At 38.0% G+C, this 72,089-nt stretch overlaps 3 protein-coding genes and 1 pseudogene across 3 annotated transcripts; 2 read left to right on the top strand and 2 right to left on the bottom strand.

The window, feature by feature from the left end:
• The first annotated feature begins 26,625 nt into the window (after positions 1–26,625).
• On the top strand, positions 26,626–28,429 carry LOC104237937 (uncharacterized). The gene is made up of 2 exons (XM_009792171.2): positions 26,626–26,969; positions 27,738–28,429. The coding sequence occupies exon 2, from the start codon at positions 27,743–27,745 to the stop codon at positions 28,292–28,294; it is 552 nt and encodes a 183-aa protein (XP_009790473.1). The 5' UTR covers positions 26,626–26,969; positions 27,738–27,742; the 3' UTR covers positions 28,295–28,429.
• A 14,165-nt stretch (positions 28,430–42,594) lies between these two features.
• LOC138885952 (uncharacterized) lies at positions 42,595–43,668 on the top strand. Its single transcript, XM_070166962.1, has one exon. The coding sequence runs from the start codon at positions 42,595–42,597 to the stop codon at positions 43,666–43,668; it is 1,074 nt and encodes a 357-aa protein (XP_070023063.1).
• A 6,125-nt stretch (positions 43,669–49,793) lies between these two features.
• LOC104237936 (apyrase-like) lies at positions 49,794–57,175 on the bottom strand (annotated as a pseudogene).
• An 8,546-nt stretch (positions 57,176–65,721) lies between these two features.
• Positions 65,722–66,591, bottom strand: LOC138885951 (uncharacterized). The gene has a single exon (XM_070166961.1). It carries the CDS (start codon positions 66,589–66,591, stop codon positions 65,722–65,724), a length of 870 nt encoding a protein of 289 aa, XP_070023062.1.
• Between the last annotated feature and the right edge of the window lie 5,498 nt (positions 66,592–72,089).

Genomic DNA, 72,089 nt, shown 5'->3' with positions numbered 1-72,089 from the left:
GCTGCCGAGCACAAATCTCCCTCTATTGAGAGTGAATAATATGGAGGAAACCTTAAATTCCAAAGCTAAAGAGGCTGCTACTGTCGAAGAAAAGCGTACCCAAATGGAGGATAGATATAAGAGGATCATGGAACATAATAAGGTTCATATAACCACCATCTGTGATCTTGATCTTAGCCTTAGTGCCACGAGATCCGAGAGGGATGGTCTTTTGACCGAGGTTGATTGGCTTAAATCAGAACTCCAGTGCCGAGCGGATTCCCTCATTATTGAAAAAACATATTCTATGTATATAGTGAGGAGAAAAACCTTGGAAGAGGACAATGCGAGGGTCATTAATATTGACGATGAATTCACCAAGGCCCGAGAGCTGGAGTCAAAGACGCCTCCTGGCTCAGCCTGATGCAACTGACTCTTTTTGGCTCCGGTTCCGAGTTCTCAGGAATCAAGGAGGAACTTTAAGAGAATAATGATGAAGGCCAAGATCCCGAGTAGACGGCAGATCTGCCTACTTCTCCCGGGGGTGCTCATGCTTCTCTTCCCCCGAGTTTTGGGGGCGATGTAGTTTAGCTCTTTGTTTTCTCTTCCTTTGTTGTTTTCTTTTTGTATTTTTGTAGTTGTGATGCTTGGCACGTTTGATAAATAAAAGTGCTTTTTGTTTAAGCATTGCACAAAGTTTACTTTTTTTTGCGTCAAATTATGCAAGGCTTCGGGTGCATTTTTCCCCAATAGCATTTAGGTTCCGGACATAAACTCTTCCGGAACCAACCCTTTACTATTAGGTTTTTATAAGAGAAGGCCCTCTTATGTTTACGGTACTCTTAAAGAGGACGTCTCCTGTTCATTCCAACACTAGCATTTGAAGTACTTGATTAACTTTCAAATGATAAAACCAATTCATCATTTGGACAAGAAACAAGATAAAAAATAAAAGGACTTTATATTATTCCTTCTATATTCAAACGTACATAAGCATTCGTTTTACTAAAAGAAAAGAAATTGCTATTACATGTGGCTAATTTGTACAACTTATTTCTATGGGGTTGGTTGTGTAGTCCACGGTCCCGATGAGATATTTTTGTTCTCGGATTTCATAGTCCCAATTTTTGTAGCAAATAGGTTTCTGTATTCTCATATCACTCTCCCCAGTGTTCGAATGCGAAGAATGCGAATTGGAACACTGGAAGTCTTTTTCCTTTGATGATTCCATTAGTGAATATTTGGATAATCTTTGGTTCGGTATCAAGCTTCATTTGCTATTAGGAACTTTGCTATCAAGCCAAAGATTATCTCACGAATGCCCAGTGGCTTGTAGGGAAAACACTTGTAAATGGTCCGGTGGCAAGTTTTGCTTCCCATTAGGAATTTCTCACCGAGCTAAAGACTATTTAACCATCTCGTAGTGGTTTGTCATTTCGATGCCTTGTCATGCGTCAAGTCCCTGCATCCTTATGTGGGCCACCATCCTTATGTGCATCAAGTCCCTGTATTCGTCAAGCAACTCCAATTTGACTAGTAGTTCTTCATTGTTTGTTTCTTTGTCCATCCGGAAGTGCCTCAAAGTTGGTTCTCCTACTTCCATCGGGATCAGAGCTTATGTTCTGTATACGAGAGAAAAAGGTATCTCTCCCGTGCTTGACTTAGTTGTCGTCCGATATGCCCATAGCACTCCCAGTAACTCTTGGGGCCACTTGTCTTTGGCTGCTTCCAACCTCTTTTTGAGGTTTTGAATAATCACCTTATTGGTTGATTCCACCTCCCTATTTGCGCTCGGGTGATATGGCGAATATGTAATTCTTTTAATTTTCAAGCCTTCAAGGAATTTTGTGACCTTTGAGCATATGAAATGTGGGCCATTGTCGCAAGCAATCTCTTTTAGTATTTTGAACCAGCAGATTATGTTCTCCCATAGGAAATCAACCACTTTGCGCTCGCCAATTTTCTAGTAAGGACCTGCTTCAACCCACTTAGTAAAGTAATCAGTTAAAATCAAAGAAACCTTACCTTACCGGGAGTCGGTGGCAGCGAACCGACTATTCCATCCCCCATTTTATGAATGGCCATAGGGATAATACCGAGTATAGTAGCTCTACCGATTGGTGCACTAACAACGCATGGCGTTGACACTTGTCACATTTTTGAATGAATGCCTTAGCGTCTTGTTCCATTCGGGGCCAGTAGTATCCTACCCTAACTAATTTTAACACCAACCAGTCTTCACATAAATGATTTCCACAAATTCCTTCGTGAACCTCTCTCATGACGTAATTAGATTCAGAGGCACCTAAGCATCGGGCCACATGCCTTGGAACGGCCCTATGTATAACTGTCCTCCCCAAAAACTATAACGAGCTACTTTGGTGCGGAGTGCCCCGGATGCCTTCGGGTCTTCGGACAACTTGTCATGCTCAAGGTAGTCAGTGATTTCATTTCTCCAGTCCTAGACCAAGTTGGTTGTATTTACTTCATAATAACCATCCACATCCAGTATCGAGTGCATAAGTTGTACGACTGTACCAGAATCTAATCCTGTCATTTCAGTGGACGAGCCCAGATTGTCCAATGCATTTGCTTCTGCGTTTTCTTGTCTTGGGATGTGAGTAATTGACCATTCCCTGGACCGTACGAGTAGAGTTTGAACTTTCACCACATATTGATGCATGGATTCCTCCTTGGTGTCGAAGATTCCATAAACTTAATTTACTACCAGTTGGGAATCACATTTGATTTTAGTGACCTCAGTGTCTAGTCCCTGGGACAGTTCAATTCCTGCAATCAAAGCCTCATACTTGGCTTCATTGTTAGTCAAAGGAACAATTTTTATGGCCTGCGTCAGAACTTCTCCTGGGGATGTTACTAAGATTACCCTGAGAACAGACCTTTACACGGTTGAAGCTCTGTCCGTGAACAAGATCCAAAATCTTGATGTCATTTCTTACACCATCACCACTTCTTTTGTGGCCAAAGGATGTAGCCCAGGACTAAAATTGGCCGCAAAGTCGGCCAAAACTTGTGATTTGATCATAGTCTTGGGTTTATATTCAATATTAAATTCACTAATTTCAACTACCCATTTGTCCAGTTAACCTGACAATTTAGGTTTGTGAAAGACATTCCGCGGAGGAAAGGTTGTCACCATGGCTATCGGGTGGCACTGAAAATAAAGCCTAAGCTTTCGAGCAGCGACTACGAGAGCTAAGACCAGTTTTTTGAGGTACGGATTGTCACACCTCCTTTTTACCTACACTCCCGAGAGGGTGTATATAAGGAGTTTTTTCAATTAAAGGACAATCAAAACGGGATTTATTTATTTATTAAATTTAGAGTCGCCACTTGGGATAGTTTATGGTGTCCCAAGTCACCGGTTGAATCCCGAATTGAGGAAAAAGCTTGACTCTGTTTAACAGTCCGCGAACACAGAAATCCGAGTAAGGAATTCTGTTAACCCGGGAGAAGGTGTTAGGCATTCTCGAGTTTCGTGGTTCTAGCACGGTCGCTCAACTGTTATATTTGGCTTAACTATCTAATTTTAGAAACACGTTTTAACCTATGATACCATTTTAAACTTTTGACCGCTTTTAATTAATTTTTTGAAGAAGATTGAGCGTCATTTAAAACGTGCCTTTGGATCTCACCACATGAAATGTACCCGCAATCCTAAACACATTTTAGTCAACATTTTAAGATTTTGATTTGGGTCACATGAAATGCACACCCGAGTTTAGGAAGGTAATATTATTAAGTTACGCGCCTAAAGCAACCATGCGTATTCACGAACTATTTAATCTCTTGCAAATCCGATTTATCAAATACCAAAACCATTATTAGGAGGACAATTACCGAAATGGACGGCTGAACAAATTCCTATCAATACTTCAGTAATTAAAACCAAAAATAACGTGCCAATGTAAGAACCCATATTCAATTTGGATTTTGAGGAAATTTACGAAGCCTGCAATGGGAATACTAGGCAGCGTTACATTTTTTAACTGAACTCTATTAAGCAAAGACATTTTGTTTAAAATATAAACCAATCCTCAAAACCCTTTTCCTTTTCTCATTCAATTTAATTTCTAACGGGAAAAATACAGCTAATATAGGCACATAACATGTCTGAAACTAAAATTTTCAATTAAAAAAAATGCCAAGAATTTTGCAATCAAGAACAGACAACCAATAAGAAATTACGCTTTGAAAATTTGCTAACTAACTAATATCAACTAAAAACGCAAAACAAACCATATGACAAAATGCCTCCCTCATACATATTTCACAAAAAAAAACAAAAACATGTGTTTAATAACATAGTAACAGAATAAAATACAATGAACGCAACAAATCGGAAACTAAACCTTCATAGAAAACGGAACGAGCTACTGGTAACCTTTATGCTAACGATTCGACATCGAACAATGCTAAACTTCCGATGAAACACAACGTCATTCACAACATTGTTTCGACGCTCAACTAATAGACACGAACTCGAACGGAGAACGTAGCAGCGCCAGAACCTCGAACAACCATTCAGATCGCACCCATATCAGTTTCTGCTCAAAGTTTCTGCCGAGTTTGATGTGTAGAAGAAGGTGAAAATGGCTGTGTGTATCTAAGTTCAAAAAGAAGGAAAGGCTGAAAGGTCGTTGGTCAATGAGGTGGATAAGCAGCCGCAGGTGGTCCTTTTCAGCTCGTTTTCCGGCGAGTTCGCTAATGAGGGAGCGGTTGGCGTCGGGGTTTGTGCTCGTTGGGTCGCTGGTTTGATGAGAGGAGTAGTCGAAGGGTGGTCTGGTTCATCGGTTGTTGAAGAGAGCAGGAATCGATGGAGGTTTCGAAGTTGAAGGAGAAGGGTAGGGGGCTAGGCGCTGCTACATGAAGAAGACGACTGGGGGAATTTCAGATCTTGTCTCTCATCTTCAGTCCAAACGGCGCTCTTCAGTGTACCCCCCCCCCCCTTCAGATTTTTTTAGGCCTTGCCTATATGTAGAGTCTAGGTTTAGGTGTATTTTTTTTTGTATTTTGCCAATTAGTCCCTAGGTCGTTTTGTGTTAAGTCCTTAGGGTCTTCTTTATTTGTTTTTGTTCCAAAGAAGAGTCTAGAAGGGTCCCTAGGCTTAATGGACTAATCCAAATTGGGCTCTAAAACTCTTAAAATTATGACCCAACACCTTAATTGGCTCCTTTTAAAATAGCATAAAAATAGTACACAATCCAAAGCTAATCCTAATTAATTAAACTAAACATGAAACTATTTTTGTGTTTTATAAAGTTAAAAATACGGTACCATTTTTATATATTTTTTTAAAAAATTATGCAAAATACATAAACTAAAATATTTTTTTTTTGATTTTCATTTTTCTTGTAATAAAATAAAGTAAAGAGTCAAAATGAGTTGAAATAGCTACATTAGGCCTAAACTAAATATTTACATACTAAAATATAAAAAATCTTGGGGAGGGTCGAAAATCACATGTCTACAGCTGCCCCTCTTTGACTGGAAACGCAAAGCGTTTTCGGACAAAGAACGACTAGACAGGTATTTTGACCCGACCCTTATTTAAAGAGACCAAAACTAAGAGAAAAAAAGGAAATGTGACCGAGCCCTGGTATCTGAGCTGCCTACATATCCTTGGCTATAAAGGAATCAGACCACGTGTAGTTCAGAGGTTAGTGAGATAATGGAGTATACCGAGGTGGATAGCCGGTCGAGGTGCCGTTCCACCGAAGTTCCGGTCCGTAGTCCTGTTATTACATCAAAAATCAAAACATGAAAAAGACTAGCTAATCCTGTCAACTACGAGTTACAAGATTCCTATCTATAAGTCTTTTGAAGCTTGATCTTGAGTCTTGAATGGTTCTTCATGCGGACCTTAGATTTGAACCTTGACGCTTGCTAGTTGCAGGTGCTAGCTCGTTCTTCTACATCTTTTTGGATCAAGACCGGACATGTAGTGCTTGTGACTTCCACCATGTCTTAAGCAGTTCACATCTTCCATCAACTTCTGCATTTGGATTCACTTCTTGCCTTTCTCTCTTTTTTTATTTTTTGTGACTAACTTTTGTTGATCACCTCGGATTGTTGACTCGCATTCTTGCCGTGAGATTCTTTGGTTGCTGACTTGAATTGCAATCTGAGATACTTTTCCTTTTCTTCAGGTGGACGCCGAATTGTTGAACTCAAACTGTATTCCCTTGCTCTCCAAGTGGGCGCCTGACTGCTGAACTTGAATTATATTCCCATGCTTTTCAAGCGGGCTCCTGATTGCTAAACTTGAATGTATTCCCTGCTCTTCAGGCGGGCTCCTGACTGCTGAACTTGAAATGTATTCCCATGCTCTCTAGGCGGGCTCCTGACTGCTGACTTGAATGTATTCCCTGCTCTCCCGACGGGCTCCTAACTGCTGAACTGAAATGTATTCCCTGCTCTCCAGGCGGGCTCCTGACTGCTAATTTGAATGTATTCCTTGCTCTCCAGACGGGCTCCTGACTGCTGAACTTGAAATGTATTCCCATGTTCTCCAGGCAGGCTCCTGACTGCTGACTTAAAATGTATTCCCTGCTCTCCAGGAGGGCTCCTGACTGCTGACTTGAAATGTATTCCCTGCTCTCCAAGCGGGCTCCTGACTGCTGATTTGAAATGTATTCCCTGCTCTCCAGGCGGGCTCCTAACTGCTGATTTGAAATGTATTCCCTACTCTCCAGGCGGGCTCCTGACTGCTGATTTGAAATTTATTCCCTGCTCTCCAGGCGGGCTCCTGACTGCTGACTTGAATGTATTCCCTGCTCTCCAGGCAAGCTCCTGACTGCTAAATTGAAATTAATTCCCTGCTCTCCAGGCGGGTACCTTATTTCAACAAAATAGACAAAATAAAGAAAATTTTCTGTCCCAGTTTGGTAGCTGGGCACATATGTGAGTGTTAAACTGAATCATATTACTAAGAATTTGAAAGCTAGGTCCCATTATCCAGGGGGTCCTGACAACTCTTAACTAAACGACAATTTTAAATCTAAGCTATATCTTTTAAAGGCATGACTTCCGCTAAATCTTGTTATCTAAGAAGGTCTTAAACTACTCCCCATTATCTAGGAGGGTCCTGACAACTCTTAACTAAACGACAATTTTAAATCTAAGTTATATCTTCTAAAGGTGTTACTTCTGTTAAATCTTGTTATCTAAGAGGGTCTTAAATCTACATCCCATTATCCATGAGGGTCCTGAAAGCTCATAATTACATCCTATTTTAAACATGTAAACTTTGAAACCAACTTATATTCCTTGGGGTACATTTATGCTACTTATGATTGTTTCGATTTTTAAACTAGGTCCCATTTTACATGAGGGTCCTGAAAATCAAAAGTCAAGTTTTATCTTAAGAGTGATAATTTCACGGCTAAATTATATTACCCTACAATAGAACTTACTCTAAACCTTGTTATCCAATGGAAATCCTAAAGCTAGGTCCCGTTATTCAGGAGGGTCCTGAAAACTCCTAACTGAATCCTATCTCAAGCATGCAAACTGTGAAGCCAACTTACCTTCCTCTATTTTATTCATGATTATTTTGAATTTTAACTAAGCCACATTTCCCAGGAAGGTCCTGAGAGTTTACGGTCAAACCTGTCAGGTGCTTGCTTTTCTTGCGGAGGGTTTCTCCGAAACAAACAAAATTTTCTGCCCCTGTTTCAATCAAAGAAAAATCTTGTCAGTTTAAAATATGGTGGTTGGTTTGTGGCCTTGACTTTGAGGGCGGTTGCTCTTTCACTTCTCATGATAACCGATTTCCACTCGAAGACCTTGCTTGTTCCTTGACTAATCACTTTCTCTGTCATCTTTATCACAGAAAATACTTATTCTCCGTTCAGACCCAATTCCCTTTATCTATTGTATTGCTCATGAACTGACATTTACCAACCTTTGTGTTTCACCAAAAATACCTTTGATCCGTCTACCTAACACCCTCCATTTGTTGCATCGTGCTCTTGTGCTGACATGAATTCCAAAGCACGTTAATTGCCATCCACTTAGTGCGCATGTTGTTCCTTCCTGACTTAAATCACTGGCCTTGGCCTTGAAGTCTATTGTTCCCTCACGATAACTTTGATTTCTGCTTGGCATACCTTGCTTGTCACTGATTAAACACTTTCTTTGTTGATCTCATCACAGAAAATACCTTTGACCCGTTCACCCAACATCCTCTATCTGTTGTACTATTCACGAATTGAAATATACCAAACCTTTGTATTTCTCATGGACTCCAAATCATGTTGATTGCTACCAACTCAGTGCGCTTGTTGTTCTTTCCTAACTTATGCCACTTTGATGTGCTGGCCAGATCCCGTTTTGTGCAATTGGAAAGCTGGTGGAAAATTTTGAAGTCATTTCTCACTTATTCTGACCAAACGGACTCAAGAAGAAGAAGTAAACAAGACAAAAGGAACAGAGTAAAGAAAAAAGGAAAGAGACGATTCCTAACAAGAAAACTACAAAGTAGAAACCTATCAGGTGTGGATACCAACTCTAATGACCATGACATACACATGTTGATTAAGTGGCCTAATCTGTCAAACAAGTCTGATGTTCAACTCTTCTTATACCCCTGAACCGTGAAACTGGACTTCAATGCTCCGATTATCCAATCTGATTCATAATCCTTATTTGACTTGTAGTGCCCGAAGGGTTTTCACCATCAAGCCTCTCTCATTCTGTTCTTTCTCTTAACTTATTGTCGCCCTACGGTGACCGCGAGGGTTTTCACCAATAAGACTCTCTCATTTTTGGATTTCTCTCAGCTCCTGTCGCCCTACGGTGCCCGTGAGGGTTTTCACCAATAAGATTCTCTCATTTTCATTATTTTTGTTCTTGGACCAGAGTGTTGCCCCTGATATGAATTACCTCTCCTTGTTTGACTTGGAATATCTCGAAGACTGATCGGAAGATCTTCCTTTGGACCGTAATGTGGGCTTTTGGATAGGGTTAGAAAGAAAGGGCATCAAAGGCTCGGAACAATTCAAATGGGTTCAAAATTACAACTTTCGGAATCAGATTTCCTACAACAACCACAACTTCTGCCCCCGTTTCTTTGCTTGAGGACTTTTGGATTTTATTTTGATGGGATCGAACCGTGAGGCTGCCTACGTATCCTTAAAAGGAATCAGGTCGAACGTAGTTCATGACATAGGAATTACTTTGTTGTTGTGACTTTCTCTTTTCTCTTTCTTTTCTTTCTCTTTTTTGCTTTCTTTTTATCTTTTTGTTGTTTTTCTTCTTCTTTTTTCTTTTCATTCTTTTCTTTCTCTTTTTTTTCCTTTTTTTTTGATTTTCATTTTTCTTCTCTCCCTTTTCGTTCTTTTCTTTTCTCCTTTTCCTTTACTTATCTTTCACGCTTGTGTTTTTTATCTTTGCTACTGATTCCGAAAGAGGGGTATGAAAGAAAATAAATAAGGCTCAAAGGGGTGACGAAGGATAAGGTGTTTAGATAGCAGAACAAAATGCCTTCGTCATTCCAATCTTCAAAACATGCCAAGTACAAACAACACAATTAAACAAACTAAGGAAAACATTCGTAACATCTTTTGATTGCGCCAGACTTGATGACCATATCCACACATTCGCCTTCTACATCTGTTACATACAAAGCACAATTAGACAACACTCTCACTCTCACTACCACGAACGGCCCCCTACAAATTTGGGGCAAACTTGCCGTTATCTTCACCCGATGCAGCATTATGCATTTCAATAGTGTATTTTTATGTTCTATCTGCCCCAGTTTCACACAATTCGGGCTTGAAGTGATCTCAAAATGCCTTCACTTATTTCCCTCAAATGTCCCTACATCTTCAACATTGTTTCGCTGCTTCGTGACTAAACTGACTTTTTAAAACCAGGCTGAGAATTACGTGTGCATGTCATGTCACTAGAGTTAACAGAAAAAGAACTATGAAAAGAAAAGAGAACTAAACGAAAATGACTAGAAATTATAGAAAACAGAAAATTGCATTAGACAGATGGTGAAAGAGTTTGGACAACAAAACAGACAAACTAAACTGGGGTTACAAACCTAGAACAAACCTAGAAAACACTAAGTGAGATAATACGACTAAAGGAACTAGACAAAATAAAGGATAGAAGGATTTCAGTCACAAGACGATGTTCGGATTACAACCCTGCAATAACCCGGACAACAGAAATGACAACAAACTAAACCACCAAAAGCTCCTCTCCGGCTGACCAAGAAATGGAGCGTCTTTCCAATTACCAAGGATGTTATCTTAGCCACTGAATTCTGCATCAGCAATACTAGGACCTCCACAAGTCTTCATCACATTGTTCTTAACAAATTGCTTTTCGGTTCCTTTTACCGGCTTGTTCTTAAGATCAACCCCTGATAGCGCTGAAAGATTAGTAGCACATGGACCTCCGAGGCATCCAGAAGAATTCTCACATTCCTTTTCAGAATAAACATACCCACCATATGCGTCTCATTATGCACAGGCGATGGACTTTGGCTAGTGTCTGCTGCATTCGGATTTTGCAGGACAATGTCACCTGCATCAATAAGCTTTTGAATCACATTCTTCAGATTCCAATATTTCTCTATGTCATGCCCCGGGGCATCTGAGCAATAGGCGCACCTTTGAGAAAATTCTAACTTCTTTGGAAGAGGGTTTGACATTTTTATGTGGGTCGGCTTCAACATGTCCAATTTCCTTAGCCTCTGGAACAGACTGGCATATGACACTCCCAGTGGAGTGAATGTTTTCTTATTCCGTAACCTCTCGTTCTTAAAGGCTTGACTGGGCCGGAAACCTGATTCAGGGGGTTTTCGATAGGCTCGTGGGTGGTAGATAGGCATTTTGTGGAGCTGGGTACTAGGACAGTAATGTGCGACTTTGGGAGTTCTGTGGAGAGAAGGGGCATTGGAGAGGATCATCTGGTGCATAAGGATATCCACGGGGACGATGTCGAGGCTGGAAGTGTTGATCGGGAAAGCCCATTGGATCATCTTTTTGTTTCTCTTTCTTCCACCCAAGCTTACTGGGATGTTCTGAATGTTTTTCGAACAACTCATGATTTTGCCTGACTTGATTCCCTCTTCTACTAGCTCCCCAATTTTTAACACATCATTGAAAGGCTTCCCCAGGGCCAGGATCAAATGACTGAAGTAGGTGGGCCCCTGGGCTTGTAGGAATGCACAACCATTTCTTCTTCACCAATCGGGGTATTGACTCGAGCAGCTTGCTCCCTCCATCTGAGCCCAAACTTCCTAAAGCTTTCCTCCGGCTTCTTTTCCATTTTAGATAGGGAGGAGCGGTCTGGGGTAACACCTGATCTGTATTGAAAGTATCGAACAAAATTTGAGCCATGTCACCCAATGTAGGCCGCTTACCAACATCTTGACGATTATGCCATTCCAAAATTGCCCCGGTCAGGCTCTCACTGAAGTACGCCATCAACAAATCATCTTTCTCGCCAACACTTCTCATTTCACTGCAATAATCCCTCCAATGGGCTACCGGATCTCCACACCCATCATACAAGTTAAATCTTGGCACTTTGAATCCCGCGGGTAGGCGAACGTCAGGGGACACAGACAATTCTTTGTAAGCCATGCTACCCTAGTCTCCCCTTCTTTGTTTGTTCTTTAAGGATTGTTCTACGCCTTTTAGCCTTCTGGGTATCCCATCTTTCCTTTTTCTTCCGGTGAACTCTTCATTTACAACATGAGGCCCATCCCGCGGACCCTGCTTGTATGAGTTGGGAACCTTGTGGGCAACCTCTGAGGGATAATATTGGGCATCATGAGCTTTGAGTGGGTGTTCATTGTTGGGGATGGTGGATAAGACTGGAGGGCAATTTTTGGGAAAAGTAATTGGAAGATGAGTGATGAAGATACTAGGGTGGTTGGGAAAGCCATGATAAGCGGGTGGATCTGGATAGTATGGGGGATCATCTGGCACTGTGACCGGTGTTTGGGTAAGGGTAGCATTTAGGAATCTAGGTGGTGGTGGGGGTGGTGCCTTCCCAGTCATCCAGGCCTGATACATGTCCGCCATGTGTTGTCTTAATATCCTCACCTCTTCAACTAACCCATTGTCCTGTTCAACCAATTGCTTTTGGGCACTTGTATCAACCAACTCAGTTTTGTTATTGTCTGCCATTGCCTTTTGACTTTATGTTGTGGAGATGATTTACTACTTCGAGGACCACAAACCAACCACCTTTTTTACAATGAAGATATCAAAAGGAACAAAATGGGGTCATCCCGTTAGCGTTAAGGCATTTAACACCAGAAATATCACATTGCGTGCAATGCACCTAGCAACAATTAATGGTTCTAGAATGACTTCGAGGGTCATAAGGTCACTTGGTATCATCCCAATTTGTCCATTTGAATCTTCTCTTTTCTTTTCTTTCCTCGCACTTCTTAGCTCGCTCATTTTCTTTTCCCTTTTCTTTCTGATTGTCGCTCTTTTCTTCCTTCTCAATTCTCACCTCCCATAATTTCACCATATTTTTCTCTCTTTTTTTTCTTTTCTTTTAAAAAGAATGATTCGATCGAACCCTATGTAGGTTGCCTACGTATCATGACGCCGCATGAATTAGATCTTTGCGTAGTTTTGGGAAGATCGAGAGTAAAGCACATAAACTAGCGTTTTCTTTTTCATTTTCTTTTTTTTAAACAAATACTATATTAAGGAAAATCTTAGAAGAGAAAAACCCCTTTTTTATTCATTTTTTATGAAGAAAATCTAAAGAACAAACCACCGAAAAGTATTTGAATTTTCATTTGATATCCTGACGCAAGATTTCGAAACAAGCAATAAACAAAATAAAATAAAATATTTTTGGATTTCAATTTTAATTGCCTAAAGGAAAAATTCTAATGATAGACAAAAGACAAAGTATGTTTTTTTTATGTATAATATCCTAAAGTTCTAATGAAAATAAAAAGAATTTTTTTTCCATTTTTCACTAATTTCCCAAAGAAACGCCTCAAAGAAAATCTTTTTGGATTTTAGAATTAATACCTTAAAAAAAACTTTTAAAGAGGTACTAAAAGAAAATTCTCTTTTTCTTTTTTGAATTTTGGACCCAATATAGTAAAGGAAATATAAAAATAATTTTTATTTTGATATTAATTGCCTAAAGGAAAAACAATCTCAAAGGAATTTGTTTTATTTCTAGAATTAGTATTCTAAAGAAAACTTATAACGAAAATATAAAAACGCAGAATTCCCTTTTTGTTTTTGGATTTTTGACTTGTAACACATTTCCAAATGCAAAATAAGAAATGCAATAACAAAAGACTATGCAAACTTAACTAGACAATACAAACTCTAACATCACCTAAAAGACTAAATACTACTATACAAGACTAGAAAATAAAACAAAAACAATTGACTCAAAAACATAAAATGGCTCCTCGAGCAGCTCCTGAATGCAGTGATCCTGACTGAATGGTCCCGGGGTATATGTCATGCTCAGACTCCAGTAAGTAGACTCACACCTGTATGAGAAAACTTTAACCAACACTATGTGATATAATAACACTCCCTATTAGGCACATGCAAGACATAATTGAGGCTATTTTTGCAAAATGACTTATTTGGCCAAAAAGTGGCTAGAAGTGCAAAATTTGGCTAAGACCCCGCAAAGCCAAGAACTTAAGATTTACTAGGAAGACCGGACCCTATGTGGGTTGCCTACGTATCCCGTCCCGAGAGACGAGAATCAGGTTCGCGTAGTTCAGGCAAATTGTATACGGGCGAGAACTAAAAATAACAACTAATTTAGAGAAAATATTTTTTTTCTTTCTCTTTTTTTTTTGAAAAATGATGAAACATGTAAACTCTTTTTTTATTTTCTTTTTCCCCTTTTTTGATTTTTCATTTTTGAAAAATGATGAAAAAGTACAAAAATCTTTTGAATTTTCCAAGCTCTTTTTTTTTCTCTTAACAAAATGTAACAGAAAATATAATTAGGCCCCACTCGCTTTATCTTCACACTTCTCCCTCTCTTTTTCTTTTTTTTCTTTCTTCTTTCTTTTTTCATTGTTTTTTTTTCATTTCTTCATTTACCCTCAGCTATCATTGGTCCGCCAAATGACCCTTTTACCCTTGAATAAATGCAACATGTAGCACATAAGATGCATCAGGATGGTCTTTTATTTTTTGGGGTATACCTGTCCTAGACGGACCCAACCACTGTGTTGAGTCCCCTAAGTCAAGTGCACATGATGCAAACACGCGTTCCTACTAGGGATGATCCGGCATGAAGCTGAGTTATTCTAGGTTCAAAACCTGGGTATTTTTCTAGACCTGGCTTACCCGAGCGGACAACTCGAGCCGGGGGCAGCATACCGGGAATACAGAAGTTTCACCGGCTTTGCAACTTGTCCGAACCTCGTTCTAAAATTTGGGATATGACTCTAACAGAAGAGAAGTCACACGAAGTGCACACTCCTCCATGATTTAGAAGACTCAGAGAGAATAAGGGTTTCAGAGCAGTTTATATACAGTTCACGGAATATCAAAGCGGTAAAAGCAATCAATTAGCACATTAGGCCCAAATCATGTAACAAAATCAGATAATGGATAAAGCCAACTATAACAATTATTCTAAGCTCGAATTCTTGAACCCTGAACCAGAGATTCTGGGTTCGATCCCCAGCAGAGTCGCCAGAGCTGTCACACCTCCTTTTTACCTACACCCCCGAGAGGGTGTATATAAGGAGTTTTTCCAATTAAAGGACAATCGAAACGGGATTTATTTATTTATTAAATTCAGAGTTACCACTTGGGATAGTTTATGGTGTCCCAAGTCACCGGTTGAATCCCGAATCGAGGAAAAAACTTGACTCTGTTTAACAGTCCGCGAACACAGAAATACGAGTAAGGAATTCTGTTAACCCGGGAGAATGTGTTAGGCATTCCTGAGTTCCGTGGTTCTAGCACAGTCTCTCAACTGTTATATTTGGCTTAACTATCTGATTTTAGAAACACATTTTAACCTACGATACCATTTTAAACTTTTGACCGCTTTTAATTAATTTTTTGAAGAAGATTGGGTGTCATTTAAAACGTGCCTTTGGATCGCGCCACATGAAATGCACCCGCAATCCTAAACACATTTTAGTCAACGTTTTAAGATTTTGATTTGGGTCACATGAAATGCACACCCGAGTTTAGGAAGGTAATATTATGAAGTTACGCGCCTAAAGCAACCACGCGTATTCGCGAACTATTTAATCTCTTGCAAATCCGATTTATCAAATACCAAAACCATTATTAGGAGGCCAATTACTGAAACGGACGGCTGAACAAATTTCTATCAATACTTCAGTAATTAGAACCAAAAATAACGTGCCAATGTAAGAACCCATATTCAATATGGATTTTGAGGAAATTTACGAAGCCTGCAATGGGAATACTAGGCAGTGTTACATTTTTTAACTGAACTCTATTAAGCAAAGACATTTTGTCTAAAATATAAACCAATCCTCAAAACCCTTTTCCTTTTCTCATTCAATTTAATTTCTAATGGGAAAAATACAACTAATATAGGCACATAACATGTCTGAAACTAAAAAAATTCAATTAAAAAAAATGCCAAGAATTTTGCAATCAAGAACAGACAACCCATAAGAAATTACGCTTTGAAAATTTGCTAACTAACTAATATCAACTAAAAATGCAAAACAAACCATATGACAAAACGCCTCCCTCATACATATTTCACAAAAAAACAGAAACATGTGTTTAATAACATAGTAACAGAATAAAATACAATGAACGGAACAAATCGGAAACTAAACCTTCATAGAAAACGGAATGAGCTACTGGTGACCTTTATGCTAACGATTCGACGTCGAACAATGCTGAACTTCCGATAAAACACAGCTTCATTCACAACACTATTTTGATGCTCGACTAATAGACACGGACTCGAACGGAGAACGTAGCAGCACCAGAACCTCGAACAACCATTCAGATCGCACCCATATTAGTTTCTGCCGAGTTTGATGTGTAGAAGAAGGTGAAAATGGCTATGTGTATCTAAGTTCAAAAAGAAGGAAAGGCTGAAAGGTCGTTGGCCAACAAGGTGGATAAGCAGCCGCTGGTGGTCCTTTTCAGCTCGTTTTCCGGCGAGTTCGCTGATGAGGGAGCGGCTGGCATCGGGGTTTGTGCTCGTTGGGTCGCTGGTTTGATGAGAGGAGGAGTCGAAGGGTGGTCTGGTTCGTCGTTTGTTGAAGAGAGCAGGCGTCGATGGAGGTTTCGAAGCTGAAGGAGAAGGGTAAGGGGCTAGGCACTGCTACATGAAGAAGATGACCTGGGGGAATTTCAGATCTTGTCTCTCATCTTCAGTCCAAACGGCGCTCTTCAGTGTACCCCCCCCCCCTTCAGATTTTTTTTAGGCCTTACCTATATGTAGAGTCTAGGTTTAGGTGTATTTTTTGTGTATTTTGCCAATTAGTCCCTAGGTATTTTTGTGTTAAGTCCTTAGGGTCTTCTTTATTTGTTTTTGTTCCAAAGAAGAGTTTAGAAGGGTCCCTAGACTTAATGGACTAATCCAAATTGGGCTCTAAAACTCTTAAAATTGTGATCCAACACCTTAATTGACTCCTTTTAAAATAAGATAAAAATACTAAACAATCCAAAGCTAATCCTAATTAATTAAACTAAACATGAAATTATTTTTGTGTTTTATAAAGATAAAAATAAGGTACCATTTTTATATATTTTTTAAAAAAATTATGCAAAATACATAAACTAAAATATAGTTTTTTGATTTTCATTTTTCTTGTAATAAAATAAAGTAAAGAGTCAAAATGAGATGAAATAGCTATATTAGGCCTAAACTAAATATTTACATGCTAAAATATAAAAAATCTTGGGGAGGGTCGAAAATCACATGTCTACACGGATAATGAGTTTCCGCTCCCAATAAAATGTTGCTAAAGTAATAGATAGGAGATTGCGTACCTTCGTCTTCCCGGACTAGAATTGCACTTACCGTTACCTCCAAGACCACTTATATATTAGCAATTGTTCACCTTCCTCCGGTTTTGATAGTAACAGAGGGCTTGATAATACCTTTTCAAATCTTTTAGAGCATGTTGGCATTCTGGAGTTTACTTGAAGTTGTTCTTCTTCTTCTTCAGAAGTGAGAAGAAGTGATGGCATTTTTTCGAAGACCGAGAAATGAACCTGCTTAGAGCCGACAGTCTTTCTGTTTGTTAGCTAGTCTGGAATGTCCTCGATGGCTTTAATCTTGTCAGGATTGTCTTTGATACCCCTTTGTGACACTAGGAAACCCAAAACTTTACCAGAACTGACTTCGAACGCACACTTTTCGGGGTTAAGCTTCATGTTATACTTCCGTAGGATGTCAAAGGTTTCCTGGAGATGTTTCAAATGGTCACATGCGTTCAAAGACTTAACCAACATATCATCTATGTAAACTTCCATTGTTTTACCTATTTGCTTTTCGAATATTTTTTTCACAAGCCTCTGATAAGTGGCTCCGACATTCTTAAGCCCGAAAGGCCTCACATTGTAGTAATATGTGCCAAAGTTCATTATGAACGAAGTTTTTTCCTGATCCTCCGGGTTCATATTGTTGTACCCAGAATAGGCATAGAGGAAACTCATCAACTCGTGTCCGTCCGTTGCATCAGTTGGGAATGAGTCTTTTGGGGACACCTTATTCAGATCCTTATAATCTACGTACACACAGAATTTATTATTCTTTTTTAGTACTACTACTACTACTACTACGTTAGCTAGCCAGTCGGGATGCTTTACCTCCCGAATTGAACCGATATTGAGCAATCAACTTACCTCTTCTTTGACTAACCTATTTATGACCTCGGCAATTGGGAGCTTTTTTTGCCTTACCCACAGGATGCAGGGGTCCAGGCTTAGCTTGTGCACGACCACCTCTAGCGGGATATCTTTCATATCCGCGTGCAACCATGCAAAATAATCAACGTTAGTCTTAAGAAATTCTATAAATCCTGACCGGAGCTCAGGGTTTAGTCCTGTCCCCAAGTGGAACTTCCTCTCTAGAAACTTTTCGAACAATAGCACTTGTTCGAGTTCTTCCTCCATGGATTTGGTCTCGTCCATTTATTCAGGTATCTAATACCTTGGTACCTGGTAGGATTCCGATGACTCATCCCCTTTGTTGTCTTTATTTGGTTCGGGAGCAGGCGCCGATTCCTGTAATTGCTATGCCACGTGTTACTTCCTTTTATTGCTGGAATCTGACACCGCATTCATTTCCCTTGATGCCGGTTGATCTCCTCTTATTTGTTTGATTCCCTCTGGAGTTGGGAATTTCAGAAGCTAATGATATGTTGATGGTACAACCTTCATCTTGTGTAACCATGGTCTACCAAGAATTATGTTGTAGCCCGTGTCGCCATCTACTACTTCAAATAAGGTAGTCTTCATGACCCTTTGGGCGTTCGTCGGCAGCAAGATCTCCCTCCAGTTGTCACACTTACTTAGTTGAACTCGGTGAGGAGCTTGGTTGCCGGAATGATGCTTCCGGTTAGCTTGGCTTGCTCCAGCACTCTCCATTGAATGATATTGGCTGAACTTTCTAGGTCCACCAAAACACATATAATTTTAAGGAAATAAGAAATAAAAAAGTTCAATAAGGAATCAGCTATCAAGAAAATATGCAATAAAAACAGGGAAAAAAGAACTTACCTGAAGAGAAATTGCAGAGACACCATTAGGAAGAAGTGAAGCACAAATGCTCTACTTTTTCTATCTTTTTTGTTTCCCAGATGAATAATATAATATTGAAAGAAAAAAAGAAATTGGAAAGATTGCCTTATAATTACGTCAAGTAATACATCCAATTCTTTACCCTTCCCCCTGAGAATTGGAGAGTGTAATTACTCTCTCCCAATTACACCTAATTCCTCACTAATTACTTGATCGAACAAATATGCCAAAATGTGTAATTACACACAATTACACCCAATTCCAATTCTCATGTGGCTTTTCAAATATGCTCTTAAACATGTCATTCATTATGTATCTATAAAAATATCTGAGGCCAAATACATACACAACCCCTTTAAATTGGCACCAAAATCCATTTAAACACCTCAATTAACTCTTGTACTTAGTAGACACTCTAACAGCCATTGTAGTGTACCTATGGAACACCTGAGTCTCATTTCTCTTAAAAACGCTAATAACATATAACGACATACATCTTATTTCGATGGTAGTTACATGTCGTTTCATAATATATCATATTGTACTATATTATTTCAACGAATACAATATTTGGATAAATTATATCATTTACCACCGTTTCATAATATCATGTACTAATAATATGAAGAATAAATTATTTTTAGGCGGAAATGGAATCTATCATGAAGAATCTGGGATGATAAATTTGTAATGTTATAAAAAAATCGGTAGAAGTTAGAATTATTATTGTATACGGTAGAAATCGGGGCTACCCGATTTTATAGGCTCAAAGGTCACTTCAAGAGCGAGATCGAAATAGACCAGGGGCAGGCCCGATGGGAGGCTTCGAAGATCAAAGTGTCCGATGAATATCGAGGCCACGTGACCGGACTCGAGATAATGCCGTTGTGGGTTTTTAACAGAAAGAGCAAGATTCACGCCACGTTCCTAAAATCATGGCGTAAATCTCGGGATAGATTTGTACGAATTAGTACTAATTCGTACTAGGCGGTTAAGCAACTGTCCCAATAAAGTTCTTTATCGTAAATAGAAATGTACCTTATTTAGGGTTTCCCCTATTATATAAAAGGGACCCCAATCATTTGTAAACATCATCAAATCATGGCAAAGAATATACTCTTTCCTACTTTCTCGCTAATTATTCATCAGAATTGTCCTTTAGCTTTATCATTCTTGCTTTATTGTTCTTGATCCATATCGAGGTCACTTTGGCTCGAGGTCGATACTGCCTAGCAACATTGGTTTGATTTACTCATTTCTTTCATTTATACGTTATACTTCTTGATTATTAATTAGTATTGAACTAAATCACATATCTTTAAAACCACAAATCAAATTTAATTGTTACTCGTATTTTCGAGGTAAACAGTTTGGCGCCCACTGTGGGGCTAAAGATAATAGTGATTATTTCAGTACTGATTCTGATAACACACATTGTTTTCACACTTGTTCTTGTGAAGAATTTTTATTCTCAGGTTAAAACATGTCAAACTCGTAAAACGCACCTGTACACGATAACGACGGTCTTAGATTTCATAGGGAAAACAACAATGTAGGGTCAGTGTACCACCGATAAACCCTGGGGAAGTGCCAAATGTGGAACTAGTTGATGTTAGTTCACATATTGCTTTGAATACGGATCTAGGCACAGACCCCGGAGTAAGTGTACGCAGGGAAGCCCGATCTGTGAGCTAATGAATACAGGGTATTGGAGATGGGGGAGTCAGCCTCCAAGTAATATTTGAGATGTTACAAGCTCAACAGATTGCCATCACTTAACTTCAAAGTCAGAATAGAACTCCAAGTATAGTCGAACCAGAAAACACTCGACGTACTAAGCCGGTGCCAGAGAAATCAAACGGTAATAGCTCGGGGACTGACCCCACAATTATGAGGATGCTCGAGGAACTCACCAAGATGATCGAGTTTAGGGAGAAAAAGATTGAGGATAACGACAAAAAAATGAAAACATACAACTCTCGGGTTGACCAAATACCAGAGGTACCGCCGATATTTGAAGGACTAGATTCTAAAAGGTTTGTGCAAATACCCTTCCCCCTAGTGCGACTCTGAATCCAATCCCCAAGAAGTTCCGTATGCCCGAGATTCCCAAGTATAACGGGCTGACCGATTCTAATGAACACATCACCTCGTATACGTGGGTCATCAAAGAAAATGACTTGGAAGATGACGAAATTGAATCTATACTGCTGAAGAAGTTCAGGGAAACTCTATCCAAAGGTACCTTAATATGGTATCATAACTTACCCCCTAATTCTATTGATTCGTTTGCTATGCTTGCAGATTCTTTTGCAAAAGCACATGCTGGAGCCATTAAAATTGCAATGAGAAAGTCGGACCTTTTTTAAAGGTAAGGCAAAAAGATAACGACGTGGTCAGGGAATTCGTATCTCGGTTCAAATAGGAGAGAATGGATTTGCCTCCGGTCACCGATGACTAAGTTGTTCAAGCTTTCACTCAAGGTCTCAATACTCGGAGTTCCATAGCTTTACAACAGTTGAAGCAAAGTTTAATCGAGCACCCGGCTGTCACTTGGGCCGACGTACACAACCATTATCAATCAAAAATTAGGGTCGAGGATGATCAACCGGGGACTCCTTTGGTGTCCGTTTATCCTAGCAGGCCTATGGATAGGATCAAAAAGGACATCGATTGAGAGTCGATGTCGAATAGAGATTGATATCAAATATATAATAAAGATCGCAGAGGTAGCGGATCTGGGCAAAGCTTCACACGAAATAAGAAGAGAAATGACAGAGGTCAAAATTCACGGGGACTCGATACCAAGAAAGATCACGTTAAATATCAAACATTCGAATAAAGGTACGACCCCAGTCCAATTCTTTCTATTTTTTTTCAACTAACACTTGCATATTTCCGACAAAGATCGGCACGAAGCTTTCGACCTTAAAACACGCGTTGCACTCTTTTTTCCCTTAGATCGGTTTTTGTGCCAAATGGGTTTTTCCGGCGAGGTTTTTAACGAGGCAACCATTATTCGTGTTAAATTAGAGCTATTCAATAGTATACAAGGTTCCCCACAATAAGCCTCGATACTGGAGGGCATTGCCCTCAAATAACTATTTTGTTGCAAGGAAATACTTCGAGACATCGAGTCTCGATAGGAAAACTTTGTAATGGGCCAAACAGTCAGATGAATTGTGTCCGTATAGAATAGTCGAGCCCCGATGGCAAAACATGTACGCATGTATCAATTATCCAAAGAAGCATTCTTTCTATATCAAAACACTTTGTGTCTCAAAGAAACTTGCTACTATACGAACATCTTACTTGTGATTCCACGGGAAACAACTCAAGGTTCAGAACGCAAATACACTTCGAATACACAAGGACTGTCGTCAACAGTTAACACATTCAAGTATCTAAACTCGAATTTATAAGACGCTAAAGAGGCATCCCTCGACGCAAAGGACAAGGCCATCATACTCGGGGACTAACCTTTCAGACAAGTTCAAAATGTTATCGGGAAAGACGTCTAAAAGACACACCCCAAGGCTACAACCATATTAAAGACTACAGTCATAAAAAAAGGCTACGGCCAAAATCTTGCGGCTCGGAGACGTCTAACTTCCATCATAAGTTAAAGGCCTTCAAATGCTTTGATAAACCGGTTAAATAAGGCTACCCTCGGTAAAAGCAAATAAAAAAGGGCTTCGATAAAATCAGCCATCGAATAATTTAAAGGCTTCGATAATATCAACATTCGAAAAAAGCCTCAAGAGGTATTAACACAAACGGGTTCTGATCGATTGAACCCTCATAAAATCCAACGGGTACAAAAAACACATGCTAAGACATAAAGAAATTTTCACTAAGTCTTTTATCCGAAAAGAGGGAAAAATCATAGCCGACTTAGAGGCCGAATTGGCCCAACTTAAAGAGCCTAAGGGCCGACTTAAAAGAACCTATGTGGCAATATAAAAAAACCTAAGGGCTAACTTTACTTCGAGTTCGAGCAAATCCTTACTCGACTATAAAGCCTAAGGGCTATTTTCATTTCGAGTTCGAGCAAATACTCACTCGACTACTAAGCCCAAGGGCTACGGAGTTCGAGAAAATTCTCACTCGGGGACTATCTATGAAGCCTAAGGGCTAACTCTACTTCGAGCAAGTCTTCACTCGATCATAAAAGCCCAAGGGTTATCTTAACCCGAGTTCGAGCAAACCCTCACTCGGGGATTATCCATAAAGCCTAAGGGCTAACTTTACTTATAGTTCAAATTTCACTCGACTATAAAGCCTAAGGGCTATTCTCATTTCGAGTTTGAGCAAGTACTCACTCGACTACTAAGCCTAAGGGCTACCCGAGTTCGAGAAAATTCTCACTCGGGGACTATTTTTCTAGCCCAAGGGCCACCTCATCTCAAGTTCGAGCATGTCCTCACTTGGCCATAAGGACTAAGGGCTATTTTCATTTCAAGTTCGAGCGTGCACTCACTTAACTATCAAGCCCGAGGGCTACCTTACCTCATCGACTGTTGAGCCTAAGAGCTACTCAAACTCAAGTTCGAATGGTCATTCAGGGTCTATTGATCAGAAATGTTCGAGGCAGAACTTATTGTCGGTCATTACCATCTCAAACTTTGGACATTCAGAAGGAATTTTATGCTAAGGCGTTTTGACCCGCACAAAAGGGTAATAGATTAAGAAGCTATGGAAGGAAAAATGCTTTGTATACACCTTTTTACAAGAGCTATATGTCATGATTAAGAGTTCCTCGCAAGGGCCGATCAGCCTCAAAAGCAAAAATATTACTAAGAACATGAAACCTAAGCCGCACGGTCCTTATCGGCAGAAGTGTCTTCTCCCTCAAAATCTTCTTCGCTGCCAGAATCGCTAAAGTTCTCGGAGTCTTCCTCAGGAAAGGCCAGCTTCCAAGCTTTTGTTTCCTCAATCGCTTATGACACGATGATCATGTCGTGGCAAATCGGGGTAAAGATCAAGGACTCAATTCATTTCTTGTCGTTATACTCCAAGAAATGCAGGGACTATCTGTATACAGTAGAAATTGGGGCTACCCAATTTCGTGGGCTCGAGGGTCACTTCAAGAGCGAGATCGAAATAGACCAGGAGCGGGCCCGATGGGAGGCTTCGAAAATCAAAGAGTCTGATGAATATAGAAGCCAAACGTGACCGGCCTCGAGATAATACCATTGTGGTTTTGTAATAGAAAGATCAAGATTCACGCCACATTCCCAAAATCATGGCATAAATCCCGGGATAGATTTGTATGAATTAATACTAATCCGTACTAGGCGGTTAGGTAGCTATCCCAATAAGATTCTTTAGCGTAAATAGAAATGTACTTTATTTAGGGTTCCCTTATTATATAAAGGGGACCCCAATCATTTATAAACATCATCTAATCATTGACAAAGAATATACGCTTTCTTACTTTCTCGCTCATTGTTCATCAGAATTTTCCTTTAGCTTCATTATTCTTGCTTTATTGTTCTTGATCCATCTCGAGGTCACTTTGGCTCGAGGTCGATACTGTTTAGCAACACTAGTTTGATTTACTTATTTCTTTCATTTATACGTTATACTTCTTGATTATTAAATAGTATTGAAATAAATCACAAATCAAATATTGTTACTCGTATTTTCGAGGTAAACATTTATAAAAAAAGCAAGGTAAAGGATAAAAAAAATAATTATTTAATAATAAGGAAATGCAAGATGAGAGAAAATAATAAGGTAATGACGATACCATATCAAATCCAACGTCACATAAAGTTGCACTTTTCATCGTTATGTAACGTTGAGTTTAATGATACGATACAATAAAATTTAAGTAACCCAAAAAAAAAACAAATATTGTATTTAAAGTTATACAACATAATATAGTAGGTAACAACCATCCAAATATCAACTTATTTGGATTGTATCGTATTGTTACTTCAAATACAATGTTGTCACTTACATTTTTATTATCGTGTTAAATTCATCGTTACATAAAGATGTAAAGTGCCACTTCATGTATCGACAGATTTGGTGTGGTCCCATCGTTATCTTATTTTTTCTCTTGTATCGTCTTTCCTTATTATTAAATAATTATATTTTATTTTTGATCTTACTTTTTTTACATAATATTCTACCTCGTACCTTACTTTTTTTGCACTATTGTAAGTTAATTATTTATATTATTGATGCATGACATCATGAAAGGAGGATTAACAATACATATTAGAATATTATATACATCAAAATAACACAATACAATAATATATAATAGGTCAAATACATAGATATCATATTAAACTTGGCCCAAAATTTCATTTTGGCACTTTAACTCAGCCTTGATCCATTTTGGCCCTCCAACCCCATTTCTTTTGTTCCACTTTGACACAAAAGCTGACTAGATTCCACGTGTGATTTGCCTCACCCTTCTAGGTGCGTGAGAGCCATTTTTAAGCCAAATTTCATACTCCCAACATAGAGGCGGATACAAAATTTAAATCCTATGGATTCAATTTTAATGTTTTTAACATTAAACCCATTATATTTTTAAAGTTATGGGTTTATATCTATTGTTTTTACAATTTTAATAAATTTTTACATACAAATTTTTACTCCGCATCGAAAGTTATGGGTTCAACTGAACCCGTAGTTATTACTGAAAATATATATAAAAAATATTTTTTCCAGGGAGGAGGGCAGAAAAAACGAAAAAAATAATAATTTAAAATTACCAAAAAAAATTGGGGGTGGGGGCAATGGGTTGGGGTGGGAGTATTAACTGGCTATTTGTCAGCGCTGCATTTTTACTTGGGATAAAAGTTTTGTGTCAAAGTGGAACAAAAGAACCCATTATATTTTTAAATGTTATGGGTTTATATCTTCTTTTTTTTTTACAATTTTAATGAATTTTTACATATAAATTTTTACTCCGCGTCGAAAGTTATGGGTTCAGTTGAACTCATAGTTATTACTGAAAATATATATAAAAAATATTTTTTTCCCAGGATGTGGGCAGAAAAAATGAAAAAAATAATAATTTGAAATTATAAAAAAAGTAAAAATAAAATGGGGGGGGGGGGTGGGGGTAGAAGCTGGGTATTTGCACGCGCTGCATTTTTACCTGGGAGAAAAATTTTTGTGTCAAAATGGAACAAAAGAAATAGGGTTGGAGGGCCAAAATGGAACAAGGCTGAATTAAAGTGCCAAAATGAAAAATTAGGCTAAGTTTAATGGTCTGTATAAGTATTTGGCCTATATAATATTATACAATACATTATAAAACTATACATAACATCTGCAAACCAGCTTTACGCACTGTGACCAAAAACAAAGGGAGAAATTCAAAAATAGCCAGATTTACAACTGGTCGTTCAAAAAAGCCCAGTTTCAAAAGTAAGCGAAATTTAGCCACTTTTCATGTAAAGATAAATCTGAGCGAAAACACTGTTCAAAACCCGAAAAATACGCCAGTATATTATACTGGAGTTCCAACATAAGTATGCTTGAACTCCAACATATTATACTGGAGTTCCAGGATAAGTACACTAGAACTCCAGCATAATATACTGGAGTTCCAGCAAGTATAATTGTCCAGTATAATATACTGGAGTTTGGAGCACCGGTGCTCCAGTATATTATACTGGAGTCAGCAAAGTATACCGGTCCAGCATAATATGCTGGAGTTCATACACAGGTGCACCGAACTTCAGTATATTATGCTGAATCGGTCTCTGTTACAGTAAAATAGTGACTATTTTTTATTGACTTCATAAACGCTGACTATTTTTGAATGACCAGTCCGAAAATTGGCTGTGCCGTGCTATTTTTACAAAAACAAAGGCACTACGACCTTATATCTGTAATTCTAAGAAAGAGAAGAAAGAGATTAGGAATATAGTGTTTCAATCGCTTTCCATTGTTGGATCTCCTATTGTGGAGTATTGCCAAGAAATTAGTTGTCACAAAAACATTTATTTACGTCTCTCTCTTTATTCCCTCTGTTCCTTCCGATTTTGAAGCCTTTTTACAAAAATCTCCCATGCTTCTTCACTCAACTTGCTCTCTTTCCATCGCCATACCCTTGTCTATCTCTGCCCTTTGTTTTTACTAACCCTTTCCCCTCCACTTTAACTCTTAATTAATTTCAGTTCTGTTTTGGGGCAATTCATTTTTTCACTATTTCCCCAAATTGAAATTCTTCTACCCCCTTTATCTGGCTCGCATCGCAACTGGGTTTGTTCTACTTTTAGCTTATGCTTTTGTTATCTTTAAAGATTCAATTTTCTAACTGTATTTTTTGGGTGTATTCTTTCTTGCTGGTTCTCTTTGATTTTCTGCTTATGTTTTTTACTGAGATTCTAATTGTTATTAGTGGGCTTTAGCATTTGGTGTTCTACATTGATTATAATTGGTGTGAATTTTCTATTCTGCTGTCACCATCTTAGGGTGGTAGTTTCATTGTGTTTCTTTATTTCTTACAACAATAGCTATGCCTCAATCTCAAACTAGTTGGGGTCAACTATATGAATTTTCAATAACCATTCCGCGCCATTCGGAATGAATAGGGCCTAAATTGAGGGGTAATAGTTGTTAAGGAGTTATATAGCCTATCCCAAACTGTATTAAGAATCAAGAGAAACTAATGTTACTACTGCCTCTGAGAAATCAAAGTAGACCCGGATTAGTTATTGAGTACTCCCTGTCTCATTTATGTGGCTCATTTTTCGTTTTTGGTTTGTCCAAAAAAGAACAACACCTTTCTTTATTTAGAAACAATTAACTTTAAACTTACCATTTTACCTTTATTGAGATGATTTATAGCCACACAAATGTCTATGGTTTGTTGTAGACCACAAATTTCATAAGTCTTTCTTTCTTTGTTAAAATTTGTGTGCAGTCAAACACCACCACATAAATTGAACGGAGGGAGTGATTGGTTTACTTCTTTTTTCTGATAAGCATTTCTTGGTTTACTTTCTGTTTGTTTAAACCTTGATTTAGGGGCAATGTCACAAGGCTATTCCATTGAGTTGTACTTTGACCCTGCGCTGGAAAACCAGGTCCTAAAGGCATGGAATGTATTGGCTCGGCGCCAGATTAGCACTCAGCTTATTGAGATTGAGTCTAGGCCTCACATTACTCTGTTCTCCAGTTCGCTTTTTGATCCTCTAAAACTTGAGAACATTGTAAAGAATTTTGCTGCCAAGCAAGAACCTCTGCCGTTGTCCTTTGGTTCAATTGGAAGCCTCCCGAGTGACAGTGATACTCTGTTTCTTGCTCCAACTCCAACTTTGTCTCTCCTTCAGTTCCATTTGCAGTTGTTTGATGCAATGAAAAAGGAGGGAATTGAAATGGGGGAAGAGTATCGTCCTGACACATGGATTCCTTATTGTGCGGTAGCTGAAGAAGTGCCTACAACTCGTATGGGCGAGGCATTCACTGTTCTGAGGGATTTGAAATTGCCTGTTGCTGGGTATGCAACGGATATTGCACTTGTCGAGTATCCTCCACTTTGTGAAGTGTTCTCATTCGTGCTTGGTAATGCAATTGAACTGTGAAGCTTTAAACATGCAATTCTGATGATTTAGTTTAGGTTTTATCTTTTGAATTCCTCTATATTGCTGTTGTAGAAACTAATCGACATGGTTGAAGTGCTGTTATAGTTTCAAAAATCATCCTTTCTTTTCTCTGGATATTAGAGTCATAGCTGATTTTTTGTTATTGCTTGTAGTTGCAATTGAGAGTTTTCCTAATGTGAGTTCCAGCGCTGACATGCTCATCTTTTTGCATACAATATTATTCTTGGTATGTTGCTGTATCCGTTGTACTATAGGATCGTTATTCACGTGTGCCTTTTACCTTGAAAGTCTTGAATATATGTTTTAGGTATTGAATATTGTGGTCTCCTTTTTTCTTTCTCAAAGCTTTCTTGTTCGTTTTAAATTCAACAAGATTGAGTCGGGTGTGAGGAAAACAAACTAAGAAATGACTTAATTGGTGTTTAAATAAGTGAAGCAAATAAAGATTAGCCAGGATATTGAGTTGACTTAACTCCTAAAGTGCTTAGGACAGTGTGTCATAATAATTGTGCTTCATAGATTCTGGGCTGATGGAGTATCATTCTTGATGGTGATACAATAGTTAATTTCAGATGTCCTCTTAAAACTCTATCAGACAACCAATTCCATTATGTGTAGCATTAAGTTAACTTCTTTTGCATTGAACTAGATGTAAGGAACTTAGGATAGGTGCCGTTAAGAAGAAGGTAATGCAGATTTGTATCCTCTGCTTGCTAGATAATCTGCATCTTATCCTTTGCTTGCTAGGAGTCTTTTAATATATCAGAGATTTATGTCTTTGCCGTAGCCTAGATACATGTCTGAGTTCAAGCCCTGAGATTGGTCTAACATTTTGTTATGAGCTGGCTGGATTGAAGGTCAGATAGATTTGAGTTCAAGTGGCACAGCACCTTCGATCGACCATAGGGCCTATTCTACCCTTACCGAATTCATTCTATTGAAGCGTAACGTAAAAAGCTCCTTCTCATCTTGCATTTCTTTGGTTTGGAAGTTCCAGAATGTTGTCTGTGGATTTCTATAACAAAGGAAAGCCTCCTACCCTAATACTATGCCATTTGATTGAAACAAGTTCCGTGCTGCTCACCACTCCTCGAGGCCAAGGACGGGGTCGAACCGTCATTCCAGGATTTGCAGTCCGATACATTTCCATTATGTTACCTAGCCAAACCCGCCACCTCATGTGCCAAAGTCAAACGGTTGTTCTTCCTTCTCCGCTCCTTCTTTTTCTACATATGCGGCGGCGGCAGAGAAGAGGGGACAACTTCTTTCTCCTTTGCCTTGCTCAATCTTCCTTTTCTGATTGAAAGTAGCAAGCCACTCTACTATTGGTACAGAGGCCAGATAGAAGGTTGCTCATCCAGCCCAGCGGATCCATTGTTTATGCGGCAGTGCAATGCAGCTGAAAAAGGGAAGCCCCTTTTTATTAGTAAGGTATAGGTTGGTTTGGCACGTGCTCATCCAAAAGAAGGATACGTGAAACCTAAGACGGAGAAGGCCAGAATCGAACACAGTTGTTTTGCTTGTCACCAGAAGGAATAACTTCCATAAAGCTGTGTTAAATGCTCTGCACCCAGTTGAATTTAATAAAGAATATTCTGCGGCATTAAGAGCAAGGACTCGTTACAGGGAATTTGGCATTTATGTTCACCTTTACACCTTCATTAATGACCCTAATAATTGACATTAAAGAAGGGGACGATCTTACGACCTCGTTCCTTAGATATAGCTATAAATAGTGAGCTCGGTTTCATTGTAAAAAATTTCCGGTAAACTTACACTACATTTTATACAAAACATAATATAATCTTACTTTCTCACTTTTTGATGTCATTATTGTTGTGTCCGGAAACCTTGTTCCTGGAACTGTCACTTCTGCTGTTTCGTCTACAATTCAAGGCTAAGTATTGTATAATTCTTCGATTATTTTATTATTTCAGGATTAAATTAGTTTACTTGTCTAGAAACCATGTATAAATTCAATTGTATCGTTTTACGGGTAAACAGTTTGGCGCCCACCATGGGGCCTAGACAATCGTGCAACTAAATTGATCCTTGCCTTTTTTACAAACGTGTTTTGATTATTTTATCTTAGAAAGAATCATAAGAAATGGCAGATAACACTATTAACAACACGCACAACCCCGAGATTCAAGGAGACCAGCCTCATTTCGAGGACTCAATCAGTGACACCCATAATGAGGGGAATAGTACCACACTGGTGAATGACATGCAGTGTCCTCGAGAGTTTCGGGAGACAACTCCCGATGATTCTGATGAGGAGCATGTCGTTGACGCGGTAAGGATCTTGCAAGAGCAACATGCAATCATTCTAGGCCATCTCACGCGACAGGATAAGGTTATAACGAAGTTGAAGCAGTTGTTGTCGGGGGCTTCGAATAATGCAAACAGGCGAGATCCAATTCCTCCCGGGTGTTCACGCAAACCAAATAACGCAGAGGGTCGACAACAACATTCCTAGGGGTGAAATTGGCTCCGACGGGGCTGGGTGGAGCGGATCCGGTCTCAATAACGAGTACAATCCTTTCAAGAATGAACTTTTACGGTTTATGAGGGAAATAAACACCCGCATAGACCAAATCATGGGCGCGCCGCTAGTATTGAAAGACCCGAACTCAAAGAAATATACTCAATTGTCGTAAAAGCCAAGTGCAACACCAGAATTAATCCCGAAGCAGTTCAAAATACCTGAAGTGCCAAAGTATGACGGAACTTCAGACCCTCGGGAACATATTACCACCTACACATCGGTGAAGGGAAACGATTTTGCTCCTCATGAAATTAAATCTCTGTTGCAAAAGAAATTTGGGGAAACTCTCATGAGGGGAGCCTTGACGTGGTATTCTTCCATAGATTCATTTGAAATGCTCGCGGACTCTTTCATCAAGGCTTATGTCGCGGCCTGAAAAGTACAGGTCTGAAAGGCCGATATATTTAGGAATGTGCAAGGTGAGTTCGAGTTACTACGAGAATCCGTTACCCGATTCCAGAAAGAAAGAATGTTGCTCTCGGCTGTCCCGGATGAATGGGCAGCTGAAGCATTCACCAAGGGATTGAATCCGAGAAGTTCAGACGCTTCCCGAAAGTTGAAGGAAAGCCTGCTTGAGTTTCAAGCAACAACTTGGGCATATGTCCACAACCGATACGAGTCAAAAATAAGGATCGATGATCAGGTTGGCTTTCCATCGTCGACCAAAGGACGAGAGAAGAATAGAGAAAAATCAAAAGATGACTTCGACACGGACATACGAACATTGAGGGGCCGATTTTTGCCCTACGAGCGGACCGAAGATCGTGATAGAAGCTTCCGAACAACAGACAAGTTCACCGTTGGCAGAAGGACTGATCGTGGTCGGAACAATAGATCACTGCATGATAAAGAAATGTCGGGGTCATGGGATCCTTCTTATCCCAAATTATTGGAATACAATTTCAATGTCAGTATAGTGGAATTGGTGTTAGCCATGAGAAACATCAAAGAAGCATGGTTCCCGAGACTAATGAGATCTGATCCAGCCAGAGGGATCCCAACTTATAGTGTGAATACCATGGGACGAATGGCCATTGGACAAGGGACTACCGACAACTTCGGGAAGAAATGGCAACGTTATTGAAGAATGGTCACCTCAGAGAGTTCTGAAGTGATCGGGCTAAGAACAAATATGGTCATAACAGAGAATGCGGAACCCTCGAGAGTAGGAGAGGAACCCCTACATCAAACGATCAATATGATCTTCGGAGGGAATGAGATTAACAGGGTCACCTTTTTGGCAACAAAGAAGACGAAAGTATCAATAACTCATAGTAAAAGGCTCCGAGAAGATGATATCACTTTTACGGAGGAGGACGCAGACAGATTGCTGCTACCACACAATGATGCACTAGTAATTTCTTTAAATGTGTTAGATTTTAAGATTAAACATGTTCTAGTGGATCCAGGAAGTTCAGTTAATATCATACAATGGAGAGTGTTGGAGCAAGCTAAACTCACCGTAAGAATTATTTCGGCCACAAAGCTCCTCGCTGGATTTAACCTCGCGAGTGTGACAACCTGGGGAGAGATTCTATTGCTCACGAACGCTGAAGAGTAATAAAAATAACCCTTTTCGAAGTGGTAAGTAGTGATATGGGATACAATATCATCATGGGAAGGCCATGGTTACACGAGTGGAAAGTTGTACCCTTAACATATCACCAATTGCTAAAGTTTCCAACGCCCGAAGGAATCAAGCAGATAAGGGGTGATCAGCCTGCAACAAGGGAGATGAATGCAATTTCGGTCTCAGTAGCAAAGGAAAGGAACGCGCGGCATAGCAATTACAGGAGCCGACACCTACTCCCGAACCAGAAGAATTTAGCTTGGGGACAGAGGCATTAGAACATTATTAGGTGCCGAGATATTTCCAAGTTCCAGAAGAGACGGATACAACGAAATCCAAAGCGGAAGAACTGGAGCAAGTTGCATTATTTGAAGAATTCCTAGAAAGGAAATTCCACTTGGGGGCAGGACGACACCCAGAGCTCAGGTATGATTTTATTGAATTTCTTAAATCTAATGTCGATTATTTTGCATGGTCACATGAGTATTTGATAGGCATCTCGATGGAGGTAGTCGTGCACAAGTTAAGCTTGGACCCCAACATACTCTCGGTAAGACAGAAGAAACAATGTATTGCCGAATCCAGGAATAAATTCGTTAAAGAAGAGAAAACCCGCTTGCTTAATATCGGTTCGATCCGAGAGATGACCACCTTAAACATCTGCAAGAAACTTTCGACATCTAAAGAAGCATAATATGAAACTTAATCCCAAGAAATGCGCCTTCAGGGTTAGTTCTGGTAAGTTTCTGGGATTTCTGGTCTCACAAAGGGGGATTGAGGTAAACCCCGATAAAATCAAGGCCATAGAAGACATCCCGGACCAACTGTCAAATGTAAAGGAAGTCCAAAGGCTCACGGAAAGGTTGACAACCTTAAGCAAGTTCATTTTCGGGTCATCAAAAAAATGTTAACGCTTCTTCGCACTGCTCAAAGAGAAAAATAATTTCGAATGGACACCAAAATGCCAGCAAGCTTTGAGGGATTTGAAGTACTTTTCATGCCCTCCATTTCTCTCAAAACCAAAAGAAGCTGAAACGTTGCTAGTTTACCTCGCAGTCTCGGAAGTTGCGGTAAGTGATGTTCTGGTTCGAGAGGACGAAGGTACGCAATCCCCCATTATTATGTTAGCAAAATTTTAACGGGAGCAGAAACTCGCTACCCACATTTAGAGAAATTGGCCTTAGCTCTCCTAGTTGCCACTCGAAAGCTGAGGACCTACTTCCAATGCCATCCGATAGCCGTGGTGACTACTTTCCCTTTGTGAAACATTCTCCATAAACCCAAGCTCTCAGGAAGATTAGCCAAATGGGCCATCGAAATGAGTAAATTCGACATAGAATATAAACCAAGGACTGCAATTAAGTCACAAGTCTTGGCTGACTTCGTGGCCGATTTCAGTCCGGGATTATTGCCTCTGGAAACCAAAGAGGCAATAATGGTGTCAGAATCAACATCAGGGGTTTGGACCTTATTCATGGACGGATCTTCTACGTAAAAGGGTCCGGGCTCGGAATAGTCTTAATCACGCCTTCGGGGGAAATCCTAAGGCAAGCCATCAGAACGGTCCCTTTAACTAACAACGAAGAAGAGTATGAAGCTTTGATTGAAAGACTCGAATTGTCCTGGGAACTTGACTCCAAGGTCATCGAAATCAAATGTGACTCACAGTTGGTAGTAAATTGGGTCTACGGGATCTTTGACACCAAAGAAGAACGCATGCAACAATACGTGATAAAGGTTTAGGCTCTATTGGCGCGGTTCCGGAAGTGGTCGATTACTCATAACCCTAGGGAGGATAATGCAGAAGTAGATGCATGGCAATTTTAGGAACATCGACGAAAATAAAGGGATCAGAGTCCGGGACGGTTGTATAACTAATGAACTTAGTCCTGGATGTGGATGGGTATTATTAAGTAAATTCGACTAATTTGGTCAAGAACTGGAGAAATGAAATCATCGATTAGCTCGAACATAGGAAATTTCCAGAAGACTCTAAAGCATCACGAGCGTTACGCGCGAAAGCAGCACGATATAACTTCAAGAGAGGCCATTGTATAGAAAATCTTTCCAAGGCCCACTGGCCCAGTGCTTAGGGGCATCCGAAGCTAACTATGTCATGAGAGAGGTCCACGAAGGGATATGCGGCAACCACTCCGGCGGCATGACAGATTCCTTGGTGCTGAAATTGGTGCGGGCTGGATATTATTGGCCCTACATGGAACAGGACGCCAAAGACTTCGTACAAAAATATGATAAATGCCAACGCTACGCACCATTGGTACATCAACCGGAATAACCTTTACATTCGGTTCTGTCCCCGTGGCCATTCATGAAATGGGGGATGGACATCATCGGACCGCTGCCACCAGCTCCCGAAAAGGTAAGATTTCTTTTAATTTTGACTGACTATTTTTTAAGTGGGTACAAGCAGTTCTTTATCAGGAGATCAGAGAACGCAAAATGGTCGATTTCTTGTGGGAAAATGTAATTTGCAGGTTCGAAATATCAAAAGAGATAGCATGCGACAATGGGCCACAATTTATCGTGCAAAGGTTACCAAGTTTCTCGAAGATTTAAAAATAAAGAGGATAACATCTTCACCCTATCATCTAATAGAACGGCTAAGCGGAGTCATCGAACAAAGTGTGTATCCAAAACCTCAAGAAAAGGTTGGGAGCAGCTAAAGGCAATTGGCTCGAGGAATTACCTAGGGTTCTATGGGCCTATCGAACAACGGCTAAGTCGAGCACAGGAGAAACTCCTTTTTCCTTTGTATACGAAGCAATGTTAGTCAACTTGGAACTGCCTGAGAAATGCAGGGACATGGCACATGTAAGAATGGTAGCTCAAAATTAGAGAATGGAGCGGTATTATAATCAAAGAGACAACCTCCGTTATTTCAATGTAGGAGATTTGGTTCTGAGGAAAGTAACTCAAAATACCCAGGAGCTCAATACGGGGAAGCTGGGTCCAACATGGGAAGGTCCTTACCGGATTTTAGCTATCACCGGAAAAGGTTCATACGAGCTGGAGAACCAGAATGGAGAAAAGCTGCCCAACAATTGGAACGTGGCCCACCTCAAAAGATATTATTGTTGATGAACATTATCTGATCAAAAAGTATATGCTGTACTCTTTTTCCCTTCGTTCAGGTTTTTGTCCCAATTAGATTTTTCTGGCAAGGTTCTTAACGAGGCAACTATAGAAAGCATACTACGAAGACAACATAAATAAGACCTTTAATAACAAGGAAAACAAGCAAAGATCCACTCGGGGGTGGTTAGATAATCTTTTGCTTTATACCAAATTTCCACTGGAAAGTTAAGTTTGCTATTGAGTAGAGATTACTCGACTGTTCACGAGCACAAACCACAGGAGGGTTGTTAGATAGTCTTTTGCTTGATAGTATGAATTCTTGAGGGGAACAAAGTGTATTACCGAGTTAAGGATTATCTAGCAATTCATTGGTGGAACCTCTGATGATACCAGACTTCCAGTGTTCCAATTCACACTTTTCACATTCGAACACTGGGGGGTGATATGAGGATACGACAACAATGACTGCCACATCGATCGAAAAACAAAAAATCGGAAACACAATTGCATCATCGGGACCAGGGACTGTGCGACCAGCCCCGTATAAACAAGTGGTACAAGATAGCCACAAGTAATGACACTTTCTTTTCAACATATCAAATGTTTACGTACTTTTGAAAATAGAAGGAATTAAGTGAAATGAAATCCTTTTGTTTTTATCTTGTTTATTTCTGAACGATGAACTAACTTTGTCATTTGAAAGTTAAACAAGTACTTCAAATGCTAGTGCCATAATGAACAGGAGACGTCCTATTCAAGAGCACCGTAAACATAAGAGAGACCTCTCTTATAAAAGCCTTCACGTTAAAGGGTTGGTTTCAGAAGAATTGATGCCCGAAATTAAAATGCCTTAAGGGAAAAATACACCCGAAGATGTACATGAAAGGACACAAAAAGTAAACTTGCACAAATACTTGTAGAAACCTTCACGTAGGAACTAAAAATGCTTTCGGAAAAAATACATCCAAGGATGCACATAATAAAACTCAAACAGAAAAACGTGTGCAAAGTTCTTAAGCAAATGCAGAGGTTAAAGACTTGCATGGGTATTCAAACAAAAGTAAGACTCAAACAATACTTGAGCAAAAAGATGTCTTTATTTACAAAAGCAACACAGGTACAAGAATTGGAAAGAGAAAAGAAAAGCTAAACTACAGTATCTTCTGAACTAGGAGGAAGAGAAGTGTTTGCGCCCCCGGTAGAAGTAGATGGATCCACCGATGACTCGACATTTTCCCCAGTTTGGCCTTCAGCATCATCGCCCTCCAATTCCTCTTTAGTTCCCGAGAACTCAGAACCAGAACCAGAAGGGCCAAGAGCATCAGACTACACTGGGAGTCCATTTGTAGCAGCTAATTCAAGCTCACGAGCCCTAGCAATTTCGGCATCAAAATCAATGATAAGTGCTTTGGCCTCTTCCAAGGCTTTTCTCCTCAGGCTGTACATGTAGTAAGTTTTCTCAAAAATGAGGGAAGTCTCTCGGCACTTAAGTTGAGTTGGGTTACCTCGGCAGAAAGGCTTTCCCGAGCAGACCTAATAGATCTAAGGCTAACATCAAGGTCACGGACAATTGAAGTAAAGAGCCTATTATGATCGATAGTTTTCCTGTACTTCTCTTCTAACTGGACATGCTTTGCCCCCGCAGCAACAAGCTCTTCAATTTTGGAGTTCAAGGGTGCCTCTAAGTTAGTCACTCTTTTAGTGGAGGCAACCTTGAGTTCGGTTGCAGCAAGAACGATGTCATGGACTTCAACCCATTTGGACTTGGCTTCGTCAAACCTAACCCTCAGCAGGCCAATTCTTGGCTAAGGGTTACCACCTCTTGCTCGCTTTGCTGCAAACGAGCCTCCAATACAACGGCCTCTGTGGCCTTGGCTTCTAGTTCCATGAGGCGAGCGGCACTTTTCTCCCGCTCTGCTAAAAGCTGTTCCTGAGCAGAAGTAATCTCTTCCTTCTCACGAATCAGCCTCTGAAGGCCCTCAGAATCAAGAAAGTTGGCCTACAAAACAAGAAAGGTAGAACACTGAATACATTCATACAAGAGTAGAAGAAATAACAAAGGAAAAAAGGAATATACCGCTGCAGAATTGTGCATAGCGTTGTTCAACAAACACTCTCCTGAGAGTGCTTGAAGCTTTTCCCAATCTTTCTCTGAAGCCAAAGGATTCAAATAATTATCAAGCTCCACCGGCCTGGATAGCAGGTTGTATCCAGTAGATACTGAAAGAGTAACTTTCCTCCTCCTATGGGGATCTTCAGAAAGGGCAACATAATTTTGCCCCCCAAATTCCCATAAATTTGGGACTGGGGAAGAGGAACACCTTCTTCGTGATCAGATGTGGCCGATGGAGATGATGTAGTAGTTGCTGGTAGAAGAGTGGAGGAAGATGGAAGTGATGTAGCAGTTGTTGGTGCTGGAGAAGACGAGGATGAAGCTGATGGAGTTGAAGGGTGTGAAACAGCTGCATAGAGTATAGAGCTGGTTGTTGGGTGCTCGCCAACCAAAGACGCTAAGGACCCGGTACTTAGCCCCACAGTACCGGGCACAGTAATTGGGGCCCGATAATGGGAGTTGGCATTTTTCTCTAATTCAAACTCCCCACAAAGTGTCGAGGCATCGTCCTCGGTTGGTGTAACTAACTCAACATGTTGAGAATTCTGTTGAGTTGATGATGACCTCCTTCTGTGTAGAGAAGCCCCATCATCACTAGTTTCTCCATCATCGTCAATCATCACGGTGTCTATGATCGGCCCGAGAGAAGGGCTAGTGATCACAACTTCCAAAGATGACTCAGGGGAAATAGTCTTCGCCCTTTTATTCTTTTCCCCGGCCACAGAAAAATGCCTTCTTTTTGGTTACTTGTTCTCCAGACAAGGACTCCGTGGTAAAGAATCTATGCCCGAAGTAGGCTCGGAGACACCTATTCAAGTAAGCACTTCCTGAAGCAGCCTTGTCGTATCAGTAGGATCAACCAAGACGTCCTCCCCGGGAACAACAACAGAACCCGCAGGTAGACCTAATTTCAAGAAAAAATAGAAGGGATCAATCAATTTCCTCACATAAAAAGTTGAAACAAGGTTAGTCTGAATTACCATCATTTTTGGCCTTCTACTCATACTTAATGGAAAGCTCTTTCCACGTATGGGTCTCGGGCTTGGTAACGTCCAAGATCTTTTGGACCAATTGGCTTAAGCCTTCAACCATAGGCGAAACCCATCGATTTGCTAAAACAAGTGAAGGATGGAGGATCAATACGGCTATAAAAAAATATTTTGTAAAAGGAAATATCAAAATAAAAAACTTGCGAGTGCGGTTCCAAGCGGCCGGAAAGGAAGAAGCCGTTACCGGAATAATATCGCTATTGGCAACTACAACGAACCATTCCATACACCCACGATCATTGGCGTCATCCACGGTAGATAACAGAGCATTGTGGCCACGCTTGCAGAGGTTTATTATTCCACCGCGGAAGATCTTGGGAGAATAGAGATTCATCACGTGAGCTAAAGATAGCTCCACTCCCGTTTCCTGGCACAAAAGCCGAAGGCAAGCAACCGTCCTCCACATAGTGGGACTTACTTGTGCCAAACATATCTAGTAGTGGAGGAAAAACTCCGCAATTACGGAATCAATCTCTTCACTCAAAGAAAATGCACCCAAAGTAAAGGGATACGTGTAAAAATATGTAAAACTTTCCTTGGGAAGGGTCACTCGCTCTGTTAGATCAAGAGAAATAATATTCAACTCATGGCAGTGGAAGTCTTCCTTCACAACAGGAATGCTGGAAGGACGGAGGGAAGAAGGGTACCTACTGACGGCCTACGTATAAGGATTAGCAGAAGGGAATTTCTCTTCGAAGTCTTTTGTGGTAATAAGACTTCTAGAGATGATGAAGCCCACCGTTGCAGGAACAGAGTCATAATTCACCGTTACACCTTCATCAATGACCCTCATAATGAAATTAAAGAAGTGCACGATCCTAGGACCCCATTCCCTAGACATAACTATAAATAATAAGCTCAATTATTGATAAGTGGGGATTTTGACTACTTATTAGAGCCCAAAATGTGCTTAATTATATTCTTGAAAACTGATGAAATGTGCTTAAATGTAGGAGCATTGCGAAATGAGTCAAAAAGATAAACCAACTCAAAAAGGAATAAAATGAACTCAAGGACAAAAAGCAGGCAAAAGGCTAAATGTGCGGACCGAAAAATTCCTTCTGCGGCTGCAAAATACAAAAATAATCCAACAGAGGTCTAATGCAATGTGCGGACCGCACAATTATTGTACAACCGCAGAAGACATCGACCACAAAATTATTTTGCAGTCGCAGAATCAAGCCATGCGGCCGCACACAAAATTGTGCGGCCCGCAGAAAGGACATGTGCAGTCGCACTCGCTATTGTGCGGACCACAGAACAAGAAACATGTGGCCGCAATCCAGAATTATGCGACCACAGACCAATCTCCTGCCAAGACTAATGAAGAAGTGCAGACCGCACATAGAATTGTGCGGCCGTAGAACCTCTGAAAGGGCATTTTTGTCCAAAATTTCTAGCTGTGCATAAATAGTCTTTTTTGACGAATTTAGGTCAAGTTTTGAATATCCAAACATCTGTAGCCGTTTTTCTTTATTGGTTTTAGTAACTTTAGCTTACTTTATTGATTAAACACTAGATTTTTATCTTTTAATCTTGCAATATGAGTTTAATTATCATCTCTTCTATAATTTCTTCATTTTCATCTATGAGTCGCTAAAGTTCTAGCTAGGGTTATGACCCAACCCTAGTTTGGGTACCTAATGGGTGTTTGATTTAGGGCTTGTTTACGGTTGGGTGTATAATATTTAGCCTAGTTCTTACTTTAATTGTAGAATTAATGGTTGCAAATATTGATTCAAGCCTATTTGACTTAGTCTCTACTTGAAAAAGAGAGACTAAGTCTAGAAAAACTTGGCTAACAAGAAATTGGGGTGAACTCAAAAAATTGATAGTCCTAATTAAATGGTTTAATCTAGAGATAGTAAAACCCGACTTGAGCATCTATCAACTATTTTGTGAATTACCCATTTGGACTTGAAAAAGCCAAATTGGGTAAAACCACTCTATTACTGAGAGGTATGGAGTGGGTAATTGCGTGTTGATTGCTATATTACTCCCTGCCCAACGAAACTCGCTCTAAAGCCCACAACCCATTAGGCAACCACCTAGGTGGAAGTCACAACCCTAGATCTTTTACAACATGAAAAACAACACCAAAAATATCACTTTAATTTTATATTTGCAAACAATAGCTTAATTTAGAAGTAGACAAAAATAACAAAGAATGTGGAACTGCATTTTGGACACATTATACGCTTAGTCCGAGTATATATCTAATCCCATCTATGTTCCATGTGGATTCGATCCCGACTCCTAGTTGGGTAATTATAATTGCATCGACCACTCCACAACCCCAATTTGAGGTGTGAACTTGGGCGACATCAATTTTGGTGTCGTTGCCGGGGAGCTAAAAACGGATTTAGTTATATATTTGGTTTTGTGTGTGATTTGTCTTCTTTTCCTTCCGGGTTACTAATCTTTTTGTGAAATAATTGTAGGTGATAAAATGGCTCTCAAAAAAAATGATACTCTTGGAAACGTGCCATTGGGGGATGACGAGGATGATGACCAAGTTGATGAGGTTTCTCTTGAACCTCAAGCAAATAGACAAGGCCGACCGCCTCAAGAAAACGTTTTCGTTCCACCCCCACTTCCTCCAAGAGCTAAGGCACATCGGGTGTTCCCGAATGAAGGATACGTAAGTTCCATAGTCCCACCCCGCATTAGGGCGTGAAATTTTCAAATCAAAAATGTTATGCTAACGTTGTTGGAACAACGGGGATTCTTCACCGGGGCTCCGAATCAAAATGCGTACAAGCACTTAAAGGTTTGTTGACACTTGCTAGGGAAGTAAACAAACAAATGTCTCCGAGGATGCTTTGAAATTGAGGCTATTTCCTTTCCCTCTACGGGGGAAGGCATTGGATTGGTTAGAGAGGTTTCCATATCATTCTATCCATACATGGGATGAATTGGCTGAGAAATCCATTTCCAAGTTCTTTTCTCCCGGGCATATGGCAACGCTTAGGGATGAGATTCTAGCTTTCAAAAAAGAATCCAATGAGCCTTTGCATGAGATATGGGAAAGGTACCGTACTATGGTGAAAGAGTGCCCGAACAATGACATGACAGAGGCTATGATTCAACAAACTTTCTAATTGGAATGGTGGTAGTAACCAAGGGATTTGGAACAATCAAAACAATCAAGGAAATTGGAATGGTCAAAATAACCAAGGCAATTGGAGTGGTAATAATCAAGTCTATTAAGGAGGCAATAACCAAGGAGGGTGGAACAACAACAATAACTGGGGGTCGGGTTTTCAAAGGCCCCGATATTTCAATAATCGAGCAACCCACCTCCTTATCCCTCTCAAGATTCGAGCTCTTCCAACAATGATATGGGATGAATTGAGGACATGTTTAAACAAATATGGAGAAGAATGCCGACTCCGATGCTTAACTAGCCTCTCACAACACTTCAATTCGCAATTTGGAAGTTCAATTGGGATAAATATCACAAGCTTTGAACACTCGTCCTAAGGGGGCACTACCAAGTGATACGGTGATGAACACAAAGGGTGGGAATAATACGTCACATGCCATGGCCGTGACTACAAGGAGTGGAAAAGGTGGGGATGCAACCACCTCAAGTCAAATGAAAGTTGTGGATGATGAGCAATAGGTACAAGAAGCTGAGATGCCAAGCAATGAAGTGCAAGAAAATGATGAGGTGAGAATTGATATTGAATACAATGTAGAGGAGACTCAAGAAGAAGTGAACCCGTCTAGGGAGCACATTGTTGACATACCGGAACCGGTAGTGCCAAAGGCAATACCAAGGTCTCCTCATCCATATCCTCAAAGGCTTGCCAAGAAAAATGGTGAGAACCAATTCAAAAAGTTTATTGACATGATGAAGAGTTTGTCTATTATAAGCCATTAGTTGAGGCCTTGGAGCAAATGCCGGGTCATGCAAAGTTCATGAAGGACTTGGTGAGAAAGAAGAGGTCGATGAATTGTGAGACTATAAAGATGACACATCAAGTAAGTGCAATTGTGTACTCAATGACTCTTAAATTGAAAGATCCAGGCGCTTTCACAATCCCTTGTACAATTGGAAGCGCCGACTTTGCCAAAGCTCTTTGTGATCTTGGGATGAATATCAACTTGATGCCCTATTCGGTGTTCAAAACTTTGGGAATTGGGAAACCAATACCTACATCTATGAGGTTACAAATGGCGGATTATACTATGAAGAGACCATTGGGTATTATTGATGATGTGTTGGTTCGTGTTGATAAGTTCATCCTCCCGACGGACTTTGTAATTCTTGATTGTGAAGTGGACTATGAGGTGCCTATTATTTTAGGTAGACCTTTCCTTGCTACGGGTAAGGCTCTTGTTAATGTGGAAGCCGGTGAGCTCACCTTCCGGGTGGGTGATGAAAAGGTGGTCTTCCATATGTGTAAATCTATGAGACAACCGAATAGCAATGAAGTTTGTTTGTTTGTGGACTTGGTGACTGATGTGATTATTGATGATGCTAGTGCCACAATGAATATTGAGAATATTTTGGAAGACGTTTTGCTCAACCTTGATGATGATGAAGAGAAAGATGGCTATGTGGAATGTGTGAATGCATTGCAAGGAATGGAATCGTACCCTTATGAACCCCATAAATTATCCTTGAATCTTGAAAATCGGAAGACTCCTCTAACAAAGCCCTCAATCGAGGAGCCTCCCACTTTGGAGTTAAAGCCATTGACTCCGCATCCCAGGTATGAATTCCTTGGCCGTTGTTATACTTTACCGGTTATTCTTTCCTCTTATTTGACTAACATGCAGGTAAACTCCACATTGGCGGTGCTACAAAAGAGAAAGAAAGCTATAGGATGGATATTGGCGGATATTCGGGGCATAAGCCCCGCCTTTTGCATGCACAAGATTATTTTGGAGGAGGGTGCCAAACCCTCCATTGAACATCAAAGGAGGCTAAATGAAGCAATGCAAGAGATGATCAAAAAGAAGACATAAAGTGGTTGGATGCCGGGGTTGTTTACCCCATTTTTGATAGTTTGTAGACTTCTCCAGTGCAATGTGTCCCAAAAAAGGGGGCATACTGTGGTTACCAATGACAAGAACGAGTTGATTCCTATAAGAACAGTGACCGGGTATAGAGTGTGTATGGACTATAGCAAGCTCAACAAAGTCAAAAGGAATGATCATTTCCCACTTTCCTTCCTTGATCAAATGCTTGATAGGTTGGCCAGTCGTGCATTCTATTGTTTCCTCGATGGGTATTCCGGCTACAACCAAATTCTTATTGCTCCGGAGGCACAAGAAAAGACTACTTTCACATGTCCCTATGGTACTTTCGCATTCTCGCTGATGCCATTTGGGTTATGCAATGCACCGGGAACTTTTCAACGGTGTATGATGGCTAACTTTACCAACATGGTGGAGGATTTTCTTGAGGTCTTCATGGATGACTTTTTCGTGATCGGGAATTATTTTCATGATTGCTTGAAAAATTTGGATAAGGTCCTGGCAAGATGTGAAGAAACGAACATGGTATTGAATTGGGGGAAATGTCACTTCATGGACGAGGAAGGCATTGTCCTTGGCCATAAAATTTCAAGGAATGGTATTAAGGTCGACAAGGCCAAAATAGAAGTGATTTCTAAACTTCCACCCCTACATCCGTGAAGGGAGTGATGAGTTTCTTGGGTCATATGGGGTTCTATCGCCGTTTCATCAAGGATTTTTCCAAAGTGGTGAACCCTTTGTGAAAGCTTTTGGAGAAGGATGCCAAATTCCATTTCAATGAGGATTTCTTGAAGGCATTTGAATTACTCAAGTTCAAATTGACAACTACTCCTATTATCACCACACCGGATTGGAGCTTGCCTTTTGAGCTCATGTGTGACGCAAGTGATGTGGCAGTCGGAGTAGTTTTGGGGCAACGTATCAACAAAATCTTTCATCCGGTATACTATGCTAGTAAGACCATGAACGATTCCAAAGTCAATTACACAGTGACCAAAAAAGAGCTCCTTTTTATTCTTTGCTATGGAGAAGTTCCGCCCGTACTTGATGGGTACGAAGGTGATTGTTCACACCGATCATGCGGCGCTTCGGTACTTAATGAGAAAGAAGGATTTAAAGACAAGGTTAATGCAGTGGGTTCTTTTATTGCAAGAGTTCAATCTAGAAATCTAAGACTACAAAGGTAGTAAAAATCAAGTGTTGGATCACTTGTCTCGATTGGAGGAGGAGGTGAGGCCACATGATGGCCTTGAGATCAATGATTCCTTTCCTGATGAGCATAGCCATTTCAATGACCAAGATGCCATGGTTTGCCGATTTAGCAAATTATCTTATGAGTGGCATTGTACCGAATGAGTTCTCTTCAAACCAAAGTAAGAAGCTCAAACGGAATTGCCTTGAATATTATTGGGATGAACCGTACGTCTTCCGGATTTGTACCAATGGTGTGATATGAAGATGTGTGCCGGAGGAGACTGGGTGATGCGGCTCGCCCTAGGTTAGACGAGATACTAGCAGCTTTAGGCCCACCACCACCATGGATCACAGCAGGGGTTCCCATTCAGCGGAACACCCTCAACTTTGAAGCCAAAGGTTGGCAAATATTTGTCTGCAGCCGGATTGACCCATGCAGAAATGAGAACATCTTTCCTATCCCTCGGGCAGTTTTAGTGGCATCAATCATGGTCGGGTACTTTATCAACATAGGTGCCATCATGTTGGCCAACATGTTAGTGGTTTTCAAGTAGGGAGAGTGTTCCTACCCGTATCCAAACACCCTCACAGAATACCTTACAAATGTGGGAGTGAATTCAAAGCCATTTGATAAGAAGGTTCGGGCAAAGCAACCCTTTTCATGGTACTCTCTCAAGGACCTGAGGAACCCAAAAAACAAGAGCAAGGGTCAGCCAACTACTACTAAAGGATTATCTGGAGAGCATTCGATGGTAGCTACAGCTTCAACAGCCATACCCTCAGCTGTTAGACCTTCCACCTCAGCTTAGCCTTCAAGCAGTACAGCTGCCATACCTCCACCATCATCTGCGGGGCCACTATCAGCTTCAGTGCCGTCATCTTCTACCTATCCACTCACAGAGCTGAGAGTCTCCCATACTCTGGAAAGTATCAACAACTGGATGCTGACAGCTACTGCAAAGATGGTTGACTTATCCAGTGCTGTTTCAGCATAGTCTTCCACCCCTGCACCCCAGACTTCTCCCACAATGGAGGAGACCTTGAAGAAGATTCTAGAAAACCAGCAGATAATTATGAATACTCTGGTGGCACACGGGGGATTAATTGAGGAGTTAGGAAAGCCGACGAAGAAGATGCGGAAATCACAGGCCTCGAAGAAAGCACTTGACAAGCTGACCAAGGAGGTGGACAAAACAACATCAGATGGGGATCTTCCACTTGATTTGTTGATGGAGTCAGCACCAACACCAACACCAACACCATTAGCACCAGAAGCATTAGAGGCACCAACTGGCCACTCTGAGAAGCCAGACCTTGATGCCCACACTACTGAGGCAGTATTACAGATGTTCACCAACCCAGTTACTCTTCCCACCGATGAATGGCGTGACAACCTTCTTAAGAGATTGAGTCTGTTCTTAATGTTTAGGTAAAAACAGTAGTAATGAATAAAAGTTTCAAGCATGCTTCACTTGGTACCAACACATTTAACTACGGCCTTATGGTTAAAAATAAGTTCTTGGCAAGAAATAGCTCTAATTAGTGACCTTTTGACTCTTGTGTTGACTTAAACACTCATCGAGTGGTTTAGTTGAACCATTAGTGATTTTCAATCTTAAATATGATTGTTTTGGGTCCTCGACTCTATTCTCTTTAACAATCCAACAGTGTGAGAGGTGAGATATTTTGTTGCAAATCCAAGTACCCGTGCTCATAGTCTAGAACTTGCCCCGAATGTTTTTCTAGGCGAAATTCTAAGTTTGGCTTTACTTGAGAAATGATTGTAGGCCCTCCTTCATCCAATTTGAAATTTTTCATAGCCCACCAATGTGCTATCCCTATTCAACCTATTTGAGCCTAAGACCTTTTTCATTTGATAACCACGTTACAAGCCTTTACCCGTTTTGTAGTGACCCTCTCTTGGCACCCTAACTTTCCTTAACACTCTTGAGAAATAATTGGCTAAAACATAAGTTTGGGAGAGAGACGAGGAGTTTGAAAGTGGTATCAAGGCACAAAAAGAGAATAAATGAATAAAAGGAAAGGCAAAGAAAAATAAAGAAGGAGCACAAGAAAAATTCAAAAAGAAAGTGAATAAAGTGAAGAACTGAAGTGATTCAAAGAAAAGCAATGATGCAAAGCATGGATAAAACAAAGAAAGAGAAAATGAACATCATGACCGAGAAAGGGTGATGTTAACTCTCTGTAGTTCCCATAAGTAAAAAGAAAATGACTCAAAGAGTCGGCAAAAGATGAGCCAAAAAGAGAAAAATAGAGTGTTTAAGGAAAGATAAATCCGTTTCTGTTCTAATATTTTCTACCCTTGTCCAAAAGCCTTCATTACATTCCGAAAAAGTCCTACATGATTTTAAGCTGAGTGAACTTGCATTAGTGGTGATTTACATGAGGGGCAAGCATATGGTACTTAGAGTCGTACTTGTAACATTCTTTTGAGAGAGATGAGCGAACTTTTCACAAATCCTTGAATTGAGTGCTACATTCTTAAGTGAGATATGCTAACGGAGAGTAGAGGAGGAGGAGTTTGGGATCCACAATGACCTACATAAAAGAGAGAGCTTCCTTGATGAATAAAGTTAACTCTTGATGCTCTAGGGTCACATTGGAACTATTGTGCTTAAAAAGTCAAATCATTGCCTTGTTGATAATCCATAAGTGTTGTGGGTAATTGTTGGTCCCAATTGATGTGTGTTTGATTCACCTTAGCATAGTTGGAAAAGCTCTTAGTTTGTGGAGGTGAGAATTACTTTAATTGTTTGAGGACAAGCAAAAGCATAAGTTTGGGGGAGTTGATAAGTGGAGATTTTGACTACTTATTAGCGCCCCTTTACTTTCGTTTTAGTCCAAAAGTGCTTAATTATACTCCCGAAAACTGATGAAATGTGTTTAAATGCAGGAGCATTAGGAAATGAGCTAAAAAGATGAAATGTAACTCAAAAAGGATTAAAATGAACTCAAGGACAAAAAGCAGGCAAAAGGTTAAATGTGCGGACCGCAGAATTCCTTCTACGGCCGCAAAATACAAAGAGAATCCAATAGAGGTCTAATGCAATGTGCGGTCGCAGAAGACATCAAAGAGTTCAGGTTTAGAGAAGTTCAATTCAAGCTTCAAGGATATGCAGACCGCACAATTATTGTGCGGTGGCAGAATCAATCCATGCTGCCACACACATATTTGTGCGGTCCACAGAAAGGGCATGTGCGGTTGCACTCACTATTGTGCGGACCACAAAACAAGCAACATGTGGCCGTAATCCAGAATTATGCAACCTCAGACCAAGCTCCTGCCAAGACTAATGAAGAAGTGCAGACCGCACATGGAGTTGTGCGGCCGTAAAACCTCTGAAAGGGCATTTTGTCCAAAATTTCTAGCAGTGTATGAGTAGCCTTTTTGACGAATTTAGGTCAAGTTTTGAATATCCAAATATCTGTAACCGTTTTTCTTTAATGGTTTTAGTAACTTTAGCTTACTTTAGTGATTAAACATTAGATTTTTGTCTTTTAATCTTGCAATATGAGTTTAATTATCATCTCTTTTTTAATTTCTTCATTTTCATCTATGAGTAGCTAAATTTCTAGCTAGGGTTGTGACCCAACTTTAGTATGGGTACCTAATGAGTGTTTGATTTAGGGCTTGTTTATGGTTGGGTGTGTAATATTTAGCCTAGTTCTTGCTTTAATTGTAGAATTAATGGTTGCAAATATTGATCAAGTCTATTTGACTTAGTTTCTACTTGAGAAAGAGAGATTGAGTCTAGGAAAACTTGGCTAACAAGAAATTAGGGTGAACTCAAGAAATTGATAGTCTCAATTAAAGGTTTGAATCTAGAGATAGTAAACCCGACTTGAGCATCTATGAACTGTTTTGTGAATTACCCATTTGGACTTGAGAAAGCCAAATTAGGTAAAACCACTCTATTACCGAGAGGTGTGGAGTGGGTAATTGTATGTTGATTGCTATATTACGCCCCGGCCAACGAAACTCGCTTTAAAGCCCACAACCCGTTAGGCAACCACCTAGGTGGAAGTCACAACCCTAGATCTTTTACAACTTGAAAAACAACACCAAAAATATCATTCTCTAGTTTTATATTTGCAAACATAGCTTAATTTAGAAGTAGACAAAACAACAAAGAATGTGGAAGTGCATTTTGGACACATTATACGCTTAGTCCGAGTATATACCTAATCACATCTACGCTCCCTGTTGGTTCGATCCCGACTCCTAATTGGGTAATTATAATTGCATCGACCGCTTCACAACCCCAATTTGAGGTGTGAACTTGGGCGACATCAGTTATCATTGTAAATGACACATTTTCTTGCAAACTTACACTACATTCTATAGAAATCTTAATACAATCTTATTTTCTCACTTTTTGATCTCATTATTATTGTGCCCGGAACCTTATTCCCGGAACTTTCATTCCTGCTATTTCGTCTATATTTAAGGCTAAATATTGTATAATTCTTCGATATTTTATTATTTCAGGATCAAATTAGTTTACTTGTCTAGAAATTACATATAAATTCAACTATATCGTTTTACGGATAAATATAATATTTTGCTCACGTGTCATTGAACCAAAGCTCCGTGAAGCGCAGGGTTCAATGCAATTGCTGAAGCAGTAAGATTCTTTTGCTGGTTTCACTCAGCAGTCTCTCTGAATGGTAATGTTTCCCATTTCAATTCTTGTTAAAACATGAAGTGCTTTATATTATAGTCATGTGGACCGCTTTAGACATTTTTCATGTTTTTTTTTTTTTTTTTATGTTTGGTTGGTGAATGAATTAAAGATTAATAATAGTATTAGCAAATTGAAAAGTGGTTTGATAAAAAATTTGAGAACCAAGAATTAATAATTATGTCTAGGTGTTAGTTCAAAGTAAATAACAAGAAATCGAAAGTAAAGATTGTTGTAAGAAAAATGACTACTGTCCATAAATTAAGGAAGTCATTTTCCCTTTGATGGAGTTTTTTTTAACCGAACACAAAATAATGACTTCCTCTACAAAGTTCCCAAATAATTATAACGCTAGATATTGATAAAATTGATCAAAGATGAAAATATAATGTTCAATGATCAGGAGGAGGAAGAGGACGAAACAACATCAATGGCACAACCCAGTGGCCAAGCTGCTCCAACAATGTAATTCCTGTATTTAACATCATGCACCACTGTGATCTCTTGTTTGGGATGCAGGCCTGCCAATTTTTTAAAATAATGGAACTTAAGAATTTTAACTGTTACTTCATAATTAATTAATGATCATAATTAAGAATTAACTTACCAAATCCATTAACTAGCAAAGTGTACTCATATACCAAGTCCAGGCAAATATATGGCATATCTTTCTCATGAATGTTAGGAAATACTGATTTTATGTTATTCACTGAGGTCTTGCAAGCAAGCTTTGCTGCATTTAGGTATTGTATTGGCTTAGCTCTTCCAGAGGGCTTTTTGGGGTCAATTATGCCAACCTGCAGATGCAGAATTAAATAATCTCGTCAGAAGTAATTAAAAGAAATTCTATAAACGAAATTATTCGCCTCCCACTAACAGAACATAGTTCACATTGAGAACTTAAACTAAGTAAATAAATGTGTACTCACTACAGCAACTTAAACTTTTAGGGAAGATTTGATTTTGTCATCTATTACAAATATTATTTTAGTTATATGATCACTTTTATAAGAGATCGTAAAATATAACACAAGAAATTTATAAATAAAATACAAAAAATCTTTATAGGAAAATTTATTTTATTCAAATTGTAAGTGAGCGTATAAGAGATTATTCCCTCAATTATTTTTAGATGAAACAGTCATATAGTTAAAACAAATTTAACTAAATGACTTGACAAATTTAACAAATTTTATTCAATAGGGTTAGGGACTTGTTTGTTGAAAACAAATTTAGCTAAGGATGAAAAGGAGCCAATAGTAGTTTCTAAACCAAATAAATAAATCCAACGAAGTTGAATTGGTTTATGAAAAAAATAAAAAGAAAAACATGTTTATTTCATAAGTAAAAGTTTCTTACCATAGCTGCATAATCATAGAAGAAAGAAGAAGCATAGAGATCTTGTATCCATCTCCACCTCCACCATTCCAAACCCCACCAAAAGTACATTTGTTGTGGTTGCAGGGTGCCTTAATCTTTAGTGCCTTTTTAGCTAATGTCCTACATTTCTTCAAGCTTGAACCATTTCGTGGTGATGATGCTTTGTATGCCACCCCATTGTATGTGTAGTAACCTTAAACAAATCAGAGTTTTATGTTAAAAAGAAAAATTAACTTAAAACCCTTTAAAATAAAAAATATTTGGCGGTATGTATACTAGATATGTAAAAGAAAACGAAAATGAATTTTCCTCAATTATAGGCGAAAAATATTTGTGTTTATCTCAACTATTAACTTCATATTGCTACTCCAACCAATAGTCAAAAAGTATATCATAAAAACACTAGTATTTTATTTGCTAATATCACTATCAATTTTTTTTTTTTTTTGGAAAATCTTTTTCACTTTCTAATCAAATACATCGAAAACATTTTTCAGGTAAATAATTTTGAGAAAATAAGTTATTATTGGAAAGGTAGTTTTTGAAAAATGTATAATGTAGATTGGGGTTAATTTGAAACTGGAAAATAAACATGATCCAAATAATAAACTCCAAACTCATAAAATAAGTCTAATGTAGATTGGGGTTAATTTGTAACTTATGAGACAAGTGAGAGGTTAGAGATCACTAATCTTACCATTATAACCTCCCAAAATGCATGGACTACTTGATGAATTTCCAGAAACTTTCAAAATCTCTGTTCTAGCTGCTAATTGACCATAGTTCAAATAGCTACAAACAAATCATATTAGGTAAAACAATAAAAAAAAAAAATATTAGTTTAAGAATAATAAGAATCAATTTACTAAAGTTACCTGTGAACATAGAGGTGATAATTAGCCCCCAAAAGAGATTTATTTAGAACATAAGGCTCTTCATTTGCTACTTTGGGAGCCTTTGAAGCCCTTTCTTTTGAGATGGCATATGTCATTTGCACTGATCCACCTCCTAGATCAATTGTAGCTATTGTTCTTTCATACTTTTTACCCAAATTTCCTAATAAGTAATTTAAGGCAACCTGTATCCGATAATAAAAAAATTATGTAATAATATAGTAATATCGAAGACCTATTCTATTCCTATTGAATAATATATTATATTTTTCAAATCTTTTTTCGTTACACTCACTACAAGAAATTCGGCCAAAACCGATCACGACAAACCGACCAACCGACTTCGGTCGGTAAAAAAAACTGACCGAAATCGATCGGTATTTTATATTTTTTTTAATTTTTTATGAAATCGACCAACTTCGGTCGGAGTTTTTTTTGGCGCAAAAATACGAAAAATTATTTTGGCATCTCAAAAATTTATTTTTTAAGAAACTGACCAACTTTGGTCGTTCTTTCATATAAAAAAATTAAAAATAATATTCAAAAAATCGACCGAAATCGGTCGGTTATTTTAGTCGGTCATTTTAAAAAACCGATCGATTTCAGTCGGCAATTTTATATTTTTAATAAAATCGACTGAAATCGGTCAGTTATTTTTGCGTGAAAATGCAATTAAAGAGTACAAATAAAATAAAAGATTGTCTTAAACCAAAATGTACTAATAGTCTAGTGGCATAATAGTATCCTGCTATAGTACAGACCCCGGTTCGATTCTAAGATTGTGCATTTTTTAATTGCATAATTAAAATACCGATCTACTTCGGTTAATTTTTTTTTTGGCGTTTTCTTTTTTGGTCGCTTGTGAAATTTTATTGACCGACTGAAATCGGTCGGAAATTAAGACCGACTTCGATCGTTGTTTATTATCGATCAACTTAATTTCGATGAATTAAATCGGTCGAAAATCAGTCGGGTTTTCTAATTTTCTGATCGATTTCAGTCGGTATTTCTGAACGGTTTAGATAATTTTCTAATAGTGACTAGGGGATAATGGAAGAATAAAGGAGAGAGGAACAGTGAAAATTGATTTGGTAACTATTGTGGGTAAGACTCCCACAGATAACAATTGATCGTGAGAGCGGGTTAACCATGTGATAGATATGACTTACCCAAAAATAAGAACCTTCTTGAGTACCATCAAGAACTGAAACCCATTCTGCCTTGTAATTAAGACTAGTTTCATTCTTGAATAAATCCCTCACCTTAACCAGACAAAAATAGATTTTGAATTAGTATAATTTCTGAAGATTTGTGATCTAAAATTTATAAAAATGAAAAGAAAAAGAAAAAGGTAAGAAGCTCATATATATATATACCGCTTGTAATATTTTTGCAGCAGCATCTCCTTTTAATAACCTCAAACCAGCAGTTGCCTGTATTTATGTTTAGACATTAGTATTTCATAATATTTTGGAGAAAAAAAAAAGAGAAGCAATTTAAGAATTCTATTCAAATAATGAAAAAAAAGCCTCTGTTTGTGAAGGAAATATAAAAAAAATAGAGCTTATTACTCACTCCAAGTTTAAGGGGTGTTTCAGGCTGCAAATATTTAGGAATAACACCTTCAGCTTTGTCCAAAAGAGGCTTTAAAGAAAGTGCTGCAGCATTTGGATCATCTGCATATGAACTTAGACTTGGTTTTATCTGCATGCCCAACATAATAATTTTAATAATCACAAATTTCCTTTTTTATTTTCTAATGTATTCTTTATATTTATATAATTTTAATTTGTCATTCTCAAGTATCAATACTGCCACTCTCAGTAACATCGTATTTGTAACTATCGAGGAAGCCTTCAACCCTCAACTCAACATATAATTAAAAAGAAGGTTAAGCAAATACTGTCCTTTACTTCTGAAAAAAATCTTTGATCTATTTCCTCCGGACCATAATAAGGGACCTTTGGCCTTCGAAAAATTCCAAAATTCATCTTCAAATAAAAATTAAAAATTTTATGGCCAAACACTGATTTCGAAAAAAAGTAAAAAAATTCTTCCAAACGGGCTCTAAGTATCCTTTTACATAATAAAAAAGAATAAATTTTATTTTTTCAATATTTGCCCTTATTTACATATTCCAATGTGTCAAGGTAATAATTAATTAAGGGTAATTTAGCGAATACATTTTTTTTCCTCTAAGAGTTTGTATTTTCTTAAGAAATGTACCAAAAGCTAAAAAATAACTTATTATGGACCGGGAAGACTACTATTCTACATCCTTTAATGTTTTTAAGATCATATAATATCCTTTACTTCAAAAAAAAGAAGAAGAAGGAATTACTTCCATTTATCAAATCATTTCCTTTGACGACTACATTTACTTGTATAAAAGGCTCTTATTTTCCTTTAATGGAGGATACATCTACTTGGAAAATTTGTTGGTATAAGTAACTCTAGGTTTAAGAAGTAAGATCATCATCATGATCAAAATATTCGTTTTTGCAACGTGGGACAAATTATACTTTATGAAATTGTCCCTAGCATAACAAACTTTGGTTTCTATATATAAAAAAACATAAAATTTCGTCATATCTGTATTATTTTATTTTATATAAGAGTCTACCACGTGTGAGTAGATTTTGTTCATATTTTCTTTGGGTGTATGAAAAGCATATGTGGACCACGTGGGTAGTACGGTCAGGATCGAAATCAACGGCTGGGATTGTAAATTGACAGGATTATAAGGCTTCTTTAATCTTGAACTCATTTTTGTCTATACCCGAATTCTTGCTAGTCTACAAGTTTCTCTCCGGACAAGAGGCTCTTCTTTTTTCCTCTTTCGATACACACACACACAACCCTTTTCCAAAATTTATCTTCCTAACACAAATCAGGTTGAAAGAGGAGCAAAATTAGATAATAATATAACATTTTCCCCTGTGTTCCCTACCTTTGTTTGAAAATGTAAAATTGGGACTCGCCCTGGGGCGGGGCACTCGTAAAACGTCCCTGAGCTTATATGTGGGGCTTAGTTTCATGAGACTTACTCCTCGGCCGTAGGGGCTTACGCCTCGGACACGCCCAATACCCAGCGTACTAGGCTCGCCTAATAAAACTTTATGCAATTGTGTGTAACTAACCTTGTAAATCCTCAAATTTTCTAAATAAATTGTTAACTATTCAAAATTATTTTTTTCTTAATCATAAATCATTAAGTTGAGAGTATTTTATGTCATAATTAAAATAAAAATTATTGCACGTTATCCACTAAGATTGCTATGACAATAAATATTAAATAAATCTTTCATTTAAAAGTATTTATGTATTAACTTTTGTTATGTCTTTATTATACATAATTTTTTTATAATTATTTTCCTAAATATTATTTTTTATGTTTACGAAATATAATACTTATTAATTTAATAGCTCAGTATTAGCTAGTAACTATTTACAAATAGTTAGTTATCGTGATATAGTATGGTGAATCATGTGTCACTTTATTAACTTGTCGAAACTTAAAAATAAATGATGCTAAAGAATCATATTTAAATTGTGAATTATAGTTTTATATAAATTATCTTTCAAATATAAAGAATATTAAATAAAAGGAGTATTTATTTAAAAAATAGAATCAAATTATAATATCGAAATTCTTTCAAGATTCATTGCTCCTTAAGATATATAAGATTTCGCATCGAATACATTACTTTTGATGTTTGAGTTGTAACAATGTTATCTAATTTGCATATTATGATATATGTCATACTTTTTGTATTATTCATAGCTGAATTATAATTTATGAATATTTTAAATAAATTATTTGTTATAATTTTGTGATTTTAATGTAATTTTTATAATTATTTTTTATTTTATATTATCTTAAAATTCTTGAAATTAGTAAAATTTAAAGATCCGTGGGACTTATGCCCCATGTTTCACGGCTTACACCTCGCCTCATGCCCCCGCCTTTTAAAATATTGTTCCCTACTGCTCATCTAAGCAAGGATGTACCCCCTTCATCAGCAGAGGCGGATCTAGGATTTAATTCTATGGATTCAACCTTTAATGTTTTTTGCATTGAACTCATAGTATATTTAAAGTTATGGATTTATTTCTACTATCTTTTATAATTTTGAAAGATTTTTACACATAAATTAATGCTTTGCATCAAAAGTACTGAGTTCGGTTGAACCCGACATTTATTTGTTGCATCCGCCCCTGTTTATCACAATTTATGTGTAATTTTTTATTTTCCTAGATTCAAATTATGTGAACTTTGACTAACATTTTAAAATATATTTTTTCATTATATTAACATGAAAAGATTTGCTTCTTATAGTACTGTTCGTATAGTTTTTGAATATCTAAATTTTAATTTTAAAATATTAAGATAATCTTATCTAATTTTAATTTTAAAGATTAGGCTCGATAAGCGAAAATAGGATGGAAGGAGTACTTAGCAATTGAAGGTGACATCCTAAAACCTCAATCCAAAGGTTATTATGAGGTTTCTTTCATATATTGCCACGAATGGACCATAGAAGACTAGCGTTTTTATAAAGTTTTTTTGTATTTTTTGACAGATTTGAAAATATTCAAAAGAAATTACTAACTTTTTTTTTTTGGCACTAACAACTCAAACAAACAGAGTTCACAAAGCTCGCATAAAAAGTTTGCATAATTTTTTTTGGTTTTTCACCCGGTGTCCGGTATCTGTATTGGAGCCCGACTATACTCCGATTTGCACAGCGTAAGGAGCGCTCCCTATCAAAGATATTTCCATAACCAGAGCTCGAACTCTGACCTCTGATTAAGGGACCCACTGTACCACATACTTTGGTGGTAAAGTTTGCATAATTTGCTTTAACATCACATATAGAATAACTACAAATAATTGTTCATAATAAGTGAAAGGAAACGTACGTACCGCGAGGAAGTATTCAATGTCAAGTAGATCCAAGTTATGGTCAAAGCGAAAGACATGGACTCTACTGCCTGTGCTACCCGCATCAAATATCACAGCATAGTGCTCTGCTTCATGGCTAAGAAGTAGCCTTCTAACTTGAGATGAAGCACAATACTGAGGCAATACTAGAAGTTTCAACAAGAAGAAGAAGTAGAAGATTATGAAGTGAAGAGGAAAACTGGTTTGCCTCTTCATTTTTTCCTTTTAGCTTAGAGCTGTTTGACATAGCATAAACTAGTATTGTGTTGTTTATATAACAAATAAGTCAATGTGTCTCTAATAGCGGACCAATTTTTTACTAATTAATTTATTTCTGAAGTACTTTCAACGCTTTTTTCGTGTTGGCCTGAGAAAGTGGTAGGTGAAGGACGAAATCATAGCGCTTCTTCTTTATTGAAAAACATTAGTACCATTGGAATCTTTTTTATTGCTTTAACCATCTGTATCCAATGCGTACTGCCTGACATTGAGTTTGATTTTCTTTCAATTTTAAAAGTGAAGGATATCTTATACGAACATGTGGAACAGGAGAATTGTACGGCACATGAGCACTTTGTTGGATTCGAAGAAAAATGAGAAGAATTAGTAATACTATTAGTAAAGAATTTCAGTATGATTACCCCGGATCCACCTAAAGAAAAATAATAATAGAATAGAAGCTATTACAAGAAATAAATACTTGGCCTTATAACATTGGCCATTACACTGAAATGAAAAGAGCTCTACACTATTAAGTTGGCCGTCAACAATCTTAATAATGTCAAAGAGTTTGTGAACATGTTAGCCAAGTGTCACGACCTAGGCTGTGATGGTTGGAAATGATCAAAATGATCCTTAATGTAATGTATGGAGGCTGCTCTATCTTGGTCTTTGCTGTATTATCCTAAACAGATATGATCCTTAATACATGTCAAAAGATAACATATTTGGTGTTTTGCCCTAAACTTTACAGATTTCTCAAAAAGGGCTGTTACATTTAACCTAGGCGCCCCATGTGCAGCTCACATGCTGCTACCGGTTAAAATCTGTAGCATACAAATGCTTTCCCTTTTTCCATCCTACAACAGAGATTTCGAGAGGAACAAAGAGCTTCTGTGCACAAGAGCTCATTGAATGAAGAGCTTGCGTCTCTTTCTTTCGTCTTTGCCATAAAAAATGTCTACAAATGTAAGATAGTTTGTTATTGGCAAGTTGGAAGTGGGACGTTTCATTCTCGTACCGTGCCTGTTAGCCTCGGAACTGATCATTATGAAATAGTACATAACAGGCACGAGATTGACTCAACAGGCACGAGACTGACTCAACAGGCACGAGACTGACTCAACAGGCACAAGATCCTAGAGTTAATTATTTTTAACAGAAAAATCAAATTCATTTGAATTTTAAATTCAAAATTCGAATAAATAGTCGTGTCTGTTTGTGAAACAAGACATCTTTTCTGAAAGGGTCTGTTGGTTGCCTATAAATACACAAGAATTCCAACGAAGTGGATATAGAAAATCACAAGTGTTATTGCAGGCTTTGTTGTATCCTGAAGAGAATCGTTTTGTATTTTCCCTAAATTAGTATACAGGCGATAACTCTTTAAGGACAGTCGATTTTCACGCCTCAAAGCCAATTTTGATTAGTATTTTCTAACAATCTTAAAGAGTTATTCTGCTATGGAGAAATTGATTTCTGTTGTTGAGAATCCGAAGGAGTTCATCAAACTTGATCGCTTTGATGGAACGAACTTTACTCGTTGGAGAGACAAGATGATGTTCTTGTTGTCCGCTCTCAATATCTACTATGTTCTTGATTCTGCCTTGCCTCCGATGCCTGAGCCCACAGCAGAAGATTCTGACGTAGTCAAGGAAGAAAGGAAGAAACGAGAACATGATGAACTGTTGTGTCGCGGCCATATTCTGAATACTTTGACAGATCGACTCTATGATCTTTACTGCAATCTGAAGTCGCCAAGAGAGATTTGGACTGCTCTACAAACTGCATACCAGAATGAAAAACGAGGTATTGACAAATTCCTGGCTCTACAGTACTTTGAATTTAAAATATTTGATACTAGGCCTATAATGGATCAGATTCATGAACTGCAAATCTTAGTATCAAAACTAAGTGATCTTGAAGTTAAAATTCCTGATGCACTTCAAATAGGTGCTATTCTTTCGAAATTGCCTTCCTCTTGGAATGACTATAGAAAGAAAATCCTACATTCTATGGATAAAATGACTGTGGAACAATTTCGTACTCACATTCAAATTGAAAGTGAGACTCGTGCTCGTGATGCTATTAGTCAGCCTTCGAGTTCCGCAGTCAATTTTGTCAGTCAGAATGGTTCAGGAAGTGGGAACAAACATCTGAAAGTTTCCAAAAAGACTTCTTTTAAAAAGAGAAAGAACTTTAGTTGTCATCATTGTGGAAAGAAAGGTCATATGATTCGGGACTGCAGATATAGAAAGACAGGAATAAATTTCAATGCAGGCAATACCGAAAAGTCTGGAAAGATTAAAAAATCTGGAAATTCTGAAAAGGCAAACGTAGTGGAAAATTCTGCCCAAGGACTGGTTGCCATGGTTTCCGCAATGCAAATTGGTATGGTCACAGAGTTGAATGTGGCTACCGCTGCTACAAATACTCAAGACTGGTGGCTAGATTCGGGTGCTACTATTCATGTCTGTTATGACAAGAAGATGTTCAAGACATATGCAGAAGTGCAGGATTCTGAACAAGTCTTGATGGGAAACCATGTTGCGGCAGATGTTGCTGGAAAAGGAAGTATTGAGATTAACTTCACATCTGGCCAGAAGTTGACGTTACTGAATGTGTATCATGTTCCTGATATGAAGAAAAACTTAATGTCCGCTACTTTGCTGTCAAAGAAAGGCTTCAAGATAGTTATTGAGTGTGATCATGTAATAGTGTCTAAGAATGGAGTTTTTGTTGGAAAAGGCTATAACTGTAACGGCATGTTCAAATTGAGTATTAATGAAATAAATTATGTTTCTGCTTACATCATTGAGTCTGATTCTTGTTTATGGCATGCTAGACTAGGACATTTAAATTTTGGCTCCTTGAATTATATGTCCAAAAATGGTTATATCTCATGTAAAACTCAACATATAAAATGTGAAATTTGCATACAAGCAAAGATGACAAAGAAACCATTTCGTAAAGTTGAAAGATCCACAGAACTATTAGATTTAATACATTCAGACTTGTGTGAATTAAATGGAGAATTAACTAGAGGAGGCAAAAGATATTTTATTACTTTTATAGACGACTTCTCTAGATTTACATATGTTTACCTACTTAGAACTAAGGACGAAGCTTTTCAAAAGTTTAAAGAATACAAGTCTGTTGTGGAAAATCAAAGGAGTAGGAAAATTAAAATTATTCGAAGTGATAGAGGCGGAGAATATTTTCCTAACGAATTTAATAAGTTCTGTGAAGAGCATGGCCTAATACATCAAATGAGTGCCCCTTATACTCCTCAACAAAATGGGTTAGCGGAAAGAAAAAATAGAACTTTGGTGGATATGGTTAATGCTATGTTACTTAATGCACATCTGCCACATAATTTATGGGGTGAAGCACTACTAACTGCATGTTATATTTTAAATAGAGTACCTTCAAAAAGTATGCATATTTCGCCTTATGAGCTTTGGAATGGTAGAAAACCAAATTTAAATTATTTTAAAGTGTGGGGGTGTATATCCTATTATAGAGTACCTGACCATCAAAGAACAAAATTGGGTCCTAGAGGAATTAAAAGTATTTTTGTAGGATATGCACAACACTCCAAAGCTTATAGACTGCTAGATCTAGAATCTAATGTCATTATAGAATCTATACATGTTGAATTTATTGAAAATAGATTTATAAATGACAATGTTGATGAAATGACTGAAATAAATGGAAAACGTATTGATGCTAATAAATTGTCGCTTTCTGAAATTATTAAAACTAAGGAAAGAAGTGATGATATGCAGATAGAACCAAGGAAAAGCCAAAGAATAAGAAAAGAAAAACATCTTGGTTCTGATTTTATTTCTTCACAATCTATAGTATTTCTTGTTGAAGGAGATAGGACAAACGTTTGTAATCAAATTCCTATTGTATTAAATGTTGAAGAAGACCCAAAGACGTTTCAAGAAGCAATGTCTTCTAGAGACGCTGCCTTTTGGAAAGAGGCCATTAATGATGAAATGGACTCAATTATATCCAACAACACTTGGGTTTTGGTTGATCTTCCTCTTGGATCAAAACCTATAGGTTGTAAGTGGGTCTTTAGGAGAAAGTACAATACAGATGGTTCTGTCCAAACCTTCAAAGCAAGATTAGTTGCAAAAGGTTTCACTCAAAAGGAAGGCATAGACTATTTTGATACATATGCTCCTGTTGCAAGAATAACATCCATTAGAGTCCTTTTATCCTTGGCCTCTATCTATGATCTTTACGTACATCAAATGGATGTTAAAACAGCCTTTTTAAATGGGAACCTTAGTGAAGAAATATATATGCAACAACCTGAAGGTTTTGTTCTTCCGGGAAACGAGAAGAAAGTTTGTAAATTGATAAAGTCTCTTTATGGTCTTAAACAAGCGCCTAAACAGTGGCATGAAAGATTTGATAGTGTAATACTATCAACCAGATTCGTACATAATAATGCAGACAAGTGCATTTACTCTAAATTTACAAAAGAATATGGAGTAATAATTTGTTTATATGTCGATGACATGCTGATTTTTGGTACGAATCTACAAGGAATTACCGAGACCAAGAAGTATCTAACCTCAGTTTTTAAAATGAAGGATTTAAATGAAGTTGATACTATTTTGGGAATCAAGGTCAAAAGAGATAACAAGCAAGTGACTTTGTCACAAGCACATTATATAGATAAAATCCTTACTAAATTCAGTCATTTAGGAATAAAGGGGTATAATACTCCTTATGATTCTAGTGTTAAGCTAACTGCAAATACTGGAAGAGCAGTAACACAGTTGGAGTATGCAAGTGCGATAGGTAGTATGATGTATGCAATGCATTGCACTAGACCCGACATTGCATTTGCTGTTTGTAAACTTTCAAGGTTTACCAGTAATCCAGGTAATGATCATTGGAAAGCAATAAGTAGAGTACTTGGATATTTAAAATATACAAAGCACTTAGGCATTTGCTATAATGGTTTTCCTAATGTATTAGAGGGATATTCTGATGCAAGTTGGATTACAAGTGTTAATGATAATAAATCCACATCAGGATGGATATTTACTCTAGGCGGTGGAGCCATTAGTTGGGCATCCAAGAAACAAACATGTATTTCCCATTCTACTATGGAATCTGAATTTATTGCATTAGCAGCTGCTGGAAAAGAAGCAGAATGGCTGAGGAATATGTTACTTGATATAAAGTTGTGGCCACAACCTATGCCAGCCATTTTCATATTCTGTGATAGTGAGACTACAATGTGTGTTGCTCACAATAAAATATACAATGGGAAATCGAGACATATAAGCTTGAGACATGCTTATATAAGAGAATTAATTACAAATGGAGCTATAACTATAATATATGTGAGATCAAATAAGAATATGGCTGATCTACTTACGAAGCCATTAGGTAGAGATGTAGTAAAACAAACTTGTGGAGGGATGAGGCTGAGACCCTTAAATTAAATACAAGGAATAGGAACCCACTTTGAGTTAGTATACACTCTAACAATATAAGTTCAATGGGTAATAACAAGTTACTTGTATTGTTTAAGCATTGATCTCCTCTTTAGGAGCCCTAATTCTATTGTACTACTTACTGTTATATGAGGAGTTAAGGAGTTGTTAAATGCTTGTTATAACAGGGGCATAAAGACAAACTCCAAAGTGCATACTGTTACATGAAGAGGTTGATTAATCTTAATGGAATTATTAATGTCTGGAGTAACAGGGACATAGTAACTAATTCCACCTATATGAATATTGAAGTGGTGCCGCTTCTAGCAAGATTTAAAGGGTTGATCTTGTAAATATTCATGAATTCAGGATGAGCACATGGCCGTAAACGTGCTAAAGCGAATACTGGAATTTTCTAAGCTACTAGATAACACTGTGTGTGTGGTACTTTCGGTTTTGGCACAAGGATTTGTGGTTCAAATCTTAAGATACCATTAACTTCGTCAAAACTTTAATATACTTACACTAAAGGAAAGTTCAAATCTGTAAAAGATACTTTCAATTATTCACAAGTGTTATGAAGTGAAATAACAAACTAGTGGGGGATTGTAAGATAGTTTGTTATTGGCAAGTTGGAAGTGAGACGTTTCTTTCTCGTACCGTGCATGTTAGCCTCAGAACTGATCATTATGAAATAGCACATAACAGGCACGAGATTGACTCAACAGGCACGAGACTGACTCAACAGGCACGAGACTGACTCAACAGGCACGAGACTGACTCAACAGGCACGAGATTGACTCAACAGGCACGAGATCCTAGAGTTAATTATTTTTAACAGAAAAATCAAATTTATTTGAATTTTAAATTCAAAATTCGAATAAATAGTCGTGTCTGTTTGTGAAACAAGACATCTTTTCTGAAAGGGTCTGTTGGTTGCCTATAAATACACAAGAATTCCAACGAAGTGGATATAGAAAATCACAAGTGTTATTGCAGTCTTTGTTGTATCCTGAAAAGAATCGTTTTGTATCCCTAAATTAGTATACAGACGATAACTCTTTAAGGACAGTCGATTTTCACGCCTCAAAGCCAATTTTGATTATTATTTTCTAACACAAAGAAAGCTATTTGTTGACAATATTAAGAAACGAAGCAAATTGTCGACAACAAGTAGGAGCTTCTCTCTTCTCTGTTCTTTTTTGAATTTCAAATTCTTAAAGTTGCTCTGATGCGAAGGTGAAAGCGAGTCCTAATAGAAGAAATATTTGAAGCCTTTCGATATCATTGTTGAGGAAACTGATACTAGCGGACGATCCAGAAGCTCTAATCGAAGTCATATTTAATAGGGTTGACTTTAACTTTTTTGTTTCATTAATCTCTTTCTTGTTTATTCTTTTTCATTTAACTCGAAAGTCGAAACACAAAATTTAAGTCTTTTACGCCAAATCGATTTTTATTAAAAGAAAATTCTGAAGCATCGTGCAACAGGATTAGTCGAAGTAAAAAAGATATGAAGCTTTAACTATCAATATAGTTTACTGCAATTGGATTAGTAATTGGTGTATATATTAAATTTAAACTGATAGAATAGTAGCTGGTTCATATCTTATTGTTTGTGGACATCGTTTTACAAAATTACATTACAAAAGTAAAATATAAAAATTAAATTCAAGTTGTAAGAATTTAGGCTTCAAGTCAGCTACTACCAACACCAAAACCAGCAAAAATATCTTCACTTCAAGTCAGCTACTACTCCATCAACAAAAAGATCAGCAACATATCGATCATCATCTGAAATATGCATAGAACCCATTAGCTTAGATATGACAACAAAAGTAACTTATTAGCCTGAGTGTAATCAAACCGGAAAAAAAATTACCATGTTAAAAATTCACGTCAGATGAAGTAACATTATCATCTTGGACAATTTCTGCTCTTCTAACCTGTAAAAGAAAGAATCTTAAATTTTTTAAAGAAGCCGGGCTAATTCTACTATCAAATCAAAATATTTACCGGCAGCTTTTGGGGAACAAATGAAGTAGCAGGCATCCAACAAGCTGGCTCAAAAACTCCTACTTCTGGCTGCCAGGGGCGGCCCGGCGAATTTTGTAGCCTAAAGCCAAACTTCATGGGGCCTTAATTTTTTAATTTTTTTATATTATTTATTTGAAGTCTATTTTTTTTAGCTTTTCTTAGATACAAAGTTATTAATAATTTTCTTATAATCAATAACTCCTAATAAGTATTTCTCAATTGACAATATAGCTAATCCATTTAACCTTTCCTGTGACGTTATTGTTCTTAGGTAAGATTTTATCAATTTTAATTTTGAAAACTTCTTTCCGTTGAAGCAACATTAACAGAAGTTATGAATATTATTCCATAAGCAATTTATGCACTTGGAAAAGAATTAAATCTTTTTATTTGATTAAGTGTATCAATGAAACTGTTATCTTCTAATTGTACTATTTTTCTTAATATTTTTAATTCAGAATATAAATCTAAACTATCAATATCGAATTGATTATTATGCATTAAGGAATATTCAAGATTAAGGTAATACTTTTTTAAATTTTCAATATCTAGTGATCTTACTTTTTACTGCCAAATAGAAAACCAAAAATATTTTCATATGCTTCGAATTGTTTAAATCTATTTTGAAGTGAAAAATAATCTTGTCTATTATGTATAAAAGTAATCAACTTTAAAGAAATCTTCGAAAGATTTTTAGATTTCATTATCAACATTCACATTAAATTATTACTTCCTATATATCATACGTTTCTTATGAAATTCGGGTTCGATATTCATTTCAAGTGCAATTTTCTAGGTATATTTGTTAAAGAAAGAAATCAAACTTTTTCACTTTACATAATTCTTTTTTAAACTTATACATAGTCTATTAGGTGTAACAAAAAATGGGGCCCCCATAAATATGGGGCCTAAAACGGTTGCTTTACTTGCTTTATGGAAAGGCCCTGCTGACTGCACATAGTTAAACTTGCAAGTTCTCCTATTGTGGCCAGGCTTGTGACATAGGCCACAGTCAATAGAGATCTGCTTCTTCTTCATCTTAGTCTACTTGATCCTACCTCATCTTGTTTCTTTCTTCTCAATTTTTGCTTTCTTCCTTGCTTGTTTTGTCTTAAAAACCTTGGAGGCAAAGGACGAACCTTGTCTGATTTAGTACACAATTGTGAACCATTAATCGGAAGAATAGCCGGTGCATAAATTTTTTTTTACGTTTCCACCTTATAGCAGTCGTCCATATAATTAATAACCTCATCATTTTTATCCCAAATTGTTGAAATTGCATGTTTGTAAGGGATTCCTGTGATGGTCCATTTCCGACAACTATATTTTCTGCCCGCAAGGTCCATAGCCCAAATATCGCTAACACTTCCTCCAAGAATTTTATAGTTCCATTCATTCGATTTTTTAGGAATAAAAGCAGCAACAACTTTCTCATTTTTGTGCAAAATACTCCTGATCCGAGGGCAAATATCACCACAGTTCCATCTATCACCTTTATCCCTGTTAGCTTGTAATCTAGCCATAAGAAGATATCTCAGCTTCTTTAACAAAGTAATGATTGGCTTGTCTCCAGCTTCAAGTATCATGGTATTGAAAGATTCACACATATTATTTAACAAAATATCACACTTAGCATTAGGAGAGAAATGTGATTTGGACCATTCAGTAGGTGCTTTTTCTTTCAACCATGTAGCAGCTTCGGCATCTAATTTAGCAATGTCTTCCATGCGAGCATCAAAGAATCTCATTGTTGTAGCACCAGCAGCAGCCCAAAGTGCATGTTTTAGCGAAATACCACTAAAGCCAGCCCTCTTAATATTATTCTGAAGATGTCTCACACAAAATATATGACTAACAGATGGTAAAACTTCATTAAAAGCTTCAATAAGACCTTTTTGCTTGTCCGACATAAAAGTCCAATCAACTTGATCGTCAATCTCCAAGTCATTAGCCAAGTAGTTCAAAAACCAGGACCATGTCTCCTTACTTTCCTTTTCAACAACTGCGTGTGCCACCGGAAAAATATTATTATTAGCATCAAGGCCAGCTGCAGTCAACAATTGATACCCATACATCTGACCCTTCAACCATCACCCATTCACACCCACCAATTTTCTACACCCAGCCTTTACCCTCCTTGCAAGCAGCAAAATATACGTAGATTCTTTGAAATCTATACAACTTGTTAGGTATCTCATTTTCAGTATATGAAGTTCCAGTATTTGACCTTCCAATTTCAAGGCAATAGTCTCAAATAATGGCAAATTGCTTTGATATCTCCATCAAGTAATGCAAGTGCTTTTTTTAGCCCTTCTACCTTGAGCTAAAGAAGCATGAGCCTTAAGTCCACGCTAACTGTGTCTCTGAAATTAGATACCTTCCACTCCCTATTTTTATCGATATCATCAAGATATGTCCTTGCAATGAATGAAGACGTAATTGTATTGTTGCGATGGTGCCAAGTTTTGCAAGTATGCTTGGAATTGTAAGTTTTTACCTGAAATGCCTTGTCCCAGTGCATTACTGATGCCATAATCACCCATTCACAATCTGGATCTCTACACTCTGCTTTTATTCTTTCTAAATCATTCTTGATCCACCTAATATTCCTCCCTTCATTTACCTCATGAGTCGGTACAACATTTTTGAACTCCACCTTACTTCCAAATATATATTCCAAAGCTAATACATGATGTTTTGCTTCAGTCCTTGGGTTGTGCTTTGGGAAATCAAAGCTTTCATTATCAGAATTACTATTCAAACTTTTCTGATCATCGGAGTCCACACAATCTGAATCTCCATTTTTATTAGACAACTTTCTCAAAACTTCTTCACTAATAAGCTTCTGCCATCCTCAAAGCTTTGTTTTTTTTGTTCTTGTTTTTCAAGGATAAAATCATCAGATAATTCATTTTGTGAATCTTCACACTCATCATAGCTGTGTGTGTTTTCCCTTTCAATATATACAGTAACATATTCTTCTTGGTTTAATGTACAATATGTTTGGCCTGAGATCTCAACTGGATTTACTCCAATGTAGGAGTCCAAATATTCAAAATACAACTCAACTACTCTATCATTCGGGATGAAGTTTTCAATTGTGAGAGCTTCAACTTCAGTAGAAACTAATCTCCATTTATTGCCGAACTTCCCACATTTATGCCAAAAAAATTTCGAGTCATTCATATAGCTACACATCTCAGCCATCTTCTTCAAATATGTTAGATTAAGGTTTGTCACTTCAGCATAGTCAAAGCAGTCCACCATGCCTCCAACATAAAGTTTACTTGGCTGATGCTTCATCAGTCCCTTATGGCAAACTTTAATGCTAAAAAAATCAGCCTCGGACACAAGGTCTATCAAAAAAAATTATGAGGACCACCATTCTAGATATCATCTGAATATTTTAAAGAACAAGCGTATACTTCTAAATATTCTCTGGACCACTATTAAATACTTTATGAGACAAAAAGAATAAACTTTGGGACCCTTATTTAATACTTTATGTTGTAAATTTATAACTAACAAAAGATAAATTCTTTTACTTAGAATTGATAAAAGATAAGAGAAAATGAGTGCTTAATGGGTAAAATATACCCAAACGTTTAAACCAAAAAAAAAAAAAAATCTTACCATAATATGGGGCTGATTCTTCGCTACCATTCTTTTTGACTAACATTCTTGGTAATAAAGAAGAAAGTAGAATGTACTTTTACTGTAGAGATCGCTTCTATTGACAAAGAGATGAAGACAATGCAGCTGAATAAAATTAGAGCATGGTTCTCGTAGTTGTTCCTCTGTTAAGAAATTTTGAGAAGTGTTTTTGACTTGGACATTATAAGTTTCCCACTTTTTAGATGATTGCACGTGAGCTGCACATGGGGCGCCTAGGTTACATTAAACGGTCCTTTTTGAGAAATCTGTTAGGTTTAGGGCAAAAGACCAAATATGTTATCTTTTGGCATGCATTAAGGACCATATCTGTTATGGGTAATACAGTAAGGACCAAGATAAAGCAACCTCTATACATTAGGAAATAGACAGAATACATTAAATGAATAGGAAGGGGACTCCATATGCTGCCGATCTTAATGTAGAAAGCATCTCACTATAAAGTCTCCTCTGCAGCTATGCCAATGCACCTATGTGACCACCAAATGTACCTGTCTCAGTACCTGCATAATTAGTGCAGAAGTGTACTATGAGTACGTAAATCAACGTGTACCCAGTAAGTATCCAGTATAACCTTGAAGAAGTAGTGATGATGGGTCGACATCAACACTTACTAGTGGTCCAGTAATCAAAGTACACAGTTATGAAGCAGAACAAATAAAAGCAAAGAAAACAGATATATGTGTATAACACGATCCTCAATAAAAGAATAAACACGAAATCATCAAATATTGAGTACTACCTCGAATGGAATATATAGGTCCAATATCAGGTCTAAACGTCAAAATCCAATTCGGATACTCATATATGGCTGACTACATACTGAAATATTATGTATAATTTTGCCTGGGCGAACGATCCGATCCCATAAGAGTGTTTCATAGAAATACTGGGGTGAACGACCCGATCCGATAAATGTATCTTATAATCCTGCCAAAGCGAACAGCTCGCTCTCACGAGAGTAGTGTTACATGATATTGCTGAGGTCGTAAGGTCCGATCTATTGATGCCTCTCATAACACTATCGAGACAAATGGCTGTAGACATGTGATTTTTGACCCTCCCCAAGATTTTTTATATTTTAGCATGTAAATATTTAATTTAGGCCTAATATAGCTATTTCAACTATTTTTAACATTTTTACTTTATTTTCGTCATAAAAATGAAAAATTACGAAAAAATATATTTTTAGCTTACGTATCTTTCATAAATTTAAATAAAAATATACAAAAATAGTACTTATTTTTATCTTTATATAATTTTAAAAAATAAAAAAATATATAATAGTTTCATGTTAGCCTTTGGCATGGGGTAGTATTTTTATCTTACTTTAAAATGAGTCAATTAAGGTGTTGGATCATGATTTTAAGAGTTTTAGAACCCAATTCTTGGCCCAATTCGGATTAGTCCATTAAGCTTAGGGACCCTTCTAGACTCTTCTTTGAAATAAAAAATAAATAAAGAGGACCCTAAGGACTTAACACAAAAGACCTAGGGACTAATAAGCAAAATACACAAAGATACACCTAGACCTAGACGCTACCTATAAATAAGTGCTTAAAAAATAAAAAATAAAAAGGCTAAAGAGAAAAAGCTGAAAGCTGCGCATCAAGGACCTCCCCCCCCAATCGTTTTGGGTCTTCTTCTTCAGAGAATAAAACCAAAAATTCCATGGTTTCTTCCTAAAAAACGACCAAGGGCTCACACAAACCAGCAACCAAACAACTTAAACCAGCCGCTATTCGTCGGAAACCAGATGCACGACGTCACCGACGACCACCATTAAAACCGACAACCAGTAACAAAAATGGGGGATCCGAAAAAACCTAAAAGGAGACTAGCGCCGTTTTGGACCTTAGGATACCCCCCTCAGGACGTCATCTCCCTCGACGCAACCCATCTCTAAAAGCACCCCTGAATTTCCAACAAGCTCACCCTAGCGAAACAACCCTCTTCGCCCATCTTCTTCTCCAAAATCCGAAAAGAACAAGATCTGGAAACAAAGCCAACGACCCTTCAACCTCTTCTTCTTCTTTGAACCCAACACACACACACAAGAACACAGACCCCAGCAACAAGAAATAGCTTCAAAATGATGGGTTTTGATTGAATATTAGAGTTGTTTGTGAGTTCGTTCGAGTTCGCCGTCGGCCGTCGGTTCCCGTCCGTGGCTCGTGTCGAGGTCGCCATTTAAGAGTAGAGGTCATTCGCGGTGATATGCTATTCCGACCGAGTCAGGTTCGTCGCCTTCGTTCCGGTTCCGGTCAGAGGTGAATGCCTTTGGAATAGGAAGTTTACACACAGATTTCAGGTTAGCTTTAACAATTGGTGCAACTTGCATATTCAGTCTCTTTTTGCATGCCAGTGAATATTACAACCAAATCTATGGTTTTACATGCTTCAACAGCTTGTTGAGGTGACGTTTATAACCTCTGTCCCTTTAAGCTTTCAAATACGTGCTTCATTAATCCATGGAAAGTTCATGGAACTGGTTTTAAAATTGCTGAAAGTTTCTTTTGGTTTCTATGTTAAAAATGAGAGTTGACATGGGATTTGTTGAGCCATTTTGTTTATTATAGTAGTTTATCTTTGTTATGGTTTTAGGTTCCTTTTGTATGTTTCTAAATAGATTGGTTTGCTCCTTGGAAAATTAGTGCATGGTTTTGTCGTGAAGAATCATTGGGAACTTAATGTTGAGCTTGGTACTTGCTTAGTAGACATGTGTGCTAAATGTGGATCCTTGAATTTTGCTTCTCTGGTTTTCGATATGATGAAAGATAGAAATGTCGTTACTTGGACTGCTTTAATTTGTGGAGCAGCAAAACATGGTTTTGGAACTGAAGCGTTGGAGATATTTAGGAAAATGAGACATGGGAATCTTTAAAGACAAGAAAAATGCTTCTAATATATGATATTATAGATGACAAATAATCGGATAATCTTAATTTTCATCTTAGTTTGGACTGTTGGTATTTTGCACTATTTTATTGGTTAGCGTGATTGTGTATACGTTCGCGTGACATGATCACAATTTAAAAAAAAAAAAACAAAATCGAAGTATGCGTTCGCGCAACTTCGACTAAACTTTCTTAATAATAATAAAGCGTTACTAATTGTGGACACGTTCGCGTGACATGATTTTTGATGCGCCAAATAAATGGGTACACGTACGCGTGACCCGTTTCGAGATAATTTTCTTAATTTAAAAGCGGTAAAAGGTAAACTCACATAGGTTCTAAAATCAGTAGTTAGACAATTTAGTCAAGCTAAGTATGATAAAAGCGACCGTGCTAGAACCACGGAACTCAGGAGTGCCTAACACCTTCTCTCGGGTTAACAGAGTTCCTTACCCAGATTTCTATATTCGCAGACAGAAACAGAGTCAAATCTTTCCTCAATTCGGGATTCTAATCCGGTGACTTGGGACACCATAAATTATCCCAAGTGGCGACTCTGATCTTAAAATAACAATCCCGTTTCGATTGTCACATAAATTGGAAAAAACTCCCTTATACCCTTCGGGGTAGTAAAAAGGAGGTGTGACAATGGCCCGCTCTCATAAATATATTTTAGAATACTACCGAGGCAAGTGACCCGCTCCCATAAGAGTAGTACTGAGACGATCAACCCGATCCTATGTAGTAAACTTTTTGACAGATCATCGGCCCAACTCGCGAATATATGTGCGTGTTAAGAAATCAAGAAACTTCCGGACAAATGAGTACAAAATGAGAGTAATCCGTAACAGAAATTATATTTTTGCGACTAATCACATAGCACGCTAAGTTTCTAAAATAGCAAATCTTGACACCCTATGCAAGTCTAGTCTCAGGCTAAAATATAAATTTAAAGCATTTAACCAGGTAAGAATATCTTAAGCAGTACTGTCAAAGCATGGTGT

Source organism: Nicotiana sylvestris, chromosome 2, assembly GCF_000393655.2.
Source record: "Nicotiana sylvestris chromosome 2, ASM39365v2, whole genome shotgun sequence".
Taxonomy (NCBI): domain Eukaryota; kingdom Viridiplantae; phylum Streptophyta; class Magnoliopsida; order Solanales; family Solanaceae; genus Nicotiana; species Nicotiana sylvestris.
The sequence above is the reverse complement of the archived record's forward strand: the minus strand, read 5'-3'. Positions and strand labels throughout refer to the sequence as shown.

Coding starts and splice junctions, on each gene's coding strand:
- LOC104237937 (XM_009792171.2), top strand. CDS start 27,743: ATGTCACAAGGCTATTCCATTGAGTTGTACTTTGACCCTGCGCTGGAA.
- LOC138885952 (XM_070166962.1), top strand. CDS start 42,595: ATGCCGGGTCATGCAAAGTTCATGAAGGACTTGGTGAGAAAGAAGAGG.
- LOC138885951 (XM_070166961.1), bottom strand. CDS start 66,591: ATGTATGGGTATCAATTGTTGACTGCAGCTGGCCTTGATGCTAATAAT.